Source organism: Pinus tabuliformis, chromosome 7, assembly GCF_031772625.1.
Source record: "Pinus tabuliformis cultivar Carrire ecotype Pingquan chromosome 7, CPIR1, whole genome shotgun sequence".
Classification (NCBI taxonomy): domain Eukaryota; kingdom Viridiplantae; phylum Streptophyta; class Pinopsida; order Pinales; family Pinaceae; genus Pinus; species Pinus tabuliformis.
The window spans coordinates 1559136327-1559208415 of NC_142293.1; the positions used below are offsets into that span (position 1 = coordinate 1559136327).

Here is a 72089-nt window from a genome sequence, read left to right on the forward strand (position 1 = left end):
ATCTTTTTATCTCCATTCACTTTTTGTCTATCTTGGGCTACCCTTAGATTTCTCCAAATCTTCTTAATAGTCTCCTCCATTTCTACTAGCATGTCAGGACCCAATGCTAGTTTATTAACTGGGTTATTCCAGTATATGGGCACCCTGCACTTTCTTTCATACAACACCTCAAAGGGGCTCATGCCCAATGATTCATGATGTCCATTATTATATGCAAATTCCACTAAATGGAGATAATACTCCCAGTTATGTGGCTGCTACATCACGAACATGCGTAGCATGTCCTCCAACACCTGATTTACTCGTTCAGTTTGTCCGTCCATTTGGGGGTGATAGGCAGTACTAAATTGAATCTGAGTACCCAATCCTGAAAAGAGAGTTTTCCAAAAGGTGGATGTAAATTTTACATCCCTATCAAAGATTACCACTTTGGGTATTCCGTGTAAACAAAAAATCTCCTTCATAAATATGTCTACGATCTCTACAATTTTGTAAGTGGATTTCACGGGTATAAAGTGAGTAGTTTTACTCAATTTGTTTATTACCACCATAATTGAGTCATGTTTCTTTTTGGTACGAGGTAATTCAGTGATAAAATCTAGAGATATGGTCTCCCATTTCATTCCGGAATGGGCAATGGCTGCAACAAACTTGCGGGATGTTGATGTTCTTCCTTCACCAATTGGCATTCCAAACATTTGGACAAATATTCAACAATATCCATCCTTAACCCAGGCCAATAATACCATTTTTTGATGGCTGAAAATAATTTCTGGTACCCCGAGTGACCATCACATGGTTTTCTATGAAATTCATCCAATATCAATTGTTTAACTGAGTTTTGGTTAGGGACATAAATTTTATTTTTAAAAGTAAGAAGATTGTCAGAATCTATTTCAAATTCGGATGCTTCCTTTTTCAGCAGGGTCTCCCTTGTCTTTTTCCAGAGGAAGGTATACTCTGGATCTTTCATAGCTGCTTCGTTTATGATTTCATGGATATTTGAGCTTGCTTGGCTCATTTTGACCTCATAAATGCAATGTACTTTTCTGCTCAATGCGTCGGCCACCCGATTTTCCTTTCCTTTAAGATGTTCCATGTCGAAATCGAATTTGCTTAAGAATGTTGTCGATCTGGCTTGTCAAGCGTTTAAGCTAGATTGGTTGAGGAAATTTGTAAGGCTGCTATGATCAGTTAATAGCAGGAATTTCTTCCCCAACTAGTGTCGCCACATTTTAAGTGCATGCACTACTGCTATCAACTCAAGGTCATACACAAAATATCGTTGTTCATATTCCTTCAATTTATATGATTCATAAGCAATAACATTTCTTTCTTGTGTCAGCGCTCCACCAACACCCTCTTTACTTGCATTTGTGCAAACCACGAAAGACTTTTCCGGATCTGCCACTTTTAACACTGGTTTGGTGGTAAGAAGGTGTTTCATCTTTTCAAAACTTTTCTCACACTCGACTGTCCATTTGAAAGCACACCCCTTTTTTTGTAAGGAGGTCATTGGAAACAGTAGTACCCGGCTAAACCCAAGAATGATCTGATATCAGCAACATTCTTTGGGGCTATCCATTCCATGATTGTTTTGATCTTCTCCGGATATACCGCTATTCCATCGGTTGAAATAACACGACCCAAGTACAGAATCAGATCTTTGAAAAAGTCACACTTGCTGAATTTAGCATATAATTGATTTTCCTGCAGCGTTTGTAATACTATTCTCATATGTTCTTTATGCTCCTGCTGATTCATAGAGTATATTAAAATGTCATCAATGAAAATTAGTACAAATTTATCAAGGTAGGGCTGGAAAATACCATGCATCAGACTCATAAAGGTGGTTGGGGAATTTGTGAGGCCAAATGGCAACACCATGAACTCGTAATGACCATAACGAGTATGGAATGTTGTCTTGTAAATGTCCTCCTCTTTTATTCTTATTTGATGGTAGCCCGATCTTAAGTCGATTTTCGAGAACACTTTAGCTCCTTGTACCTGATCAAATAGATCATCAATACGGGGCAAAGGATATTTATTCTTAATGGTTAGCTTGTTTAATTGACAATAATTGATACATAATCTCAGGGTCGTATCCTTTTTCCGTACAAATAATATGGGAGCTCCCCAATGAGACACACTAGGGCAGATATACTTTTTGTTTAGGAGCTCCTGAGGCTGCATTTTGAGTTCTATTAACTTAGGTATGCTCATGCGATAAGGGACCCTGGATATAGGGGCTACACCCGAAATGAGCTCAATAGTGAAATCAATATCATGTTTTGGAGGTAAACCTGGAATGGATTCCGAAAACACATCAACAAATTCTTGAATGACAAGAGTTTTTTCCAAGGAGGTCATTTTATTTTTGGTATTGGTAAACCCCACCTGAACAACATATATTTGAAAACCTTTTCTGATACATTTTCCTAACTGATTAGCAATAATAGGATGTAACTTGGTGCTAGTTTTTATTCCTTGGAGTTCCTTACTTTGTCCTGATACAAAAATAAAACTTACCGTTTTCTGTTTGTAGTCCACTAGGGACCAACATTTTTCCAACCAGTCCATCCCGATTAAAATATCATAAGAACCCAAAGGAAGTATATTAAGGTCAAAATAAATAGGTTGCCCTGAAATGGTTATAGGACAACGTTCTATTTTTGTGCTTACCCTTCTTTTTGTCCCAGTGACTAATTGAACTAGCCAAGGTTTTGAAAATTTTATGCTCAGTAGTTGACACTTTTCTACCGCCATAGAACTAACATAGCTTAAGTAGTGCCTGGATCAAATAAAATAGAGGCAGGTTGCTTAGCAATCATACCTTCACATTCAATCATGGTGGGTTGAAATTCTACCTAATGATCATCCAGAGCAGCGTTAATTCTAGGCATGCTCCTTGCCACTTCCCTAACCATGGATGCTTCTTGCATATTTGATAATTGTTGTGTTCTAGCTCTGTGCGGACAATTTTTGTAATAATGGGGTTCTCTACATCCCCAGCATTGCAACAGTGGTTTTGATTGTTGATCATTGACAGATCTAGTGACTCATTCTACTGGTCTTTTCTTAGAATATGCAGTTTTGGGTTGATTCCTGGCTGGAAACTTGCTGAAAGGTTTTTGCTGTACATTCCTACTACTAGCAAATTTTGGGTGTCTTTTTGGAATCAGGTTTCTACCCTTCCTATTCAACCCCACTTTTGGTCCTTCATTATTCTATTTCATTTGATGGTAGCAAATGCGAGCTTTCCGCATGGCATCGTCCATTGTCTTGGGGTAGTCAAATTCCAGTTTTTCCTTCATAAAGTTGGGTAAGCTGCTGATGAAGTGCTGAATTTTGGCCTTTTCCTCTTGCATGTAAGGCACATAACATATTAAGGAAGTGAATCGTGCCACGTATTCATCCATGGTTAAGGTTCCCAATCTTAACTCGTGAAATTCTTTTGCTTTTTCATCATAATAACACTCAGTTAGATACTTGTCTTTAAAATGTTTTTTGAAACTCATTCCATGTAACCTGCTCTTTGTCAATTTTTCTTACCGTCTTGATTTCCTCCCACTGGAGGGTCGCTTTACCCCTTAGCTGATAAACAACCAATCGTGCCTTCAGTTTGTCAATGTACTCATAAATCTGAAAGTACTTGCCCATATCGATTAACCAAGCCTCCACTGCCTCTTCAGATTCTCCCTCAAAGAGTGAGGGCTTGATATTTTTAAATTCTCCTTGTAATTCTGACTTTGTCTTTTGGTTTTACGTTGGTCGGAGACATTGTCTGAACGTCCTTCTTCATCTTCCCTATGTTTTTCAGCTGACTCAACATTTTCTTCTCCATTCTGAGTTGTCGAGGTCTTTTCCCAGTCTTCCGCACTGGGGTCTGGGTGGCGTTGATTCTATCGATTGGAAAGACTTCTTAGAATTCTCTCCTGTTCTAAACACAACCATTCATTATCTGTTCTTAAATTTGTCATTTCCGCAGGCAGCCGTTGTACAGTTTCGAGTAACATTGCATTAGCTTGTCGGGATTCCTCACCTAGTTATATCCAAATATCAGATTAGCTTTCACATATGTTGTTCCGGGTGATTCAGGTGGTCCGGAGCTCCTCTGCATTCTAAACTTTCTTTTCTTTTCACTGTTTATACATACATTTACATAGTTAATTATTATATATATTTTTATATACTCAACACATTTATTTCAGGTATAATTGTACATATATCCTAGAGAGTCTCAGTGTACGAACCTAAGCTCTGATACCATTTGTAACAGTCACTTTTAACAAAATTAATAATAACAATATATATATATATATATATATATATATATATATATATATATATATATATAATTTCATTTACCCAGAAACTTGGTTACCGATGCATATTTATATTTCTGCATTTAATTTCTGATATGATTTATGGCTGTCGTAGAATCGGTCAGCTCACCCTCCAATTGTATGTGCTTAATACATGTACATATTACCATGTTGCCACGGAGGTTAGTGTTAGTGGATCACATGGCCACATCGGTACCTTGGCATTTACTACCTTTCTCTGGCTCAGTTGGTCCTTGTACGTTGGGATACATGGCGTGATCTCGACCGATGATGCTATATTCGATCACTACCTAGTTCAGCATTAAAGTGCCATATGCCCACCTCACCTCTGTCGATTCTTATCTGGCGATCCAACGGTGGTGGTTGTTTAGGATTTTATCACCTAACCACTTCCTCACACCCAGCATCCTGTGGATTCAGTGTTACCTTTGGTTTGCGGCTTCTTGTTGCTCTGTAATGGCGAAATGATTTGCTGAGGGTTACAGTGGGGCAGTCCCTCCTTTTGTGGCTTGCACTGGTTATGATGGTTGGTCCGGAGAAGGAGAGTGTTGTTTAATATAGAATATCAATAGTTCTTTTAATTTTTTGGAAGACATGGCTCTTACCAAGGCTGATAGACTGTTGCCTTTGTCTAGGTTGGGTCGAGGGTATCTCAGAGCGATGCCAATAGTTATACTCCGAGGTTCGGAAGGTAAACTTCGTTAACTTGAAGACTCATGAGTTTTTGACAATTTCTTGAGCTTAGAATGATTTATTAAGGGTTTCGGTGAATGTGCAGGTGGTCGCTTGGAGAGTACATCCTCCAGTTTCAGGTATCATTCTTCTTAAAATGAAACATGTGTTTTCACAATTTTTATCTCTGTTAGATAGCCAATTAATAATTTTATGTTTGAATGTGGTTTATGACAGGTATTCTCTTTACCCTGTTCTGCTCGTGCAAGCCTGGAACTTACCCTTCAAGATTCAAACTCTTATGGTTTCGCTAGTTGTTTCCAGGTTGGCATTCTGGTCCTCAGTAGTTTAGTTAAAGAGGGGTTTAATGTTCCACTGAGTCGAGAGCAGAGAGCTGCCTAGATTTCTTGTACTCCTTAATTAGTTAGTCGTTTAAGCGAGTTGACAGACTCTGTGTATGGTTTGAGCAATATGGGGAAAATTTACTTGTCCCTGAACATATTTCTTTTTGTTGTTGTATCTTGTTCTTATGCCAATTAAGTTATTAGCTAAAAAACTCTAAGATTTTGGTTGTAATTGACTCGAAGGCGTCATTCTGGAACTTTAATTGTTTGTTCATAGTGGATTATATGCTAATATGTAATACATTTGTAAGTTAACTGATATTTTGGGTATGCCCTTTCATATTTCGCAAAGGGTCGACTGACTCTGTTCTAATCTCAGAGTATTATTGTTATTGAATACTATTCGGTCATTGTGGATTAACTGTTTTAATAAGGGTTTGTAGAATGAGGGTTTATACAAGGGTTTATTCATAGACTGATAGATATTACATGGGTGACGGATGAGGTGGTACCTCTGCTTTCCAAACAGATCTTCATTGCATTTTCTAGTTGCATGTTGTAGTTAAATTATGGAGCAGTAACATATGTGTATAATCTCGACACGTATAATACAACTAGTCCTTGGGTGTATTCCATGAAGGTTTTGCACAATTCGTTCTGAATACTTAAGAGCGTAATCTCATTTGTTTTATACTAAGTTAAATCTTTCATACACGGAAATTACCTACAATATTCTTTACATAATTTCATCAGAGAGTTTTTATTGTTCCTTATAGTGAGAATGAAATTAAATATACTCCATCTACTGTTTTAATGTATCTTTTTCTGAAGAACTTCCTTGCTTATCCGTACTACATACAGAGAATTTCTTTATACTAAAGACAGTAAGATGTCCTACTTAATCAATTAAATTATTACCATATAGCATAGTACCAATTCTTAAATTAAGCATTTCATGGTACTTATCTGTTTTAATAACAGCAACAGCTAGCCAACAATCCTCGTTGAAAAGTCTCTCCTCCCTGCCACGAGTTCTGGAAATTACGTCCAGACTCTCCCCCCAACACTTTCTTTTAGTATCACAGTTAATTATTTCCAGTTACAGTCAAGTACCTTGGGTTCCTGGACTACAATCCTACCCCCAAGTCCTGTACTCTTTTCTGACTGTCTTTCTCGAGAATTCTCCCACTGGTCTGTTTCCTCCAGCTCCAGGATATCTCCTCGATTCTTTTGCTCCCTTCTAAATCTCCCTTCAGGGAAGATTGGGTAACTGTCTTTGTAACTGTTTCTTTTAATTCTTGTAAAAAGTTTCTATTTTTTGTTAAAGTATCATTACCAAATATTTAGGTAACCATAATTTATTTTTCTTGGCCTTCCAACCTCAACCACTTATTGTTACACAACATAATGTAATAAAACTTAAAGTAACAGATAATAAAATTAACTTATTAACCTTAGTAATTTCATGCACTTTGGGGTGTTACACAATTCCAATGGAATATCTACATCAATTTGTGGATCATATGAATATTGTTTGTGCAAAGGCTCAAACAAAAAGGTTGAGTTTGTAGCTTTATAGACCTTTCTTCATTTTGCAAGTAAGTAGGGAGTATCCAGATTAGAGGTCACTGATGACTCTAAATTGGTGATAGATTGAACATGCAAAAATGTTGTGGTAGATAATGTATGTCTTTCCCCTGCTTTAGGAAATTCAAAATATTCTTCTATAGTTTTCAATGGTACTCTTTCAAGCATAACAAAAAATATTGAATCAAAAGGTAGATGAATTATTAGATGCAGTTTTGGAATTATAGCCCATACTTTTTTGTTTCTATGAGTATTGGGATAGCTAAGAACTCATCATTTTTTGTATCTCTTTCATGTGAAAATGTTTCAGAGATGTTTCTTCAAACAAGTGGTTAAGCATCAACTTTTGTTATCATTAAGGAAATGCTTTTTGTTTTGTTAATAAAAATGGTGAATTTAATGTCATAATTATAGTGGTTATTTGGACTTTTAGGAAGGGACTCTTTAGATACTAAAATTTGATGAGTCATTCAGATAGTAACATGTATATTATCCATATATATATATATATATATATATATATATATATATATATATATATAGATATATATATATATATATATATATATATATTCTTCGTATTCAACATTCAAGATGAGAAAGATTAATTTCTACATTATCATCTTCCCAAACTAAATTTTTCCATCACTCTAAATCTTCAATATTAAACACTAATATTGATATATGGAATTCTTATATTTGATGTAACATCCTTCGCTTATTGTTATATTTATTCCTAATGACTCCAAAAATGTTACCTCTACTGCAAATGTTGTTTCTATAATAAAATAATTTGCAAGCAGGATTACTGAGTCTGATTTTTATTATTTGATGATCTCTGTGATTTGGTTGAATCTTTCATTATTCCATTTTTACAAACAAATTTCATTGGTAATTTGGTATTTGGATGAATTAGTCATTGTTATAGGCTTGTAAACAATCTCATTAGCATAGTGTTATCATTCTCAATGACCTCTGATGAAATAAGTAAACAAGAAATGGAAGGTTGGGAGTAGAGCATGCTTGCAAAAGTGGGGAACTCGATGCTTTCGTGACATTATGACAAGGAGGGCATTATGGCGGGAAAGATAATATGGATTTGTTATGAGGGGTGGGTTGGGTATATGCAATTTTGAACCCTAGACCAACTAAGGATGTAATTTTGCTTCCAAACTAGTTATCTTGTTAATAACACATAAAGAGGGGGTACCCTCACAACCCGTTGACAAGTTAAAAGTTTGATGAGTTTGTTGAGATTAGAATGGTAATTTTTAAAGTCTCAAATTGTTTTAAGTGATAAGACATGATAACGACATTGTGAAAATTGATCCATTTCATCTTTATATAATATTTATTCTATATATGGACAATGAAATACAAGGGAAATTTAAGTTTCTATATATCTTCTAAAGAATGTAGCGGGAGGTTAAATTTAAGAAGAAAGTTACACTAACATAAATGTCCCAAAATAATGAAAATCTTTGTAGGCACAAGTTACATATTAGAGGAGTTCAATTTCTTCAGGGTTTTTTAAAATGACATGAAATAAATTTTGAAGACAAAAATTATGAGGTATCTATCAGCTAAAAATATCATCAACACTAGGAAGAAATGAATTTTATCAGTAATTTACTGTAAATATGAGAAAAAATCAGTTCACAGATAGAATTGTTGTATCAATGAATTTTGTGAAAGTAATCGTGAAAAACTCTGTGATCAAGACAACTCGCTCGGGCATTCCTATTAAGAAATATTATCATCTCTGTGAAAAGGTTGTTGGATGAATATGTCATTTATATACAATAGTGCTCTGCAAAAGGATTGAAATATAAGTTAAGATGGCTCTCTTGACAAATGGTTCATCATCTTTGAATTTTTTTATTAACATTTTTGTTAAAATGTAATTATGTCAATATTATTAATCATGGGGAGTGTTTGGTATGGATCAATAAAACAACACTCGATGAATTTTTTAATGAAACCAATAACTCAGGAGTTTATACTGTAACAACACAACGAAGTGGTTAATGATCCTTTCCATATATAATAGTCAAGCTCAACATTTTATAGTATGGATCGTTTCTTATGTTGCATTCCATTGTTGCCATAATTTAGGATCTACTCATAATACATTGATATTTATGTTGTTTAAAACTAAGGAATGTGACAATAAAAAGTCCCCAAGTCTTGAACATGATGAGGAAGGTATTTAAAGACAAAAGGAATGTCTTACGTGAAGCAAATTGTATGGTGGCTATATATGTACTAGCCACCACATGCATGGGTAATCTGAAGTATTAGTTTTTAACATGCATGCTTTGTGTAAGGTTTGCTAGGATAGAAGGTTTCTCTCAAGGATAAAGGTTGTTGCATGTCGAGTAATGATTACCATGTTTCTTTACTAGGCATCTACGTTAAGAATGGATGCCATATGAAGCTTGCACCTAGATGCTTGCATGTGATTCTTTATGGATTGAGTAGGTGTGGGTGCAATAGGGTTGATCTATCCTAGTGTGAAATTTGCAATGTGCATGTGAAATCATTTTTCTAATATGCATATGTCTTGAAGTGTAAGGGAGCAATGTAGGGTAGTTATACACCTAGGAGTAAGGGTAAAGGGAAATTCCTGGGTTTGCTCTGGCAGAGGAATGTTTATAGATTCATTGAATTTTGATTGCCTTTTTACTTGTATAGTGGAGAAGGCCTTGTAGAAATATGATGTAGAATTGCAAATGCTCAAGAAGTTTTATCTAAAATCAAGAGACCCAATCCTACTCTACTAATTTTTGGAATTCAATTCACAATTTAGAATAACAATCACACACATGCACAATATTTTTCCCAAGGAAAACAACTTCTAAAAACCACTTATGCCTACTTGCATTAATCAGATGAATAGAGATGTATTACAAGTGAATAATCTCTCTCTGCTAAATGAGAAGCTCTGACCCAAACTTAGTCAAATTATGCCTCAGCTTCAACCCCTATGTCCTTGTGCAATTCATGAGGAATTAGGCCCCTATTATTTAGGAGTTTTCCTCCAATTGAGTGCATAATTCCCAAGGTTGATAATTTGGTTGCATGCAACACTTATACACTCAAGACTAGTCTACAATTGATGTTACACTGCCTTGGAATCTCGTCCAGAGCTCCGGAACTCGAATTCTCTGCATGCACTAGCTATTTTGGGCTGAGTGACACTGTTGTCTAACTGCACAACTGACCTTCCACTAGTTCTATCAACTTTGAGAACTAGTTTAACTGAAAACAACTTGAAATAACTGACCATATCTTCATTAATATAACAATTTTTCATTTCTTTGTAAGTAAATAGAAATAAATAAAAAAAAAAAAAACACTTCCTTGTAAGTAAATAGAAATGCAAGAATCAGAACACCAATATATCCTCTGCTTATCCTTTTTCACATTAGAAATTCGAATCGATTAACCACTCATGTGAATACACTCACAGGTACCGTTAATCCAAATAATGACTTCAAAGTAAGTGGGTTTGCTTTTGTCTTTGTTTTCAATGCTTAAAAATAAGAAGCTCTAAGTTCCTGTCCTCTTCTCTTAATTTCATCAATTGTTTCATTACTTGATAATTATAAATAGTTTTCATTTACAGTGACTCATTTTTGGAGTGGTTATCACGTAACCCTACTCAAGTCCCTATCAAAATGCAGACGAGAAGAAGAGAAAGGATTCATTGAAGGATGGTATGAATTCAATTCAACTTCCCACTTATTTATATGCTTGGTTTGTTGAACTCACGTTCAATGATTTTTGTAATATTGATTCGTTTTCTTATTTAATGGATTTGCAGCCTTACTGCTTTGTGGTGTTGTAGGTTGTGCGAGAAATGTTGTTGATGGCGAGGATTAGGTTTCCCCTGGCCTAAAATGAATGGGATTCTATGGATGTGCAATATTTAATAAATTAATCATATTCTATGGTTATTGTAATATGTGATTTTACTTGGTATTGGAGAGAGATATGTGTTTTCATATTCATTATAATTTTTTTAGGAGTTTACCATTGAAAACGTTTGATGTATGTAACTTGGTTTTAAAGTAGCTAATGTATGAATTTTGTATGGTTTCTTCTATTTGATTCTCAATATTAGTTTGTCTGGTTAATTTACTTTACCGATCATCATTTGTTATGTGTCTTATACGTTACACGTATTTTGGGCAAAATCTTCTATGAGTTCACAGGTAACTCTGATATTTTACTTTTGATTTTCGTTGACCTGAAATATAAGTCTAAGCTTAAATCTTGATGGTTAGGTGTCTCCATGCACTATTTAATTTTACTCTCATTTAAGTTTTCAAGATTAAAATATTGTTTGACAATTAATTCTCAGTGTTATGTAGGTTCATGTTCATGTATACACGGCTTATAAAAAATTTATGCTCTCTGAACCTTCTAGTGTTTAGGGGCTTAGCTTCTTCTTGATCTTTTTTATATTGAGAATTTATTTGCACTTTGAATTATTTCTACTACTTAATGTTTCTTAAAAACAAAAGTTAATTTCATTTGGATGAATGAGATTTGAACTTGGACATTGGACCTTTATCTGAATTAGTTAATTTCATTTGGATGAATGAGATTTGAACTTGGACTTTTCTCTGAATTACTTAATTTCATTTGGATGAATGAGAATTGAACTTGGACCTTTCTCTCATAATTATTAACGTAATTTTTTATTATTAAATGGTGTTGTTATTGAAGCAACAATTGTATTCAGTGGATTATATTTCATTGAAATTTACTTATTTATTTTTCAAAAAAATCTATTTTGGAAGTGTTTGAATTATTTTTTTATAGTCAAAATGAATTCAACACCATAAAAAATTCCTAAAAAATCTAAAATTCTGAAACTTAACAATTGTAACCTAAATTTCCAAAAATTTCCGCTAGTTTTATCAAAATTATACTCACATTTCCACTATTTTCTAATAAAAATGTCACCTTCTCATTAAACTATTTGTAAGTCCTATTTTTATTTCCAAAAAAAATTTAAACTACCTGTCATTAAACCATTTGTAAGTCATATTTTTGTTTCCAAAGAAAATTTAGTGCGTTAACTTCTCAGCGACACGACAGAAACTGACGTTACACTTTTTGGTGTTAAGAACTCATCGTATGTTCTTTACATCAAAGTTTTTCTTTCCTATTTTGAGGTCAAATTGCATTCAGTTTTAGTAGCCAAACTTGAGGTATGTAAGCCGTTAAAAGTTACTTGTCTTCAGATACCATATAGCCCTAACATAATTAAATGGTATATTAGCTAATATTTTTTTAATCAATAGTTTAGTTGCAACGGTTTATGGATATTTTAATTGCATTGTGATATCTAATCACTTTATATTTACAAATAAGATTACGGAGTGAGACAAACATTGTATGCTTTTATAGATATATAGATTAAAGCTGTGTAGGATTGATAACAAAAAAATATTTTTATTTTATTTTTTCATGAATACTATTTTTTGTAAAGTATATATTTTTATGTATATAAATTTTCTTTAGTTGAAATTTATTTATAAATTTTCTAACATTCTATGTGAGACACATAAACTTTATTTAACTTTTATTATGTGTGTGTTTCTCTAACTAATTTGTTTCTCTAACTTTGCAGTTCAAACAACAATTATATAAAATATAAAATTGTTGTTGTTAGTAAGAAGAAAATGCCACTATTATATGAAATGATTATATTTTTATGATTTGTTAATAACACAATATCATCCATGTAAATTAACGATAGCAAAACATAAATTCTTATTTGTATGCTTTCTTTATTCTTTATGATTCAAGTTTCTAACTAATTTATATATAAGTCAAATAGAGGGTACATTCTTATTTAATTTCTATTTTAATTGGTCCTTCTAATTTTATCATTTATTGAGATCCTCAAGTTTACAATGAATTTTTCATATAAATAGAAATGAACTCTTTGCCACTCTACTTGAACTCCTACTTTCTCCATCATTTTTCAAAGCATTAATAAATATTGTTTTTTTAAATATTTTCAAAACATATTTAAAACATCAACTACAAGTTATGAGATGGTAATGGTTGAATAAGTAGGCCAAAAGAAACCCAAAAAAAAAAATTCTCCATCATTTTGCAAAGTTATTAAACATATTATGATAACTTTTAGAAAAACTGATGAAGCATTAATAAATATTGTTTCTTTAAATATTTTCAAAACATAAGTAAAACATCGATTACAAGTTATGAAATAATCAGTGGTTGAATTATTAGGCCAAAAGAAACCCAAAATTCTAGCATCATGTTAACAACCATGCCAAATTGACCAACACTATATGTACATTGCATCCAACAATTTGTAATTTAAATCTATAAAAATGAATAGTAATTTAAATCTATAAAAATGTAATATTCATTTAGTTGTATATACATAATGTAAATGTGATTTGAAAAAATGAATTAGAAAATTTTTCCCAGCTCTTCTGCAGTCGTCTTCGCGCACGGCATAATGATCATATTGCCATAGAAGTTTTTGGGAAGTCTTGGGTCGAATCTTGCTCGGCCGTCAGAACTGAACTTCCTGCTCAGCGGTCAGTTGGAGAGCTCTTGTTCTCGAACGCCACAGACGCGCCGACAGAGCTTCAAAGGTCGGGCACTTCGCCTTCGGCCCGAGTCGCTGAAGGAGATCGATTTGATCATATTCGTAGTGGGGGAATTTAACTGTGGGATTCGTCCGGGGTGAGAGGATTTCTCTTTCTCGCAGCTTCCCTCGCCATTTCGCCGAGAGCTTTCAAGAACTAAACGAGGCCAAGCGCGTCGCTCATGGTGTGATTGAAACGAAGGGCGAAAATGAACCCTCCGCATCTCAACCGCGTTACATAATGAACATGAATTGAGTTCATCAAAGCATGAGTGAAGGAGGGGAGAATTGGTAATAGTTTCTGAGCCCGGCACATCATGCAGCAGATCAGCCAAGTAGGGGAGGGCGGGTGCAGGTCTCTGAATTCCTCCATGGAAACATCGGCATCAGCTTCTACAAACAACACGCCTTCGCTGGTGCAGTTCACGAGGAGCTTATCGAAGGGCGCTTCTCCAAAACCTTCACCAGCGCTTCTCTGATAACTTTGGCGGTATCCTCACTTTTTTTCGACGGATTGAAGCGATAGAATTGGACGACGGGAATATGAAATCTGAAAGACAGTTGATCATCTATATTGGAAAGGTATAGCAACCCTTTCGGAGTAGGCAGGGAAGGAACGACGAGGACAGATGGCTTTCTGGTGACCTTCATATTCAGAGCAACCACGAAAACAAAGGTATCGAGAATGAATGAAAAACTATGACGCAAGCACGCAATCGAAGATCAGCAGAGCAGGATGTAGTGCGTTGCAGACTTGTTTCGAGATGGGGAAGACGACGAAGCGAGCGTTTGGTGAGATATATATAAATTGAAGCCTTTTCTCAGGTGATGTGACCAGTACAACGTGGTCTCATATGTTTATTATTTTGGAACAGGGTTTAAAATTGTAATTTAATTATTAATAATTTTATTGATACTATTGTTATTGTTTTTAATTTTATAATAGAGTTTCAAAAATTTTAATTTAAATATTAATATTTATTAAGTAGGGATTTAATTTTTATTAAAGGTTTTAGAATATTTGTAATAATATGGGGTGGATTAGACAATATCTTGGTCTTGGATTTAAAAAAAAAATTCAGAAAAAGAAGTTGGTATGGTGTAATGTATAAATATATCAAGAATGGATCATTCTAAGCCAATAAGGGTAGTAGTCTAAAGGTGCATTGAAGGTATCACGATTGTATCTTTGTTCAAGATGGATTGTCAGAGACTGCATTCATATAAAACTCTACTAGTTGTTGCTTATATTTCGATTCTTTTGATTTCAACAGGTAATAAATCAATCTAAGAACTTCATTATCCATTGAATATATATACAGACTCTGTGTTTTGAAGCATCAATGGCTACATGTTGTGTTAATGTGGGTTTTTGAAATTTGAAGGGTTCCTGCATCCATTAAGGCCAAAAATTGCGTTAATGTGGGTTATGGTGGTATGTTTTTTGGTATTTCACATTGCAGGGGAAAATGAGTCGGAGGAATCATCACAACCAAACAATGGAATTGGTGTAAACTATGGAACAAAAAGGAACAAATTTCCATCACCGAAGCAGGTAGCCAAGATGCTTGGAAACATCATTGTCAATAGAGTCAAGATCTACAACTCATATTCCTCTATACTGTAAGCATTTTCCAACACAGGCATTGCAGTTGTTGTGGGTCTTGAGAATGAGAAAGTCCATAGGATAAGTGAAAGTCCAACTACAAGCTAAGCTTGGGTGGCTTAGAGGATTTCTCCTCATTACCCTTCAACCTTAATATTTATGATAACCGTAGGGAATGAGGTCCTTACAAATAGTTATGGGTCATTAGACTCTGAACTAGTGCTTGCAATACAGAACATTCATTCTAGTTTGGTTTCTTTACGCTTGGATGATGATATTAAGGTATCTACTCCACACCATATGGCTATCCTTTCAAGTTCCTTTCCTCCTTCGGCCTCCACATTTGCTACTAGTTTGCTACCAATTATGAATCCTCCCCTCCAATTCTTGGATGATATAGGTGTTCTATTCATGTTGAATTCATATCCTTATTTTGCAAACAAAGAAAATCCCAAAGAAGTTTCAATGGACTATGTGATGTTTGGGTAGTCTTTAGGGGTTTCAGATCCAAAAGGGTTCACCTATAACAATATGCTAGATGCTCAAATTCATTCCATTTACTCTATTATGGTTGCTTTGGTTCATAATGACACTATCCCTGTAACTGTCTCTGAGACTGGTTGGCCTTCCAAAGGAGACCCAGATGATATAGGATTGAATCCTAAGAATGCTAGAAATTATAACACCAGAGTCATCAAACATGTTACTTCCAATGAAGGAACTCCAATGAGGCCTATAGAGTCATAGATACCTTTATTTTTGCACTTTTTAATGAGAACCATAAACTAGGGCCAACCACTAAGAGGAACTTTGGGCTGCTAAACCCGCATGGTTCAAAATTATATGATGTAGATTTGAGTTGTGGTTGGTGTGCATCTCCTCCTCCACCATATTTTCCTCCTGCAAGCCCACCACCTAACATGATTTATTTATTCTCAAGACCACCAAAAGGTTCAAGGGGAGGCCTTGGCAGTGTTTTTTATTGCATTGCCAAACCAAGTTCTGATCCATCTGTTCTTCAAGAGTCTTTTGATTTTTCTTGTGGGATGGGTAGTGAAAATCGTGCTTCAATTCGTCAAGGTGGACCTTACTATAATCCAAATATTGTTCATGCCCGTGCTTCTTATACAATGAATACTTACTATCAGATTCACAGTAGAAACTACTAGAATTGTGATTTCAAAGGCACTAGTATGGTCACATTTCCAGATCCAGGTAAGGATTATTCCACTCATTTTATCTTCTAGGGAATGTCTTCCTTTAATTTTTCCTTTTTTTTGGCTACTTGAAAAGTATGATGCATTATTTGTTTTTGTGCCTCATACTTAATATGATTCCATACATTAAATTTCCATATATTGGGAATTGGACATGGAAGTATTCTTCTATATTCCAATTTATGCACTATAATCACCCTCATAATGTATAGTTCAAATTTTTAAACCAAAATCGCCAAGAAGATACCAGTGTGCAGGTCACTAAAATTTTCAATATAAACTATTAAAATGAGGGCCTAACTGGTTAAATCATGTGTTGTTTTGGTTCAGGCTATGGATCTTGTCACTATCCTCAAGAATGAGCATCCAATAAAATTGGCAAGGTGCTTTCAGTAACTCAATCTCATCCATTCATCTTGGATATCAAAGATTGTAAAAGCCAATCCTTTTTCCAGAACATTGGACTGATTGTAATACTCATTATCTGAATCAGTTGCTTGTTGTGATGGTGTACTTACAAATGATTTTGGAACCCTGAGGAATTTTAGCAGGTTATCCAAAATGTGATTTAAACTTAATCATCACATGTACTAATAGAACCATTGGGAGCTTATTCGACATATTTATTTATAATACCACTTCCTAGATATGAAATTCAGACAACTTATTCTGCTTCTCTAGTGAAGCTTTATGTTTATGTTTTTCATGCGCTATACGCTAAGCACAGGCTATCGCAACCCAACGGATTAGATAATTTTGTATTGTTTTGAACGTATGGAGTAGAATGCTTATATTCAGTGAGGAATGAGAAGGAAATTTTGATGTGGTGTCAACTTTGTATATTTTAGAGGATACATGAATTGATATATATGTGATGTCTGTAATTGCAAGATATATTTATTGTACTGGCTAATGTTTGACACATTCTCCAAATGGGTAGTACTGCCTATATAGAATTGTAACCTTAATACAGATTAGGACTTCCATTTTTCTGGGAAACTAACTATTTAGTTTCACTTGTTAAACATGGCTTATAATTGAACTTCTTGTGTATTATCCATGTTTTTTATCAAATGAGTGGATTTACCCTGAAAGAGTGCTTGAATTCTTCATTGTATTTGTTTGTGGAGATTCTCTTTTATGTAAATTCCAAATGGTTAGTTAAATTTGTTATCAATTTAAACCATCCAATAAAAGTTAGTTCATACTAACATGACTTGACTAATATGAAGATATTGAATCAAAACTAGGTTTTTTTGATATGTCTTAATTGATATGAATCCAATTCAATGATGCGTGACTTGTTGTGTTGATGAAATCTATTAGGGATGTCAAATTTAATGGGCCATTGTTGAATCACTGAACAAAACATTATTTCATCAACTTTCTAACTAATGCACAATGATGTAATAATCTGCTTCATCAATGGGTGGTTGCTACAAAAATCTTGCTTTGAGTTTTCAATTTGGTTCCTTTGTTGGGGTTTTTCTCTTCAATTTAAGAAGACTATAGTGGAAATTTTTAGGGAACCTATGGGTTTTATGCCATTCCCTTACATCCACAAGAACATATGTTTTAGTTATGCTTTATGTGTTCTACATGCGATTTTGGTTATGAGGTATGCTACCCATGATATTGTAATGAAATTGGTTCATGTCATTGTTTGACTAAGATCATTGTAACATTCAACAAAGTTTTAGGGATAGATGACTAGAATTGGACACGACAAATCTTTATATGTATCTAAATTGGGTCATAGTAAAGCATTAATTATATGTTATTATGGAGTTGCTAACTTCCACTTTTTGTTTCGTCTTTATTCCTCATGGATGCAGTAGGTACATCCCAAAAATGTTCTAACTACCTGTAAGCTACTGGTAGGGCAACAATGGATTTGTTTTTTTAACTTTACAAAGTGTTCAAACTATATTTGATCGTATATAATGATTGATACTAAGATGGAGTATGGAATGTGATATTTGCATGTATCATGTGAATGTTAAGCTACTATCTATTTTGGTACTGGTATAAGACATCAGGATTTTGTTTTGTATCGGATGGGCATTTGTACATATCATGTGAATGATTGTAGCATATTATCAATATTAAGGCAGAGTAATAATCATGATTGAATTATATTTTCCCTGTTGGGCAAAGGCATTTGTACTATTTAGCAAGATACATGCTAATCTTGATAGCTTATTCTATAGCATCACATATATACAAATGTTGGGATTTATTTACTGAATAATCTTTTGAATAGGAATTTTGATGTACGTAGCAGCCATGAACATTGAAAAGTCTAAGTATGGTTGTGGGTGGCCTGTGATCAGAAAGTGAGGTAGCGAAACATTCATATGGAAAAGCATAAGTACAATAGTATGGATCAACACGGACATCATATAGTGCAGCATATAGTTTCAAGGCAAAGGCAATAAGTGCACAATAGTCAAATAACTAGATAACTATTTTATGAAAAGGATTGTTCATCACATAGAAGAAATGTGTGCTCTATTTTTTCCATTTGTTTTCACCGTATCTCTTCAATTTTGCATTGTGCATTAGTCTACATTTATCTCTACACCTAGTTTTTCTTGACTTGGGAAAAAAAATTGTCGAGGGTTACCTTGGAAATATTTTCTAGAATGCAGTCATTACTATGCCTCTCTATTTTAGTGATGCTTAGTGCTAAGCAACGAAATATGTCGGTAAAAATACAAGATTGGATGTAAAAAGAATTAGCAATAAGCCTACTCTAACAACCCTTTCTTATGGCATGAATGAGAAGGAGGGCCTAGTTGTTGTGTTTAATCTTAGTGGGGGTACTTTCGATGTAACAATGCTTGAAATATCCAATGGTGTATTCGAGGCATGTTCCTTCCCTTGAGATGCTAGGTTATTTTACATTGATTATTTATTTCTTCTCCTTCTCTGCTTTTTCACACAAATTATTGTAACCTTGTTAGCTTTTTTTTGCAAGTCAAGGCCACAAATGGTGATAATTTTTTGGCGAGTGAGGATTTTGATAATGCTCTCCTTGATTATTTAGTTGTTGAGATCAAAAAGACAAAAAATTACTTATTCTAGGATAAGATAGGCTTACAAAGGCTTCAAGAGGCTGCATAGAAACCTAAGGTGGAGTTGTCATATTCTTCTTAGATAGATTAATCTACCATTTATCATGGAAGATGCATCTAGTATAGAGCATTTGAATGTTACATTAACTCGTTTGAAGTTTGAAATCTTAGCAAATCACTTAATCGAGAGAACAAGAATCCCTTCCAAGAGTTGTAAAAAAAAAGCAGGGATTACGACATTGGAATTGGATGAAGTTATTCTTATGGGAGGAATGTACCGGGTGCCAAGGGTTCAAGAGATTATTGTTCAGATTTTTGGAAATACGCCAAGTAAATGTGTTTGTTAGGCCCTTATACTACTAGTGTAACCCCTTATTATTATTAGTACAACCCCCTTATTATATTGATGTACCCATGTAGTGCCCATATTGTTACTATTGTGCCCCATAGAAGCCCACTATTGTTATTATTGTGCCCTTAAATTATTATTGTTATGTCGGCTCTAATTATGTTATGACCCCTTAGACTCCTATATATAGAAAGGAGGTCTTTTCATTTGTATCATCCAAGAATTTTTCATTTATGTAATGTAAAGGAGGTGGCCCCCTCGAAGAGGCTGAATTCTAAGGCATTGATCTATCTTTTCTATCTTTTCTTGAGCTGGTTTCATAACATTTGGTATCAGAGCTTTGGATTCTAGGGTTTCGCTGCTCCAAACAAGTCATCGTGGAATTTTCGCTATAACGTTTTTTCTGTGACGTTTCAGAAGTCGCAAAAAAAACCCATTTGAGAAGAAGTTGCGCTGAACGTTGGGTCCGAATTTAAAAGCTTTTTGCGCGATAAGTTCGGAGATATGATATGAGGAAGTTGGTCTTTTTGCAGACTCCTGAATTACATTCAAAACAGGTGACCTGGGGAAAATTGTCGTAACTTTCTCTCTGAGGATCAGATTAAAATTTCGTAAGAAGGTACAGAAAGAGGACGGATTGTAGTTTCGTGTATGCATTTTCAAGATCCATAGGTCGAAAAAATTGACACGTGGCACTTCATACAAGTTCGATCTTCTGGAAAGGCCTATAATCAGGTCATCTTGGGAGATTGTGCATAACTTTTTTTTGGGGAATCCAATTTGGATCAGACTGGTGGAATTGGAAAGAGGACATAGAGGGCTACTACAGGTAGAAATTTCAAAACTTAAATATCTGCAAGTACAGAGTTACAGTCATTTCAAGTTCGAGGTCCTAAAATCAAGATGAGGAAGTTTGATGGCAAGGATCCGGTAAATTGGATACTTCCGATGGAGCAATATTTTGATCTACATGGTGTACCACTGTTACAAAAGGTATGTATTGCATCTTCATATTTAGAACCGAATCAATTTTTATGGTATAAAGGGCTTTGTTCTCGTAAAAAACTTGTTACGTGGTCAATTCTCACGGAGGAAATGCTAGCACATTATGAGGATACAAAGAGCAACACCTTCTTTAGAGCAACACCACAATAATTGGAAAGAGTAAAAGGGCTTTGTGACATATTTGAAAGTAAAATTATGGCAACAAGGAAGTCTACCCCTCACAACTATAAATATGGATGTGTTGTTCCTCCTAGCCTTCCACAGCCTACAAGGGTTACACCACAACAATTGGAAGAAAAAAAAGAAAAAGGGCTTTGTTACAATTGTGATAGCAAATGCACTAAAGGTCATAAGTGTGCTGAGAAGAAATTATTTTACATAGAGTATGAAGAGGAGGAAGAAAAGGATCAAGAAACATCAAAAGAAGAGGATATATGCCAGGACCCGACCCCAGAGAAAGAAGAAATGAATCAGAACATATCTTGTAGACTATTGGCAAGAATGACCACTCCTCAAACTCTCAAGATAGAAGGAAATATCAAGAGGAAAAAGGTGCAAGAAGTGAAAGATCACATCAAGAAAGAAGAAATGAATCCAACCATATCTTGTAATTCACTGGTCGGAATTACCACTCCTCAAACTAGCGAGACAGAAGGACATATCAAGAAGAAAAATGTTCAAGAAGTGAAAGATCACATCAAGCGTCAAGAAATGAATCCGACCATATCTTGTAAAGGATTGGAAGAAATTACCACTCCTCAAAATCTAAAGATAGAAGGACATATCAAGAAGAAAAAGGTTCAAGCAGTGAAAGATCACATCGAGCATCAACAACAAGTTCTCCAACTTTTAAAAGATAGCACCACTTCTGTGCAAAATCAAATGAAACAATAGGTAGATAAACATCATAGTGAAAAATGTTTTGATGTAGGCGATTGGGTATTTTTACTGCTACATCTAAAGAAAGCTATTTATGAGAAGGAAACGTTGGAAATACTACATGCACTTAAAAAATGGCGACCTTACCGAATGGGAAGACTCTTCAAGGATGAGGATGTGGAAGCATTGTTTTGTGTTATTTCTATTATCCAACCAGATTGGATAAACGAAGCAAGGGATGAATGGAAGACGGACAAAGAAGTATGGCCACTTATTCAAAACTTTCAAAAGATCCCAATTCAAACAATATTGCCAGATATTGAAAAGGATGGAAAAATCATATTGGAACCTGGAGCAGTCACAGAAATAAGAACCCGACAGCTACGAAATCGATCAATTTCAGAGTATCTCATCAAGTGGAAGAACTTACCTACTGAAGGTTCCACGTGGGAGGACAATAATTTTATACAGAAGCATAAAGAACTACTCAAGCATTGAGGACAATGCTTTTTGAAGGAGAGGGGCATGTTAGGCCCTTATACTACTAGTGTAACCCCTTATTATTATTAGTACAACCCCCTTATTATATTGATGTACCCATGTAGTGCCCATATTGTTACTATTGTGCCCCATAGAAGCCCACTATTGTTATTATTGTGCCCTTAAATTATTATTGTTATGTCGGCTCTAATTATGTTATGACCCCTTAGACTCCTATATATAGAAAGGAGGTCTTTTCATTTTTATCATACAAGGATTTTTTATTTATGTAATGTAAAGGAGGTGGCCCCCTCGAAGAGGTTGAATTCTAAGGCGTTGATCTATCTTTTCCATCTTTTCTTGAGCTGGTTTCATAACAGTGTTAATCCAGATGAGGCTATAACAATGGGTGCTACCATCCAAAGTGGAATTTTGCAGGCTAATGTAAGGGAACTTCTTATACTGGATGTGACTCCACTTTCTCTTAGATTAGAAACACGACGGGGTTTTCGCAAGGTTAATAAGCAGAAATATAACAATCCCAATGAATAAGAGTCATATATTATCAACTGATGCAGATGGTCAAACTCAGTAGATAGACCATGATGTTACAATAATTAAACCCATTCAAGGAGGAGAGTCTTCATCCTTGGGCGGAGACCCCAAACCTTTAGTTGTGGGCTTAGTATCAGCTATCCATAATTTTCATGTGTGGGTTCATCATAATGGACAGAGCAATAGTAGGAAATTTGTCGAAGTGAGAGACCACTTTAGGGTTCTTGTTGTGGGTCAATGCCTTTGCTTCTCTTGACACTCTCTTACAACTTGACTTCCTTATGTTAATGTTGTTGCTTGAAGGTTGAGAGTGTGTAGTGTGCTAAAGAATATCCTTGAGGTGAAACTTTGTTTATTGTGCATTATCTAGTAGTCCATTAACTAATGTAAGTGGATTATTTCCATCCTCCCCTCCACATTTTTGCTTGGATATGCAAACTCAAATGTGCACAAATGAGAGACCCTTCTTGTTAAGTACATCAACAATATGCTAAAATCACTTGATACACATATGTTTGTTGTGTTCCAAAGATATAAGATACCAATTCTAATCTAATGTTGTGTTGTGTGAAAATATATGGCCGAGGGGAGAGAATCTCCCAATACGGAAATATTTTAGGGAATATTAGATGAGAGCATGGAGGGGCTAACCTTAAAATGAGCATATTTTCAAAACTAAAATAAGTGCTTCAAGGTTTCATTCTTGCAACGTAGTGGGCATTTAAGGTGTAGAATTAGTAGGTGTTCAAGCTCATGTTATTCTTCTCGAATTTATTCCTTACGGTGTTTCATTTGTAACATCTGGTGTAATTGTTAGTAATAATATATTTGATTTTAATGTCACATCCAGAGACCAAATTGGTGTATGAGAGTCCCTTGTTTGTGGGACAAGGGATGAACCTCCCTTAACTGCTAAAGTCTTTGAAGGCATACATACTCTCCCCCCCTCTGGTTGTGACCTCTTACTAGGAAACACATGCTCTTAACATTAGGCCACTCAATTTGTATAATAATGAAGCTATAATTTAATTAGTTTTATGATTTTTTAATTTTAGCAATGTGAGATGTGTCATGTAATAAGTCTTTTGTTACCTATTATAGATTAATGTCTATGGGAATCTACAACCGCTTAATTTATATGGTTGTGTTAGGTGGAAGGACTTAACCTCCAAGGAATATTCTAGAATATTAATAACAATATACACAAATCAAATCTTGAGATTTATCTCCAAAATAATTATGTGTTATTTTTTTCCCTTTTGATTAAATTGATTAATTAAAAAATGACATATAAACAAGTGAGTTATGGGTTTTTTTTGTGCATTATTATAAATAAGCCATGGTATTAGCCCATGACATTGTAACAAATCCTATTTAAAATTTAAGAATCTCCATTGCAAACATCAACAACGGAGGAGGTAACTCTAGATATTGCTCTAGAGCAAAAATCATCTTCCACTAGTCTCTATTCTTTTTGTTAGTTGTATATTTTTCTATCTTGTTATTTTCTATTGATGAAATGTGTTTGGATTATAGACTATAAATTGTTATTAAGCGGTAAGGCGTTCCTCTTTGGAACGAACTCACCTAACTGCCACTGTGTACAGTTTTGCAACGTTCGATGAAATGTTAGACGATTAAAACAATATTGGGCGTTAGATCACCACCGACTTCAACAGGCGATTCAGCTGTGCTTGCAACCAGCTCCTCTGGCTTTTTAATTTCTTCGAGGTTTCTACTGTTTCTTTAACTGAAGGGGCTTTTTAATTTCTTCGAGGTTTCACTCAGTAGAGAATTCAATCTCTGCTCAACACATTAAAATTCAATGAGAGAGCGACTGGGCTTCGACATTGATCTCGCACCCTTTAGCCTGATGAGTACGAAGGCTAAAGAATTGGGTCTTCGAAAACTCAGTAGAGAATTCAATCTCTGCTCAACAAATTCAAATTCAATGAGAGAGCGACTGGACTTCGACATCGATCTCGCACCCTTTAGCCTGATGAGTACGAAGGCTAAAGAATCGGATGGAGAGAATGTGCAAGTCACCAGCAGAAATACGAGTTAACTTGTAGATTCATATGTACAAACCCTTTGTAAGAACTCTCCATTAGTGTCGAGGAAAAAAGATTATAAATATTGGACTCTAGAAGATTGCCCACATGGAGTGCCATTAATCTGAAGTGCAAGAGGATGCAGAGTTGCCCATGTGTCCGAGACTGAGCATATTAGTTGAGGCTCTGGTATTGGATGAAAAGGAGGAAAAATGTGAAGCAGCAGAAGTTCAGATTTCAAGAACAGCACAGATATGTATGATCAAAGTATGTTGGAAGCAAATCCTGCCAATCAACTACTCAACCATGTTAGGTTTCTGCATGAGGTAATTTCACCGGTTCTCTGCTTTAGAAATGAAATTGTAATTTTATGATTTCCGCATATTGATTCTCCAGTGGATTTTGGGATATCGAGTTTGATTTAATTATGGGGTTTCATATATTATATGGACTAGGTGCAACATGATATTGTGGAAACAGAGGAATACTACCGAAGGGCAATGTTGCCAAGCCCGGAAGATGCAGAGATATTGTCACTCTAAGCCAAGTTCACATGGAAAATACATAACGTTGCAGCGCGGGCTGAATCTTGCTTTGCTCGAGTAGTGAACGCTGTCCCCGATGAGTGGTGGATGTTTCAGATCTCTTTCGTTTAGCTGTAGCACGATAATGAACAATGTTCCATAGCCACATCGGGTAAACCTCATGCTCAGAGGAGTTTTAATTTTGTTTTTTTCATGTTAGTAACGATCTTACTGAATTTATAGTATAGATTTAAATCATTGTGATCCAGTGTGAATTCCAATTTGTTTTGGAATTTATTTCCAATTTAGCGAAAGAACCCAACTAAATAAAATTGGTTAATATATTTACGATGTAAGTCGTTCCTCTTTGAAACGAACTCACCTAACTGCCACCATGTACAGTTTTGCAACGTTTGATGAAATGTTAGACAATTAAAACAATATTGGGCGTTAGATCACCACCGACTCCTCCTACTTAATCATAAACCGACTCGGTATTCCTTTACTTTCCAACTTCTTCTTCAACCGTCTGAGTTCTTTTTCTTCACCAATAAATTCAACCAAACCAGCTCCTTCGTTAGATCACCACCGACTTCAACAGGCGATTCAGCCGTGCTTGCAACCAGCTCCTATGGCTTTTTAATTTCTTCGAGGTTTCTACTGTTTCTTCAACTGAAGGGGCTTTTTAATTTCTTCGAGGTTTCCACTGTTTTTTGAAGAGGAGGTTCAGGTATGTTTGGACCTTGGTTAACTGTGTGAAGAGGAGTCTAGGGCGATCAGATTCTACGAGATACCCTAGCCTTTTCGGGTTATCCTTCTCTTTTTTAAAATATTCAACAGGTGATCAATTCCTCATCAGGGTTTGTTTTGGTTTTCCCTTAATTCTTTGTTTCTCTTTCTTACAAAAGAATTTATAAGAATCTGAGACATACTCATTAGGGTCTATTTTCGTTTGTATCTCTTACGGTTTATTTCAGAAGGCTTATGTAGAACCTTGCCTTCAAAATTCAATATGTTTTAACTATTTCGCTACAGAAATAACAACTGGGACTACAGTAAGTGGTTTCTTGAGCAACATTCTGGGCTTTATCCTGCTATAATATTTTCTTCTTGTGTTTGAGATTTATAAGGTCAGTTCATGGTATAATATTTGCTACTATTGTCTGAAGATTTGAGGGCGAACTAATCTTTACAATAACCATATAATTGTTTTTTTCATATGCAGCATATAGCACGAGCAGTTAGAGATCCAGCAGCATAACCACTAGAATCAACGCAAGCATAACTTCTGTTAGATCGAGAACAGTTTCACGAAATAGTTTTGGTTTCTGATGTCACATAGACACTTTTTTTTGGTTCAACTATTCTGTAATGGTCCCCTGCATAAGGGGGTTGGGTTTTTATGTCAGGTCTCTGTATCATAGGGTTTGTTCTGCGACTGCCATACTTGTCATTAATGTTGTGTAATGGGTTTCTACATGTTATGTTTCGAATCGATACTTCGGTGACATTGGGCAGGTTCTGTTGTTTGAGAACTAAATGCGTTCACATAAGGCACATGTCAAAGCATGTCAATGCTCTCGTACATGCAATTGACCATAGTTACCTAATGGTAGATAGGTCGGTGCTCTTTTGTGTTCTAATTTAGGCTAGACCAGTGGTTTTTTGATAGTTGAGAGTAGGTTTAAATGTGCAAAGATTGGAATTGAAAATAAAATTATGTTCAATAGTTAAAACTATGTAATCATCTTTTATTTATCCAGAGGGCAACGAGGTTATTGGATGGTCCAATGATAGTGATAATGTTGATAATGGCTCCCTTAAATCAAATTCAACAACAAATTTCATTCACCGTTGTTCTCTGCATATTCGATTTTGAAATGGTCCAACACTGTCTTATTCTTTAATTCCTGGCTCCAGAAAATTCTCATGAATTCTCCAAAATTATATCCTTTGTACCAAGCTAGATGCTATTCATCAACCAGGGATGCTGCAGGGGCAATGAAGGCATCCTCCGAGGGGCCATAAAACGTAGGAATTGATATACGTGCAGCAGATGCATTTGTTACTGCTCGATGTTCTACACTTCTGAATCTACCATTCCTCACAACCTGACAAATTATTAGCATTAATAATAACATTTTCAAATTCCCATTGCTCACAACCTAATAAATTATTAGCATTAGCATTAGCATTAACAATAACATTGTCAAATTTTTAGGAGGAAATAAAGTATTGGATCTGCTCTTGCTCTTGTTAAATACCTGCAGTTGATCTATTTTGTATGTTCAATGAATGCATGCTTTAGATCAAACTATATTCTGAGGCCTTTACATTCAATGGGCTGTACTCAAAAAATTCCTCCTTGAAGAAAGCAGAAAATGTGATTACGGATTAGTTGGTATCTTCTGTCTCTTGAATGAATGAATGGTCTAGATAGAACTGTGTTCTGAGACCTATGCATTTCTGATATGATAGAACCACATGGTTCAGTTTACATCTATGGGAAATCAATGAATTTCTTTCAGAAACGATGTTCAGAACTTAAGAGACCAATATTTGGGATCTAAAATTCAAATTTTGATTGTAGGAAGATGTGGGTGGATTAACCTCTCAAGACCAACCTTTCTAAAAGAGGTATTTAAAATCTTAGGCTATTTATAAATTGTGGGGGGAATTTACCTAGATTTTGCAATTATATGAATTACAGTGGCTAAGATAGTGTTTATGTTCTGCTGTCTCTATATATCGCTATTGCGTACCTACTTCCTTGCCTTGAACTATGATTAAGACCAAAGAGAAATGAGGTGCTTTAATGCCCTGATGGGGAAGATGTCATTTCTTCATGTCTTTGTGTTCATAATGGTCCTATCCGTACAAAAACAAATAGGATATATATAAACCCTGGATCTATTAATTGTTGTTTAATTGCCTTTTGATCCCTGTATTCAGGTTTAAGTTAGATTTATGGTACTTGGAACATCTTAAATTGGTAAGTGAATGAGTACTTATTTCAAAATTAAGATTTGACACTGATATCTCTGTTGGACCTCACAACAAAAGAGCACAAGTTTTTATATAAGTTACGTTGAGCTGCTAGTGTAATGGTTTCTTTTCCAAATAAAGAGTTAAAATGGATTTATCCTGAATGGAACTTCGTTAGTAAATGGATACTTCTAAAATTCAAATTTGAGATTGATGAAGACCTATTGGACTACTTTGCCTAGGACTGAATTATTACTTCGAGATTGTGCAAATTTCTTGTACTTGAATCTTCTACAATTGCTGAGATGAGCATATTCTTGATTTCTTTTTATGGTTGATATATCCAAGTCCAGTTAAGGTAACTTAAATTTTCTCTGCAGAGCAATGTTCAACTCTAGAAGGCGAGGAATCATTCAGCTGCTGGGAGACATTTTTTGGATTTGAGAAGATGAAGGTTTGATTTTCATAAACATTGATATTTGTTCTGTTTAGCATGTAAGAGTAAGAGGCCAGATGTAAGAAGTGATTATTATATCGGAATAGTTGAAAAGCATTAAGGAACAGAGCATCACGTAATTCTTCACTAAATCTCTTCTGCTGTAAACTTGTTTGCAGGTTTTGAGATTGGAAATCTTCATTTGATCCCTCTGCTAAAGCTTGCACAGCCTATTCTCTATTATAGTTACTAACCCCTTTTCAGATCACGGGAAGCATTCTTTGACATTTATGTTAGGTTTAAATGGGTGGTGTAAGTCTACCCCTTTGGAAACCTGAGGACCAGAGTGTTGTGCAGATTGGAGGTGTCTGCATCAAAACATAAAGGCATACTTTTCTCGTAGAAGAACACTGTTAAAAATTCCATATGTGAGCATAATGCATACTTCGCAAATGCAAAATATGAATATATCTTGCTGTGATATGCTTTGTACACACTAGCTTGAGCACTCTAGTATTGTTCATAGCAAATGAGAAGATCCACTGATCTCCATTGTCCTTCACAAAATACACTACTTATTGAATAACAATGAACTTAAAAATGCTTATGAAGGTTATAAATTTTCAACATAAACACATCAAAATAGTCACTACATACACCACAATGGCAACCCCAACAACACAGAGATGTTTGACCCTGGCCGAAAACAACCATCCATACATTGCAATCAAGATAGCTAATAAATAGAATTAATACAATTATACCAATCGATGTGATGAAGTATATTCCATGAAATCGCAATGTTTGAGATAACTACATTTAAGATAGAAAAAAAATGCCACAATAATATTTTTGTCCAGATAGATTACAAACCCTTCGCACAATTCTTTCAGGAAAAAGGATGATATTGAAGAATGTAGCTAAATTAAAGGCATATATGACCATACCATAGGTGAATAACCCAAAATAACCATCCATATATAATTACACCAATTGATATGATGAAGCATATTCCGTGAAATTGCAATGTCTGAGATAACTACATTGGAGAAAAAAATTTGTCACAATGACATTATTATCCAGATGGGGTACAAACCCTTCATACCATTCTTTCAGGAAAAAGGATGAGAATGAAGAATGTAGATATTTCTTAGCTGCTATAAAGTAAAGGTGATTTGACTATACCATGGGCGAATAGTATATTAAGAAATAAGTTAACTTCCAGTTCAAAATTTATGCAGAAAACTACAATTTCTCTCTAATATTTAGAGATAAAAATAGAATCGAATAAAAATAATTAGGCTATATCCTGCACTAGTACCTCCAAAACATATTCCTATTTTGCACTCTCACAAGATCCGGTAGGGTATTCCAAAGCAATTTCTTTCTGCTCCGCAATCCCTTGTTCAACTAGGCATCAAAAGGAGGTTCTTTCACACCATTCCCTCCCTCTATTAGAAACCTCTCTTGCAGATAAAACAACAGCAATTACTGCAGAGCAGAGATCTCTCTAACCTTGCCTTCCAACTCACCTACTCTGGTTTCAAGCTCTCCTGCTCTTTCATTCATTCTTATATCCAACAGCCTTATGAGCTCATCTTGAATCACCTTCTGTATCATCTGGGACCTCTTATACTCATCCACTTCTTGAAGCCACAGATCTGCGAATTGGCAATCTTTCCAAGCCTCGAACCAAGGGCCTCCCATTGTATAATGTATAGCTTTGGGAAGTTCCTTGTCATCAATCTCATTGTGACCAACAAGGAAATTCCAAGTGTAGGGAATGGGTCCAATATCATTGTCATCAAGCCAATTTTGATGTGTTTATGTTGAAAATTTATAACCTTCATAAGCATTTTTAAGTTCACTGTTATTCAATAAATAGTGTATTTTGTGAAGGACAATGGAGATTAGTGGATCTTCTCATTTGCTGTGAACAATACTAGAGTGCTCAAGCTAGTGTGTACAAAGCATATCAAAACAAGATATATTCATATTTTGCATGTGTGAAGTATGCATTATGCTCACATATGGAATTTTTAACAGTGTTCTTCTACGAGAAAAGTATGCCTTTATGTTTTGATGCAGACACCTCCAATCTGCACAGCACTCTGGTCCTCAGGTTTCCATAGGGGTAGACTTACACCACCCATTTAAACTTAACATAAATGTCAAAGAACGCTTCCCGTGATCTGAAAAGGGGTTAGTAACTATAATAGAGAATAGGCTGTGCAAGCTTTAGCAGAGGGATCAAATGAAGATTTCCAATCTCAAAACCTGCAAACAAGTTTACAGCAGAAGAGATTTAGTGAAGAATTACGTGATTCTTTGTTCCTACAAACAATTGTGGTATTTATGAATGAAAACCACTAAAATATTCAGGTTGGGGATGAATAATCTACAGGGGACAACACCAATCTTTAGATTGCCGAAAAGCTAGAAAAGCTATCTTTATTCCATTATCTCTAATCTTTGATACAAAGAAAAGTCCCTAGATAACTAGCATACCGGCCCTACAATGGCTTCCCTCGGCGTATGGCTCATCTAAGCACATTCTTTATCCCCCTATGACAATTATAAGCACTGGATATACATCTATACCAAACCAGACTCCTGTTTAATGAGCTTAAAAAATGCCAGTGGATTGTGACAGATCTCATTGATGGTATGTCCTTCTGGAATTGCCACAGTTGAGTTGTAGAAGTAGCCTGCCCAGCCTGCCCACCTTCTGTCCACGTTTCCTTGTTAGCACCTATTCCTTGGTTAGTTTTTCGTTCTTCACATCATGTAGTGCGGTTTATTTCCACTAATCATTCTGCTGAGTTGTAAGGAATCTTAAAAGATAACCACGACTGCAGTTGAGGTTAGCTTAGCTAAACTGTAACTTTACATTAGATTATTCTTATTATCATATTCATTTTAAGTCCAGATATTTGTTTGCCCAATACAGCACATGGTCAGTGCTGCCTTGTCCTGCACTCTTCAAATGTAGAACTGCTCGAGGAAGGTTAAGAGAGAGGGCAATCACATCACTGAGGATCATGAAATGAGACGAAGAGAAACAATATTATTAAGAGGATGACGCAAAAGAAAATTGGATATGGAAGTATATGAAGATATAACTAAGACTTTCACACTTAACTTCCAATTCCTATTACCATTTACTTGCCTAATAACATTTCATTCCATGTTCTCTCTTTGACACATGCTAATGTATTACATAAACAATTTACATAATGTGACCATTGCTATAATGCCATAACACTGTGACACCACCCTTGATGGTCACAACAATGACAAACATAGCTAAAAACATCCATTCCCAGGTTCTATCGAAGAATGTTTGTTTAAAATTAAAAACCGATTGCTGAGACCATGAATACAGTCCCACACCAAAGAAATGTAAAGATTCCTAAACCACTTTTCCTAAAAATAAAGAATAAAAAAATAGCAGATTAGTTTCCAGCAGTTATAGTAACCTAAAAGACTTTGATGAATCAAATTTAGTAGTGTAAATCAAACCCTTACATGAGTGCTGGGAAAAGCAGATGTTCGAAGCGTTTCCTGTACTTCACTTGACAAATTCTTTTTCGGCTTGCTCAAGATGAATGTAGCTTGATCAGGAGTTGCAGCAATAGAAGTTATTCGACACCCATGTCCCAACGTCTGTGAATACCTTCACTTGGATAGAGAAAATCAAGCTCAACAGCTTTACTTGGATTTCAATTCAATTAGGAAACAGAAGTGTTGGTTGCTTCCGCCATGAACCTGTTAGGCAGGCCTTTATCTTCAACATGTTCCTAGCAATTACCATCATGGTTCTATTATTTCATTTAGGCACCCCATTTTACTGAGGCATATATGGAAGAGTCGGCTACTTTTTATGCCTTGGTACTTTGGTGATCTTTAAAAAATATCTTGAAACATATTCCACTATCCCCTGTCCTCGGACTCTTCATCTTTTTGTCACTGAACTTTTCAGCTTGCATGGCAAATGCAACCTGAACTTCTGTGAAGAATAAAAATAATGCTATCTAATTTTTCAGAACAAAAAGATCACCTGATTTGAAAACCCTGCATTGCTTCACATAACCACACCCCATTGATTTCCAATAGTTGGCATTGATGTCACACAAAATCCCTCTTTTGATTTCCCACTAATCCATTTAAATGGAAAAAAAATCGCTCACTTTATATGATTGTTGTTTATAGAGTGTACCTAAGAAAAACCGTGCATCATCAGATCACTACAAGGAAGTTTAGTAAACACTCAAAAGCCTCAGCTTCAAGAGTATTTCCCAGAAGCACAAACATTATCGATATTACTCCAACATTCCAGAGTAACAATCAATACCCCAACTGCAACAACATGGGTTCCCTTATTTTAGGAACTACTATGGCTAAATCAAACTCCAGCAAACATTTATGCTACTATTTCTTCAACTGAAGGGGCTTTTTAATTTCTTCGAGGTTTCCACTGTTTTTTGAAGAGGAGGTTCAGGAGAATCTAGAGATATTAAAATAAAAGCACTGGCAAGAGAAGGGGGATTAAAGTATGATGTACCTGGAAAAAGCCATCTTCCACGCACGCATGGCGGATTTCTTCAACTACCCTTGTTTTGTTGGGGCCATCCAGGTCCTGGAGATCCACCACCAGAATGCTCTCAGAGTAAGACACCTCAAACAGTTGGGGGCATTCACTGGGAGGTAGGATATATTTATCTTGAACTTGAAGATGATTTATTCCATTGGACAACAACTTTTCGACAACACTCACATCCTGGGTCAGGACATCTTCCATTGTAGACAACATATTTCTTTCTCAAGTGCTGTAAAATTGGCAGTGGCACCTACCTATTGCTGTGAAAAACTAAGCTTCGATTCGCACACCAGAAATAGGATATCGGATGATGGGAAAAAGAAGAGTGAACATTTAAGTGCGTGTGTGTAGATCTCTGCAAATGAATTGAAAAGACATCCCCATGTTAAAGTTTTCAATATACACTATACAGTTTTACTACTATTTTTTACTCTCTTTCTTTTAATTTTCAGAATCAAAAGAGAGGATGAATTACGTTTAATGAATAGCAAAAGAATTTAAAAGAAGAATTATAAATTCTGGTTATGTTGTTCAAATTCACAGCAAGAGCCAATTGGCATCATTTTCGATTTTCTGAATGTGTTATGCATGGCTGTAGCAGTGCACAAGTTAGCCCAAGCAGTGAAGATTTCACTAGAGATGTAGGCTTTGGAAGACAAGTCAGAGTGGAAAATGAGAATCCTTACAAGGTCTGGGGCATCCCCATAATGTCCAAAGTTTGGAATTTTAGGCTATATCAGTGGTTTTGTTAGGGTTTTTGAGGGGTTTCGGTGGGTTTTATTTTTGTTTATTTGCTTCTTTGGATTTCTTCAAAGACCATGTAATAATCCTGTTGATGGTAGAGCTATATGCTGGTAACTGTCCCTAGGCTTGGTTTTTGATGTTTTGTAAACTAGTCTACTTTTTGATCTGGATCTCTGTTGCTCTCGATGAGCTCTCCGTTGATCTCTTTAATTGCAATCTGAATATGCACTATACGGTTTTACTATCTCATCGTTATGGTTTCTTCTGTAAGTGTTTTTAAAATGACACGTTTCACGAAATGGTTTTGGTTTCTGATGTGACATAGACACTTTTTTTTGGTTCAACTATTCTGTAATGGTCCCCTGCATAAGGGGGTTGGGTTTTTATGTCAGGTCTGTGTATCATTGTGTTTGTTCTGCCACTGCCATACTTGTCATTAATGTTGTGTAATGGGTTTCTGCATGTTCTATTTCGAATCGATACTTCTGTAACATTGGGCTGGTTCTGCTATTTGAGCACTAAATACGTTCACATAAGGCACATGTCAAAGCATGTCAATGCTCTCGTACACACAATTGGCCAATTAGTTGCCTAACGGTAGATAGGTCGGTGCTATTTTGTGTTGTAATTTAGGCTAGACCAGTGGTTTTTTGATGGTTGAGAGTAGGTTTAAATGTACAAAGATTAGAATTGAAAATAAAATTATGTTCAATAGTTAAAACTATGTAATCATCTTTTATTCATCCAGAGGGCAACGGTTTTATTGGATGGTCCAGTGATAGTGATAATGTTGATAATGGCTCCCTCAAATCAAATTCAACAACAAATTTCATTCACCGTTGTTCTCTGCATATTCGATTTTGAAATGGTCCAACACTGTCTTATTCATTAATTCCTGGCTCCAGAAAATTCTCATGAATTCTCCAAACTTATATCCTTTGTACCGAGCCGGATGCTGTTCATCAACCAAGGACGCTGTAGGGGCAATGAAGGCGACGCATGGTCGATTTCTTCAACTACCCTTGTTCTGTTAGGTCCATCCAGGTCCTGGAGATCCACCACTGGAATGCTCTCAAAGTAAGACACCTCAGACAGGTGGGGGCGCTCACTGGGAGGCGGGATATATTTATATTGAACTTGAAGATGATTTATTCCATTGGATAACAGCTTTTCGACAACATTCACATCTTGGGCCAGGACATCTTCCATTGTAGATGGCATATTTCTTTCTCGAGTGCTGTAAAATTGGCAGTGGCACCTACCTATTGCAGTGCAAAACTAAGCTTCGATTCGCACACCAGAAATAGGATATCAGATGATGGGCAAAAGAAGAGTGAACATTTAAGTGTGTGCATGCAGATCTATGCAAATGAATTGAAAAGACATCCCCATGTTAAAGTTTTCAATATACACTATACAGTTTTACTACTATTTTTCACTCTTTCTTTTAATTTTCAGAATCGAAAGAGAGGATGAATTACGTTTAATAAATAGCAAAAGAATTTAAAAGAAGAATTATAAATTCTGGTTATGTTGTTCAAATTCACGGCAAGAGCCAATTGGCATCATTTTCGATTTTCTGAATGTGCTATGCATGGCTGTAGTGGTGCACAAGTTAGCCCAAGCAGTGAAGCTTTCACAAGAGTTGTAGGCTTTGGAAGACAAGTCAGAGTGGAAAATGAGAATCCTTACAAGGTCCGGGCCATCCCCATAATGTACAAAGTTTGGAATTTTAGGCTATATCATTTGTTTTGTTAGGGTTTTTGAGGGGTTTCGGTGGATTTTATTTTTGTTTATTTTCTTCTTTGGATTTCTTCAAAGACCATGTAATAATCCTGTTGATGTTAGAGCTATATGCTGGTAACTGTCCCTGGGCTTGGTATTTGATGTTCTGTAAACTAGTCTGCTTTTTGGGCTTGGTATTCGATGTTCTGTAAACTAGTCTGCTTTTTTATTTGGATCTTTGTTGCTCTCGATTAGCTCTCTGTTGATCTCTTTAATTGCAATCTGAATATGCACTATACGGTTTTACTATCTCATCGTTATGGTTTCTTCCGTAAGTGTTTTTAAAAATGACACGTTTCACGAAATAGTTTTGGTTTCTGATGTCACATAGACACTTTTTTTTGGTTCAACTATTCTGTAATGGTCCCCTGCATAAGGGGGTTGGGTTTTTATGTCAGGTCTCTGTATCATCGGGTTTGTTCTGCGACTGCCATACTTGTCATTAATGTTGTGTAATGGGTTTCTGCATGTTCTGTTTTGAATCGATACTTCTGTAACGTTGGGTTGGTTCTGCTATTTGAGCACTAAATGCATTCACTTGGCCAATTAGTTGCCTAACAGTAGATAGGTCGGTGCTGTTTTGTGTTGTAATTTAGGCTAGACTAGTGGTTTTTTGATGGTTGAGAGTAGGTTTAAATGTGAAAAGATTGGAATTTTAGGCTATCTAAGCAGTTTTGTGATTAGAACCATCTCCAGTATCTCATGGAAACTCAAGCTCAAGCCTCAGCAAGCAACCATCAAGAGAATTCTGAGTCTTTCTCCACCCCAGTTAAAATACCACTCAGTTCCTGCTGCGTTATCTCTTTTAAGTCATTCTCTTTCCTCTCCATTTTCAATTACAAGCCCACCTTCAATCGCATAAAACATTCATACTCTGTCAGTCAATGTACACCTGATTCAATAACCCACAACTTCAACCCCTTTTAGATCACCTTCAAAAACCTGGGTATTTCTCAGTTGATATATGCACAGCACAAAAACAACATTCTCAAGGATGTGGGTAAGCAAACTCTGTCAATGGCTTCCATGCTCTTGTTCACCTCTCTGATTCAGCAAGTCCAGTTGGCACTATCTTTAGCAATTACCCAAATCCTGAACTCACACTTTCAATCCAACATGGCCTCAAAAGAGCCAGAGGCATACAAACATTGAGACCTTAAATTATTTACAAAATGTAGGCCACCATTATACCATTTAATGGGAGAATAATGAGTACCCATCAACATCATTACCATAGGTTTCTCCCATAAAATGGTTTTGGGGTCAATGTCAATAGTGAAAATATCATCTACATAATAATCAACATTTTTTATATCCGCTTCTCATGGGATTGAATTTGAAGAGCCACACTTGATTCTTCTCTACCTTCACTATGTTAAGACAATTTAAGTACATATAGGTTATAGTTTTAATGTTATAGTTAATGTGTTAGGTATTAAAGTTTATGTGTTGTAACATTTTAGGAGTTACAATGTGTTTATGATGAGAGTGTACTAGGAGTCATAATTTTTAGAATTCGTTGTGTTAAAAATCATATTGCACTATGGTTTACTTAATAATAGAGTTATTCCCTTAAGGATTATAAGGTAATAAATGCCATTTTTTCTTAATGGTAATAGTGGTTAGAAGTTGCATTTTGGAAGGGTTTGCAATTCTCCAAGAGTGATCAAAGTATATTATGGTTTATATGGGATATGGGACATACAAGTATTTTGACTTTCATAATGGTTTTTGGTTAAGACACATTGTATTTGATATTATAGTGACCATAGTGGTGAAAGGTTACATTAATAAAGGGAAAAAATTAGTGGGGCTAATATATAGTGCAATATATATGAATATCTAATAATAAATTCATTATAAGTATTTTTATTCTTCATGAAAGTATTTTTTTGTTGTATTTGCGTTCTTCAATTTATGCCTTACGGCGTTTCCTTTGCAACATCTGGTGCAAATGCTAGTAGTATTATTTTCTACCTTGATTTTTATATCTCCTAAATAATTTATTAAGAATAATCTAATTTTAATTTTAAATTAAAAGAAAAAGATTTGATTTTTCATATGGTAAGCCCCTTGTTACTATGTATATTTTATATACAGTTTAAAATACAAAATACAAAATTAATAATAATGTAGTAGTATTAATTGATTTTTCTAAAATAAAAATACTATAAATTTATTTTGTTTCCCTAATTTAAATTATCTTAATTATTTTCTTCAATATTTTAATATTTAATTTCCATTTTTTGTATTTAAATTTCTCACCTACCACTCAGGTTAAGGAAAAATAATTTTTAATATTTTATTTTTCTATTTTTCATTCCCTTAAAACCAAAAAATAATATTTAGTTTTTCTAGTAATTAATATATATATATATATATATATATATATATATATATATATATATGGAATTTAGGACTTTTAGGAGAATATTGAGTATGACAACAAAGACAAAAGCTAAAAAGAGAATAATAAAATATATCCCAACTACCCAAAATATATCCAATTCTAATGTTGAATGGAGGATGAAAACAAAGATAAAATCTAGGAAGAGAATAATAACATTTATCCCAACTACCCAAAATACATCTAATTCCAATGTTGAATGGAAAAACGATCTACCCATAGCATCATAACATCCCACTAGTAGGGAGATAGTTTTTTTCCATCCAACACTGGGGCTTGCCCTTGCCTAAGCTTAGACTAAAATAAAAAGATAATATTTAGTCTTTATAGTAATATTAAACACACACACACATATATATTCTTTGTGAAGACATATTTTTTTAATTTATATGAGGAATTTAGGACTTCAAAGAAACTATTGAATATGACAAGAAAGTTAAAAGTTGGGGAGAGAATAACAACATATCATAGCATCATAGCATCCCACAAGTAGAGAGATCGCTCTTCCATCCAACATTGGGGCTAACACCTAGTTCGAATATATGTGTGTGTGTGTGTGTGTGTGTGTGTGTGTGTGTGATGACGTGTTTATTTCATTCACATATTTAATGTTGCATAACTTATCATTCGTATAAAGAACACGAACATAAGATGTACTTTGAAAAAATCCAAAAAATCCAAGTTGGGGGAGAGGCATATGATTTACTCTTTTCACATGTGTATAAGTGAAAATATAAAGAAAACGCTGCCACTATGGAGTTTCCATGGATAATGTATGTTTTAAATGGTTGTTACATTAAGATGATCTTCTACTTCCTTCTTATCCTTCAAAGTTGTTTCCTATAAACCTAGTATTTAACCCAATTTAACTCAATTTTTAACATGATATGATAATAATTTAGGGTTAAGCTAAGAGTTTTTACATGTCTCAATACCTAATCAATGTGAAGGTTTTAGTCTCTTTAATACCTTTTTAAAATTCTACATGTGAGTAACTCCACATTCTCAGTGATGCTAGTTAGTATGGCATCTACTTAGTATCAGGGTGGCCAAGGTGTGACTAGCTCCACATTGTAAGTAATGAAAATTAACCTAACATCTATTTAATATCACTTTGTTCAACAATATAAATTAACTTTCTCAAAAAACTGCTATTAAGGTGATTTATTAATTGGAAAGCTCTTAGTGTATTATGAACTTTGTTGACAAATTTTTGACTAAAAAATAATCATTTAAAGCTTTAAATGAATTTCAAAAAGTTTTGGACCCCAAAGCATCAAAATTAAATTTAATAACAATACAATTTAGTATCTCTAATTGTTTTCCCCTAAAAAAAATTAAAAAAAAAACCAATTAAATCATAATTCACTCAAAATCCATATTTAAATATTTTGATTTAATAACAATACAATTTAGTATCTCTAATTGTTTTCCCCAAAAAAATTAAAAAAAATAAAAATCAATTAAATCATAATTGACTGAAAATCCATATTTAAATATTTTGATTTTATAAAAAATAATAGTTTTTCTAAAAACCATGAATTATAATTAAAATCTATGTATTCATTTAAATATATTGGTTAGTTTTTTAAAAAATAAAAGAGGATTTTGTTTTGTATTAGATGGGCATTTGTACATATCATGTGAAGGATTGTAACAATTATCAATATTAAGACATAGTAATAATCATGATTGAATTTTTTTTTTCCCTGTTTGAGCAAAGGCATTTGTACTATTTAACAAGATACATCTTGATAACTTATATATGCTAAAGCATCACATATATATAAATGTTGGCATTTGTACTATTTAACGAGATACATGCTAATCTTGATAGCTTATTCTATAGCATCACATATATACAAATGTTTGCATTTGTACTATTTAACGAGATACATGCTAATTTTGATATATACAAATGTTGAGATTTATTACATGCTAATTTTGATAGCTTATTCTATAGCATCACATATATACAAATGTTGGGATTTATTTACCGAATAATCTTTGGATAGGAATATAGCATCACATATATACCAATGTTAGGATTTTTTTACCGAATAATCTTTGAATAGGAATTTTGATGTACGTAAAAAGTCTAAGTATAGTTGTGGGTGGCCTGTGATCGGAAAGTGAAGTAGCGAAACGTTCATATGGAAAAGCATAAGTACGATAGTATGGATCAACACGAACATCATATAGCGCAATAAGTGCACAATAATCAACGCAAAGGCAATAAGTGCACAATAATCAAATAAATAGATAACTATTTTATGAAAAGGATGGTTCATCACATAGAAGACACGTATGGAAAAGCATAAGTACAATAGTATGGATCAACATGAACATCATATAGTGCAGCATACATTTTCAACGCAAAGGCAATAAGTACATAATAGTCAAATAATCAGATAAGTATTTTATGAAAAGGATTGTTCATCACATAGAAGACACGTATGGATCAACACAAACATCATATAGTGCACCATACAGTTTCAATGCAAAGGCAATAAGTGCACAATAGTCAAATAACTAAATAACTATTTTATGAAAAGGATTGTTCATCACATAAAAGACACGTGTGCTCTATTTTTTCCATTTGTTTTCACCGTAGCTCTTCAATTTTGCATTGTTCATTAGTCTACATTCATCCCTACACCTAGTGTACATTCATCTCTGCACCTAGTTTTTCTTCTTCAATTTTGCATTGTGCATTAGTCTACATTCATCCTTACACCTAGTGTACATTCATCTCTGCACCTAGTTTTTCTTAGGAAAAAAATTGTCGAGGGTTACCTTGGAAATATTGTCTAGAATGTAGTCATTACTATCCCTTTCTATTAGAATGTAGTCATTACTATGCCTTTCTATTTTAGTGATGCTTAGTGCTGAGCAACGAAATATCTTGATAAAATTACAAGATTGGATGTAAAAAGAATTAGCAATAAGCGTACTCTAACAACCCTTTCTTATGACATGAATGAGAAGGAGCGCCTAGTTGTTGGGTTGAATTTTAGTGGGAGTACTTTCGATGTAACAATGATTGAAATATCCAATGGTGTATTAGAGGCATGTTCCTTCCCTTGAGATGTTAGGTTATTTTACCTTCATTATTTATTTCTTCTCATTCTCTACTTTATCACGCAAATTATTGTAACCTTGTTAGCTTTTTATTATAGATAAAGGCCACAAATGGTGATAATTTTTTGGGAGTGAGGATTTTGATAATGCTCTGCTCCAGTATTTATTTGTTGAGCTCAAAGAAAAAAAATGACTTATCCTAGGATAAGCTAGCCTTACAAAGGCGAAGGTGGAGTTGTGGAGTTGATAGATTAATCTACCATTTATCACGAGTATAAAGCATTTGAATATTACATAACTCATTTGAAGTTTGAAATCTTAGCAGATAAATGAGTTTGAAATCTTAGCAGATCACTTTATTGAGAGAACAAGAATCCCTTCCAAGAGTTGTAAAAAACAAGCATGGATTACCACATTGGAATTGGATGAAGTTATTCTTATGGGAGGAATGTACCCGGTGCCAAGGGTTCAAGAGATTGTTGTTGAGATTTTTGGAAAGACGCCAAGTAAATGTGTTAATCCAGACGAGGCTATAACAATGGGCGCTGCCATCCAAAGTGGAATTTTGCGGGCTAATGTAATGGAACTTCTTTTACTCGATGTAACTCCACTTTCTCTTAGATTAGAAACACGGCGGGGTTTTCGCAAGGTTAATAAGAAGAAATATAACAATCTCAATGAATAAGAATCATATATTCTCAACTGATGAAACGAATCTCAACGACCTTTGTACCGTACACAACTCAAGAAGTTGCAGTGTGCCAATTTACTTCACAGAAATACTGCGCAGTGTGCCAATTTATTCACGTAAGAGCAACTTAATATTAGATTTTATTCAATTAACAGCAATTTAATATAATTAAGCTTAGAGATTGCTATTTTATAGGGAGGATCGTAGATATGGGGCTGCGTTCTCTATAGCTTCATTGATTTCTGCTTCAAATTTATGCATAGCAGCGGGCGGCAAGCATACTGGAACCACTATGCCTTCCACCCCACTTCTGTTACGATAAGGGACGAGGAAGCTTGTCAAGCCCGCCGCTGCAGCTGGTCCCACTCCACCTTGTGCTGGCCCGCCGTAGGCTGCTCTTCCCCACCCCAAATCCACATCTCCAAACCCGATCTTAGTACAGTCCGAGACCGTATAGGTGCCCGCCACCGTGAAGAGAGGGTGGCCTCTCAACTCCATCAAATCTATCACCGATCGCATGTACTCGCCATTCACGCTCATTTTCGCTTGGCGGATCAACTTCACAGCGAAGGACAACGGTTTGGTTGCCAGCTCTCCTGCGCTCGTCTTCACGACAAAATTATCGCATTGCCGTAGAAGTTTTCGGGAATCGGCTGATCAAATGGTGGGCATATACACCCGTCGTTCATTTATAGCTTGATAGCATGAGATTTATTGATCTCGATCTCGCTCGGCCATCCAAAAAAAATATAAATTATAAGATCATAATTTACACCACCGTTCAAACAATAGACATATACACCACCGTTCATTTATGGCCCGATAGCTTATGGCCCGATAGCATGGGATTTATTTATCCCGATCTCGGTCGGCCATGCAAAGGGAATATGAACCGAACTTACTGGTCAGCGGACAGTTGGAGAGCCCTCGTTCTGGAACGCCACAAACAGGCCGATAGAACTTCAAAGGTCGGGCACTTGCCTTGCCCTACTGCTTGTCTCTTCAGCGACTCGACCACGAGGAGCTTGCCGAAGGGCGCTTCTCTCAATCTTCCGGCTAAAGGATAGTAAAACACCAAAACCTTCGCCAGCGCTTCTCTGATAACTTTGGCGGGATCCTCACCTTTTTTCGACGGATCGAACCGATAGAATTGAAGGACGGGAATATGAAATCTGAGAGACGGTTGATCATCTAGATTGGAAAGGTATAGCAACCCTTTGGGAGTAGGCAGGAGAGGAGCGACAAGGATAGCCGGCTTTCTGGTGATTTTCATTTGCAGAGGTGCCATGAAAACAAAGCTGTGGAGAATCAATGAAAGGCTATGAAGCGAGCACGCAATCGAAGATGAGCCGAGCAGGATGCAGTGCGTTGCACAGGCAAAGATCCTTCTAGATGGAGGAGACGCCGAAGCCTGCGTTTGGTGAGATATATTGTCAAGTGATGTGACTAGTATAACGAATACCATCAGCAATGAAAGATTAACCAGGAAAGATCTACAACAAAGGCGACTTCATATTGGACTTTTAAATTTTAAATTTAATTATTAATAAGTATGTTGAATAAGTGGGTTTACTTTTACCCTAGCTTTTTAAAATTTAAAGTGAGTGGTATGGATTTAATCCCTATTATATATGTCAAATTTCTTACCAAATTTTCTAAAATATTAATATATATATCTGAAATTTGCTATAGAACATTAGTATATATGTTAATTTTAATTGAGGAAATGTAGTCCTGATGGATAACCCAAATAATGACACTCGTTGAAGGAGTTTAATCGAAAGAAATAATACAATTGAAAGAAATAACACACTTATCTAGCTGTCATCACGAAATATCAGTGTTTCTTTAAATGTTTTGAAATTCGGGACTTGATTTGAGTGGCAGTGTTGTGAAATTCGCGACTATAACAAGTCAAAGAATGACACTCGTTGAAGGAGTTTAATCGAAAGAAATAATACAATCGAAGGAGTTTAATCGAAAGAGTTTCTTTAAATGTTTTGAAATTCGCGACTTGATTTGAGTGGCAGTGTATGTAGAGAGTTTGTGTTGTGAATGAAAACGTACAACCCATCATCCTAAATCTGACAGCTTTGATTTTATGTTTATCAAAACGTACAAGCGAACATATAAAAAGTTTATTTTTGCGAAAAAAGAAAAATGGAATTTATGGAGCTTTGTATTTATGCTGTTTTATAATTTTTTGAGTTTTTCAGTTTATTCTATCATGATTTTGTGTTTCAAAATTTTTTACGATCTAAACAATCAACAATTTTTTAAAATAAAATATTAAATTAAATCTAAATAAAAAGTTGAAAAAAAAATTAAAAATAAAAATTAAAAAAAAATTATATCCACTTACAATTCAAACAATCAACAATTTTTAAAAATAAAATATTAAACTAAATTTAAATAAAAAATTGAAAAAAAATAAAAATAAAAATTAAATTAAATTAACTCATGCGATTAACTCAAAATCGAAGGTTTTTCCACCCCGGGAAAGAAAAAAAAAAAAAAAAAAAAAAAAAAACTCAAAATCCAACTTAAAGCATCCAAAAAAAGTAAATATATGTATCGTACCTTTCTTAAAATATATGTTTATACAAAAATTAAATATGAATTGGTGGCCGAGAATCTTAGAAGTGCCTGCTCGGAGATTACGCGTGTGCATGTGAAAGCAAGTTGCGTCAATGGTAGAGTGATAAATTCTTTGGCACTAAATTTAAAACGACATAGAAAAATAATCTAAAAAGTAAGGGTTTGTTTCCCTTACGTCATTAGCTATGAATGTAAATGAGTGAATCATAGGGAAGGTCGACTATGATCATTTTATATATTGATTTTTTTTATTGTGGAACTTGATTCATTGGTTGGTGAAGGATAGGGATGATACTTTTGTTTAAATAATTTTATTATTTTCCCTTAGTGAAAGTTAAGAGGAAATTATTACATATAAAATATAAAATGTAATAATTTTCTCAACGTGCAACATCATTTATGTTTAGTAGTGAAGATCTAGCTAGTGAGTATGAACTTTATAGAGATATACGAAAATTTCTTAAGCACAGATGGTCTTGGGTAACCCATTAACAATAGAGTGCCTCTGTGAGTTAATGAGTCATGTAGAAAGACAAAAATATAAGCTATTTTCATTAAAAATAAAGTCCTGTAGCAAGACAAAAAGATAAGCTATTGTTGTGAAAAATAAATAATGTATCAAGACACGACATACAACATTAATAGAGCTATAAGGAGAAGATCTAAGATAAAAATCATACTAAACACAATGAAAAATTCTCGATTATCAATCTTGTATAAATTGGTAATGACAAAATACCTTCTGATTTAATAAACAAAAAATTGTACAAAAATAACCAGGAATGAGAATTTTCTATCTCAATATAGCCAGACATTTGCAATACATCCATCTAGAGATAAGTTACAAAAAGACCCTCTACTAATTTTGATTCATTGATGCGATAATGCACAACTAACCATTATATCCCTCTCTAGTACCAGAATCATAGAGTTTCATCCTCATAATTATAAAATCCCCTCAAACGCTAAATACCAACACAAAATTCCTCTAGCTAGGTGAGGCCGATAAAGCCCAGGTGGTAGTAAACTTCTCAACAAAGAAAAAATAGTATAAGGTAGGAAGCAACACCTGCAAGTTCAATGAGATTGAGTCGTAAGTAACCAATGATGGCATCTTCCCCATTGGGCCAACGATCTTTGGTAGATTGTTAAATGGGGTATTGTTTCCACTGCACATTCCATACTGGACATTTTTTTTCCCTTCAAGCAAAAACTTGTTACATCCAAAGTAACTAATTCATTCAATCACAGAGCACTAAGAAAACCCATATGCAATCTTGTTGCCTTGTTGCCATCATTCCAATGAGGAATGCATCATTTAAGCAGTAACGACATTTTGAAACGTAAAATGAGGCCCAAGAACAATGAAAGAAATATTGCTCATTGGATAGGATGAGCCGTGTGAACCAGGGGATATAAAAAACCCTCTTTTTTTTCATCTTCACATCATAGAGGAGATGTTGCTTGCTTGAGGGTTCTACTAGATCTTCTCACCAGGGTGACCACACTATGTTCCTCATCTCAACTACCCTCCTTTCAGATGATGTCCACATAAGTTGTAAAGCTTTCATAAGAAGGTGAGTCTGTGGAAAAGTCTGGTGTAACTGCACATTCTTGATCAGTTGCAGAGGAAATGTTGTTTCCTATTCTTGACCTCCTTTCATATGTCCGAGAAATAGTGTCATATGCACTTGCTCTATTGACTATACTTATATCTGAGCTGCTCATCTTTGCTGGAAAATACTCAACAAGTAATTCCACATGCAGCGGAGAAAGCTCGGAATTTACTCGCTTCTCTATCCTCTTTTACCGGGATGATATAAACTGCACCTTAGAATATGGGGAGTGGTAAATGTATCCTGGTTCTTTCATTGCTTTATCTGATTTCCCTCCAACTTCACTAGAGATCTTAGAGGCAGAAACAAAATAAATAACAGCTAATGTAGTAGCTACTAGAATTGACAAACCTATAGTTGCACGAGGCAGAAGCTCTCTTACTGCGTTCTTTGGAAGGGTGGAAGCATTGACTCTAGAACCAATGAAGTCTTTTATAGCAGATGAAGGAGATTCTTTAAGTTCTCTCTTTTCAACTTGGGAAATCATAGAGTCAGTCCTCTCTATGAATTGAAATTCCTTCACAAGGTACTCACCATCTACATTTGAAGGAGAAGCACAGTAACTTTCATCTTCAACAACCACATTATCAAGGTTTTGGTTGTCCATGTCTAATGCCTCAGATTCTCACTTTACTTCTGAGTTTCTCTATGAAACCAAAGGATCGAAAGGTTCACTGACTTTTGAATCTTCACCGACAACTCATACAAACTTCTGGTCATTGTTAGGAAGGACAGTAGTTTCAGGAATCTCATCAACGTTTGCTACTTCAGAGGCATGTTCATTGATATTACCCGCTTCTTCAGAACGAACCATAGGCAAAGATTCCTCAGAAGCAACAAATATATCTATTCTATATGAAGAACATGAGAACATAGATTCCTCAAAACCATTTTCTCTACCATATATATCATTTTCATCATCTATGTCAGAGTAGGAGGATAAAGGTATGTCTAAACGAGGAAGGATTTCTGGAGAAGATAATGGCATGAAGTCTCCATGTTCATGTGCTCTAACTTTATTATCTTTTTCTTGCATTCTAGAGGATGATGGGTTCTCAGATGCACTGTGAAGATCAAATTCAAGCGTAGTATTCTCCTCTAGAGCATGCTCTCCCTCCCTTGCATTGACTGTTTGGGTGGACTGTTCATTATGAACTGAAGAGGCAACAAACTAATCAAATCACTTCAGAGTGGCCTCTGTGCTACTCCCCTTCTCCAGTAAGGTCTAATCGGAGGAAAGGTTATGGTCCTTGATGTCCCTTTCTACAATAGTTTCCAAGCCATGATGATTACCCATTCCTTCAATACCACTTCTATGGTATTCTCAAAGGCATTCTCCATGATTCGTTCCATCATCGAATTTGTTAGTGCCTTTAGCTTGGTTAAGGATGAATCAACCTAGAACTTGACATTCTCTATAATAACATCAAATTTTATCCTTGAATACTATAACAGAGAATGCTTCATATCTTTGATAGAATCATGTCTCCAAAATACTTCTACGTCTTTAACAACATTCACTACCGAGGCATCAAACTCACCAGTAGCCAATGTATTGTTCTGCATAGATCGTGGCAGAAGATCGAGGGTTCCGGATCCCAACAAAGAAACTGAAGCAGACATCAAAACAAACACAAACGACAACGACATTTTCAACCATCCAGAAGGCTTCTCCTCCTCATCTTCATCTTCATCATCATACATTGCCTACTCTTTTTCAAAAAATTTCAACCTGGGTTGAAAGGCGACACCACTAGTGTTGCAGGGATTTTCTTTAGATTTATCAACTGATGCTATTTCTTTTTCTTCAACCTCATGGATTTATCTACAATCAGTGGATAAACCTACAAAATCCATTTGGTCTCCCACAGACTATATTTCTTAATCTCTGTGACATTGGTAAGTTCACTTTCTGATCCAAATTCAAAAAACCCATGGTCCCCACAAGCTAGTCCCAAAACGTCCAACTCTAGGTCTCTTTCTGGACGATAACAGAGAAATTGAGGACACGGAGATCAATAATTAATCATAGGATTATAGGGTGGAAGGATTGTGGGCTCGTCGCCAGGATCAGGAAACTGAGCCAAAAAAGCTAATGACTCACCTTCCTCACTTAATTCAAGGTTAGGTTCCTTTTCCTTGTTGGGATTGGAAACAACCCCAGCTTCAAAAAGAACCTTGCAGGCTTTGCTTCTAGGCTGTGGCGTGGATTGAACCTCGTCCACCTCCATACAATCCACTGAAACTTCTTCATGCTCTAACATGGGGGCTATCTTCCACCATAAGCTCATATAGGGCCGAATTTTGGGGATTCAACACTGAGGGCGATTCCACCAGGACTTTGCTTGGTGATTGCGTTGAAGAAGCTGTATGCCCAATAGTCTCATTTTCCTCCATAAAAATCCTCTTTCTGGATTCAACAACCTTGGAAGCAGTTGAAAACATTGGGGCCATGAAGAATTTCATGCCTTTGGGTGTGGGCGACCTTAGGCTTGTAGATTTATGAGGCCGGATGTTGTCAATCCCATTGTTCTCTTTGATCTCCTCCGATTGCCTAGAATATGAATCCTTGAACAAATACGGTGCTCTCTGAGGATACTTTGTAGGGCTATTAGTCCAAGTGGAGGCGCGAAGATTCTTCGCAGGAGCCTTGGGATGCACATTAACATTGAATCTCTTTCAGAGGCCATTGCCATTTCCTGGGCTTGTGAAGGCAGTCTTGGGCCTGTCCAGAGCAGGAGAAAGAGATTTGAATGGAGATGCCATAATTAGACTCTGAAATCGTTCTTTTCCTTCAATAGAAGCAACTTTCTTGCTTTCGTACTCGACTTTACTATGCCGATAACTCGAATTATTTACAAATTAGGCGAGGGAGTCATACTACAATAGGAGAAATCTGGCATGTTAAATTTTGATGGAATAAAATGACGAAAATAGAGTGAGGGGATTGGCTGGGCTAAACAATGTTTTCCCAGCCAATGTCATAAAGAAAACGCATTTCAGAGTAAAAATAAGATTCAACGAAAAATTGTTTTCAAGCCTAAAATAATTAGACAGCTTATCAGGAAATAGTTCATATTAAATAAGAAGATGAGATTAAAAAAATGGCTTCGAAGTGCATCAATTGACTTCTCACTTGTAATCTGATCCCTTGTTGCACCATGAGGTGCATTCTACAACCTAGTGTGACCCCGATGTGTAAGTATGTCACGTTCTCAAAAAATAATAAAAATATTTTTAGCTAATGTTGGCACATTTTAAATTATATATAGCTTTTTAATCTTATCAATGGACTAAGATTATTTATTAAAATATAGCTATGTATTTGAATGGACAGTAAATTATGTCATGCTTTTAATAATTCCTTTATCATATATGTGAATTTGTTTGGATCATAAATTTACCTTCAACAAAAAAAAATTACCACATTAAAATTCCAAATTAAGTAAAATTTTAAACGATTTTACTCTTTATTAAAATAAATGTCATTTCTTAAATCAAAGGGAAAAGATTAATTCAATACAAAGAATCGAAAATCTTGCTCCAAAATCTTTTAATATTTAACATCTAAACCTAAACATTTAACATTTAACATTTTTAATCTAATATTGGCCCGATTTAAAAATCAATCTAATTATTATTATGTATAAAAACAATAAAATTTTAAAATATTAATAAACTTGAGGTATGGTAAATAAATAAAACCTCTTTTTATACTTACTCCAGAGGTACTCCATAAACCTCTTTATATTTATGAAAACTCAAAAAAAAAATATTTAGGTGAAGCTTATGTGCTAAATACCATTTTAATGCCATGGGCTAAATATCATGGTCCAAATACCATTTTTATAAAAAAGGTATGGTAAATAAATAAATATAAAAGAGGTATAAAGAGGTATGGTAAATAAATAGAAATATATCAAATGGATTAGAAATCAACATCTAATTATATACCAAGCCTATGGGCCAAATACCATGGTAAATAAAATAGGTATGGTCAATAAATAAAAATATAAATAAACCTCTTTTTATATTTACTCTATGATCCACTTTATGTTTATGTACACTCAAAAAAGAGGTTTTATTTAGGTGAATCCTATGGTCCAAATATAAAAAAACATTATTAACGGTTAATATTAATATTAAAAGTTTATTATTATTATTAGTATTATTAAATCTAATATTTGTATTAATATATTATAATATTAATATTATTAAATTTAATATCTTTAGATTAATACAAAATTAAATTTGTTATATATATATATATATATATATATATATATATGAACTTTGGATATATATGGGAGGGAAGAACAATGACATAGCATGATAGAGGTGGAGAGATAGGGGGAGTCACAAGAGAGAGATGAAGATAAACTAAAGGAGAGGGGAGAGGAGGAATCAAGAGAGAGAAAAGGATAAGAGTGAGAGAGGTAGAGAAGGGTAAGATGGAGAGGGAGACATAAAGATGGAGAGGGGAGAGAGAGAGAAGGAGAGAGGGAGGGAGATAATGAGAGGATTGGTGGGTAGAGAAAGAGAGAGAGAGAGAGATGGGGGAAGAGAGAGGGAGGTAGGAGAGAAAGGGAGATAGAGTAAGGACAAGAGAGAGGAGGAGAGAGGGAGGGATAGAGAGATGGAGTTGGAGGGGGAGAGGGGGAGGGAAGAATAAAGACATAGAGAGCAAGAAGTGGAGAGAGAAAATGAACGACAAGGGAGAGATGGAGAGAGAGTGTGTATGTTTAGGGGTTAGATAAAGAGACAAAGAAGGAGAGAAGGAGAGAAGGGGGGGAGAAGGAGAGAGAGAGGGATAAAGTAACATAGTTGGAGAGAGTGAGAGAGAGAGAATGATGGGGGAAGAGAGAGGGAGGTAGGAGAGAAAGAGAGAGATAGGAGGGATGAGAGATAGGAGGAGAGTGATGGGGGAAGAGAGAGGATTGGAGGGAAAAGGGAGAGAGAGAGAGAGAGAGAGAGAGAGAGAGAGAGAGAGATGGGGGAAGAGAAAGAGAGGTAGGAGAGAAAGGAAGAGAGAAGAAGGATGAGAGAGAGGAGGAGAGAGGGAGCGAGAGAGGACCAGAGAGGGAGGGATAGAGAGATGGAGTTGGACGACGGGGCGGAGAGAGGGAAGAAGAAAGACATACATAGTGAGAAGTGGAGAGAGAGAGGGAATGACAAGGGAGAGATGGAGAGAAAGAGTGTGTATGTTTGGTGGTGAGAAAAAGAGACAATGAAGCAGAGATGGAGAGGGGGGAGAGGAAGGAGAGAGGATGAGAGAGGGAGGGATACAGTAATAGAGGTCGAGGGTAAAGAGAGAGAAAGAGGTCGGAGAGAAAGGGAGAGAGAGGAAGGAAGAGAGAGGATGTGAGAGAGTGGAGAGAGGGAGGGAAAGAGAGATGAAGTTGGAGGGGGGCAAAGAGGGAGGTAAGGAGAAATACATAGAGAGAGAAGGGTGGAGAGAGAGAGGGAGTGATAAGGAAGATGGAGAGAGAAGGAGAGAGGACATCAAGAGGAAAGAGAGAGAAGTGGGGGAGAGGGAGAGAAGGGAGAGGAAGAGGAAGAGGGTGGGATAGATATATAGATTGGAGAAAGAGAGTATGTTTTTGGGGTGATATAGAGAAACAAAGGGAGATAGAGATATTGATAGAAGGTGAAGAGAGGGAGGGAGAGAGAGATTGATAAATATGGAGTGAGAGAGTGTGTGTGTGTGTGTTTGGGGGGGTGAGATAGAGAGACAAGGCAAGGATGGAGGGGAGATATAAATATATGTGGAGGGGGGAGAGAGGGAAGAAGATTTCTTACACTTGATGCATTGATTTCAGTGTAGATGGCGATTTCTAATCCTATTAGATTGCTTGCACTAGATGCATTGATTTAAATGTAGATTATTTCTAATCCTATTTAATTTCTTGCACTAAATTCATATATTTTAATGTAGATTGTGATTTCTAGTCCTATTTGATTTCTCGCACTTGATGCATTGATTTCAATGTAGATGTTAATTTCTAATTATATTTGATTGCTTGCACTAGATGCATTGATTTCAATGTAAATGATTTCTAATCCTATTCGATTGCTTGCACTAAATGCATTGATTTCAGTGTCGATTTTGGTTTCTAATCCTATTTGATTGTTTGCACTAGATGCATTGATTTGAGAGTAGATATTGATTTCTAATCTTATTTTATTGTTTGCATTAGATGCATTGATTTAAGTGTAGAAGTTGTTTTCTAATCTTATTTGATTGCTTGCATTAGATGCATTGATTTTGGTGTAAGCACAAAAAATTATTGGCAATGTACATTGATTTTTGTGTTATAGTAACTCAACTTATTAATATTGGAGAGCAAGAGAGACAAGGTATGATGTTTACTACAACAACGCGAGCTAAAGATTTAAATAGTTTATGATTTCAATTGTCCTTTTCATATAATCAATATGAAAATATGACAAAACTAATAAGGGTGACAATAAGAATAGTAGAAGAAAATAGTTTGAGATTGATCACAATAAAGTCTATTTGTAATTAACTACATTCTTATTATTCACATTTTCTATCATTCAACACTATTACATTGTCACTTTGCATTCAGATTTTTTTATTTCATCATTTTTCATCATTAAAGTTATTAACCATATTTATCATCTCAACAAACTGAGGTAACTAAGAAAATTTAAAATTAAAATAATTTCAGACATTTTTAGCATATTTAAATTGATTATATTAATATTACATGCATTTACATATTATTGATAAAATTAATCATATCTTTGATAAATTTCCCTTGGTCGCACACTAGATCCATCTTAACTTTGGATCTATCAAATGTCTCGAGGTGCAAACATTTCCTCACGATTTTCACTCAAAAAAGAGGTTTGCATCTCGAGAGATTTGATCCCTCTCGGTGCATGATAAATCCGGCATGAAAATAAAGCCGTGGAGAATCAATGAAATTCTATAAAACGAGCACGCAATCAAAGATGGAAGAGACGCCGAAGCTTGCATTTGGTGAGATATATATAAATCGAAGCCCACCTTTTTCTACTGATGTGCCCAGTATAATGAATACCATCTTCCATGAAAGACTAAACATGAAATATGTACAACAAAGGTGACGACATATGTTTTTATGGAATTGGATTCTTAATTTTTTTTTTTTATAATAGTTTTTTTTTTTAATTCAAGGAAATGGTATGGATCTGATTTTTTTCTAAATTTTCTAGAATATTAGTATAATATTTAGAGTGATATATAAGTCAAAAGGTAAAATTTATGAACATTTTTTTAATTAAAAAACTTTCATGTAAAATATTATTATATAAATTCAATTATGGTTGTTTTTTTAAGTGTGTGGTATTATAAGTCATAGTATTAGCACATAGTATTGTATATATGTCAAATTTTATATAGAATATTTGCAGTTATATACATAAGTCAAAAATTGAAATTTATTTTCAAAGTAATTATTTTTTTATTAATTAAAAAATTCTCATGAGAAAGAGTATTATATAAAGTCAATTATGTGTTTTTCACATATGTGGTATTGATAAGTTATAGTATTAGCCCATCATATTGTAACAAAGACTATTTAGAAAGTTGAAATTTATGAACAAAGTAATTATTTCTTTTTTGTTTTTTTAATTAAATTTGTTAACTAAAATAATTTCATGTGAAAGCGTATTATATAAAGTCAATTAAGGTTTTTCCAAGTATGTAATATTGATAAGCCATGGTATTAACCAATAGTAGTGTATCCATGTCAAATTTTCTAGAATATTTATAAGTATATACATAAGTCAAAAGTTGAAATTTACCTTTAAAGTAATTTCTTTTTTGTTTTTGTTTTATAAATTTATTAATTAAAAAATTCTCATGTGAAATAGTATCATATAAAGTCAATTATGGTAATTATTTATTTATTTTTAATTATACTTATTAATTAAAAAAATCTCATGTTATATAGTGTCATATAAAGTCAATTATGGTTTTTTCAGGGATGTGGTATTGATAAGCCATAGTATTAGCCCATGGTATTGTCACAAAGACTATTTAGAAATTAAGAATCTTCATGCTAAAGTGAGGGTAAGCCTTTTATCTGTTGTGCAAGTGATTAAGTGTATGGTAGAAATTTAATTTACATTAAAATAGTTTTAATAATAGATATTTAATTTACAAAATATTTTAGAATATTTTTCAATGTAGTAATAGATGAAAACTTGAGATTTATCTAAAAAATAGTTTTTTTTTCTGGATAAAGGCTGATCTATTGTATTAAAAAAGAAAAATATTTACAAAGAGGCCGAAGCCTCTGAAGATGCAGAGGAGCATCCTCTATCAGAGAAGACTACAGGTGCTCAAGGCAACCTGGATTACATATATGGAGAAAGTAGCTGAGAGCATATCCGACCATACATAAACGACCATACAAAAGGGCAGCATTTGATTTGAGAAGTTTGCCTTTCCATTGTGGCTTGCTGCAGAGACCAACATACTAAACTGTGGTGTGAAGTCCATATTCTTCAAAAGACTGGGAGTAAACCGACGACTAGATTTTTCTATACCAGAAGGCGTTCCCTCAAAATTCCAAAACATTTTCATTAAACAACAGAGAGAGCATGAACTAAGCCTTTGATGGCTCACCTTGATCAATTCCTGATTTGTAAATTTCCTCATTCGGCTCCAGATTGCCGGAATAAGCAGGACGCTGAGGTGAGCTAAGAGCTGGATACTGAGACAGACCTTGAGATGGTTGCTGAGGCGCTCTCAGTCCCGGAGGAGGCTCCATCACAGTGATATCAACAGCAAATTCATTTTCAGTATTGTCCTTCATTGCTTGTGCCCGAGCAGGGTTCAATTGTTCCAGCTCCCCATGACTGGACGAGTCGTCCTCTTCCTCAGTTGCAAGGACAGTAATAAGCAGTGAGAGACGGGTCTGATTTCTCCTGCAGCGAAAGGTGCATCTAGAAGTGTGGACTTGACTGTCCAACTGGTCGGACTCTTCAGATGGAGAGGACTGAGGCTCCAATATGGCCACTGGCTGAATTGCCTGGGCCTCTTGTCTTCCACGAATACCCCAAACCCCTCCACGTCTAGGGATTCCCCTTTGTCACGACGCCATTGTCCCTGGAGAGCACACCTTGCAAGCAAAAAACAGTGAAAAAGCAGGACTGTAATTATCGAGCCGGTTCTCTTTAATAGCACTTACCCAATTATCGAGCCGTTGCCTCACTGAGCTTTCCACCAGCAGAAGCGTAGAACGCACAGTTGAAACAGAGTGCCCAGAATATACGAATGGAACCGAGGTTAGGCTATGGCCTTTCCCCCTTCCGCCTGTATCCGTCTGACCCCTACAACCAAACGACTGAACATAACTATGTCTCGAATCACTAGACTGATTCATATACCTCATGTTATAGGACCTGGCATTGAACTGAATGGCGGTAATGGAGCCAAGACTCCATAGAACTGCGTACAAGGCAATCAATTCGCCTCGCTTGAGGCCACCCCTCTTCTGCATGGCCATCTTTTCCACCGCTGTCTGCGTTAATGTTTGGCAGGGGCTAGTTAATGTAGCGTCCGGCCAGACGGTCTTATAACTACAGCTGCCCTTCATTGCATGTACTCATGCGTGTACAAGTGTCACCCGCATCCGGGTATCTAAAAAATAGTTATACTCCTTCAACATTTTTAATTAAATTGATTAATTTAAAAAATGTCATATTCATGTCATATAAATTTGAGTTGTCTTTTTTTTGGCATGTGGTATTACTAAGTCATGAGATTGACCTTTGATATTGCGACAAAGTCTATTTATCATAAGGAATTTTATGATATAGTTTTAATAATAGATATTTAATTTACAAAATATTTTAGAATATTTTTCGATGTAGTAATAGATGAAAACTTGAGATTTATTTCAAAAGTAGTTATACTCCTTCAACATTTTTAATTAAATTGATTAATTAAAAAAATGTTATATTCGTGTCATATAAATATGATTTGTGTTTTTTTTGGCATGTGGTATTACTAAGTCATGAGATTGACCTTTGATATTGCCACAAAGTCTATTTATCATAAAGAATTTTATGATATATATATATATATATATATATATATATATATATATATATATATATATATATATATATTCTTTTTCTAATTAATAACACAAATCATTTAAAATAAAATTATAATTTAGTTAAGTTTTATGACTTTTTAGAATTTTGGCAATGTGAAATGTATCATGAACTAAATGTTTTCATATTTATGGACATTTATCAACAATTTAATTTATATGGTTGCCTTAGTTTATCAAGAATATAAAATCATATATTTTAAATATAAATACTAATTGAGCCGAGAGGCTCATTCTACAACCCAAAGAGATGTGTAAGTACGCCCATGTTCAACTTGGAATTGACATGTGTCCCTTTAATATACATATTAAAAAAATGACAGATATAATAAAAAATAAAAATGAATATAAGTATTTAGTTTGTTTAATTAAAAGTATTATAAAACATCAATAATCTCACTCTATGTCTATGCTAAGAAGAAGTTATAAAAATATATCACTCAATCTAGACAATAAATAAAATATATAGTAAAAAGACAAAAGTGGATATACCTCTTGGGTTTGTTTAATTAAATGTATAATCAAACATCAATAATCTCACTTTATGACCATACTAAGAAGTGATAAAAACATTTCACTCTCACTCTCAACCATAAATAAAATATTTTGATGTCTATATTAAACAACATAATCTTATATGATCAACTTTATATAGAAATAAAGTACTTAAAAGTTAAAAAAAACTATATATACATTATATAAGCCAATTGAATTTCCTTTTTAGTTTATTTTCTTATATATATAGGATCAAAGTGTAGACAATTTATTCAAATTTTACACTCTAAATATGGCCGCAACCATGAACATTGAAAATTATAAATATGGCCACAGGTGGCCTGTGACAAGAAAGTGAGGTAGAGGAACGTTCAGATGGAAAACCATAAGTACAATAGTATGGATCAACATAGACATCATATAGTGCAACATACAGTTTCGACACAAAGGAAATAAGTGCACAATAGTCAAATAGCTAAATAACTATTTTATGAAAAGGATTGTTCATCACATAGAAGACATGTGTGCTCTATCTTTTCCATTTGTGTGACTGTAGTTCTTCACTTTTGCATTGTACATTGGTCTACATGCATCTCTACACCTAGGTTTTCTTGACCTAGGAAAGAAACTATCGAGGGTTACCTTGGAAAGATTGTATCGAATGCAATCATTACTATCCCTTCCTATTTTAATGATTCTTAGAACCAAGCAATGCAAGATGTTAGTGAAATTATAGGATTGAATGTCAAAACAATCATAAGTAATCCTATTGCAACATCCCTTTCTTATGGCATGAATGAGAAGGAGGGCCTAGTTGTTGTGTGTAATCTTTGTGGGGGAACTTTCGATGTACTTCTGGTTGAAATATCCAATGGTGTATTCGAGGCATTTTCCTTCCCTTGAGATGTTAGGTTATTATACATTCATTATTAATTTCTTCTCATTCTCTGCTTTATCACGCAAATTATTGTATCCTTGTTAGCTTTTTATTAAAGGTAAAGACCAGAAATGGTGATAATTTTTTTGGGGGTGAGGATTTTGATAATGCTCTGCTCTAGTATTTAGTTGTTGAGTTCAAAAAGACAAAAAAAGACTTATCCTAGGATAAGCTAGCCTTACAAAGGCTTCAAGAGGCTGTAGAGAAACCGAAGGTGGAGTTGTCATCTTCTCCTAAGAAAAATTAACTTACCATTTATCATGGAAGATGCATCTGGTACAAAGCATTTGAATGTGACATTAACTTGTTTAAAGTTTTAAATGTTAGCAAATCACTTAATTGAGAGAACAAGAATCCCTTGCAAGAATTATCCCAAAAAAGCAGGGATTACGACATTGGAAGTGGATGAATTTATTCTTATGGGAAGAATGTATTGGGTGCCAAGGGTTTAAGAGATTTTTGTTAAGATTTTTGGAAATATGTCAAGTAAACGTGTTAATCCAAACGAGGCTATAACAATGGGTGTTGCCATCCAAAGTGGAATTTTGCGGGCTAATGTAAAGGAACTTCTTTTATTGGATGTGACTCCTCTTTCTCTTGGATTAGAAACACTTTGCAAGGTTTTCATTAGGTTAACAAGCAAAAATACAACAATCCCAATGAATAAGGGTCATATATTCTCAACCGATGCAGATGGTCAAACTTGGTGGATATACCATGATGTTGGAAGAAGTAAACCCATTCAATGAGGAGAGTCTTCATCCTTGGGAGGAGGCCCCAAACCTTCAGTTGTGGGCTTAGTATCAACTATCCATAATTTTCATGCGTGGGTTCATCTTGATGGCCCGAGGAATAGTATGAAGTTTGTCGAAGTGAGAGACCACTTTGGGGTTCTTATTGCGGGTCAATGCCTTTTATTCTCTTGACACTCTCTTAAGACTTGACTTGCTTTATGTTAATGTCATTTCCTGAAGGTTGAGAATGCGTAGTGTGCAAGAGAATATCCTTGAGGTGGTAATTTGTTCATTGTGCATTATCTAGTAGCCCAATAACTCATGTAGGTGGATTATTTCCATCTCTCCCTCCACATTTGCACTTATATATGTAGACTCAAATCTACACAAATGTGAGACCCTTATTGTTAAGTACATCGACAATATGCTAAAAACCACTTGATACACATATCTTTGTTTTGTTCCAAAGATATAAGATACTAATTCTAATCTAGTACAGTGTTGTGCGAGAATCCATGGCCTAGGGAAGAGAATCTCCCAATACATAATTGTTTGAGTGAATATTAGATGAGAGCAAGGAGAGGCTAACCTTAAAATGAGCATATTCTCAAAACTAGAACAGGTGCTTCAATGTTTCATTCTTGCCACATAGTGGGCATTTAAGGTATAGAATCAGTAGGTGTTCAAGCTCATGTTATTCTTCTCAAATTTATGCCTTACGGTGTTTCCTTTCCAACATCTAGTGCAATTGCTAGAAATAATATATTTGATTTTAAGGTCACGGCCATAGAACAAATTGGTGTATGAGAGCCCCTTGTTTGTGGGACAGGGGACCCACCTCCCTTAACTGCTAAATTCTACGAAAGCATACATAATATACCCCCCTCTGATTGTGACCTCTTACTAGGAAACACATGCTCTTAATCATTAGGCCACTCAAGTTGTATAATAATAAAGTTCTAGTTTAATTAGTTTTATGATTTTTTACTTTTAGCAACATGAGATGTGTCATGTAATAAGTTTTGTGTTACCTATTATGGATTAATGTCTATGAGAATTTACCAACCACTTAATTTATATGGTTGTGTTAGGTGGAAGGATTTAACCTCCAAGGAATATTCTAGAATATTTATAACAATATACACAAATCAAATCTTAAGATTTATCTCCAAATTAGTTTTGTGTTATTTTTTTCCCTTTTAATTAAATTGATTAATTAAAAAATGACATATAAACAAGTGAGTTATGGTTTTTTTGGGCATGTGGTACTAATAAGCCATGGTATTATCCCATAATATTGTAACAAATCTTATTTACAGATTAAGAACCTCCATTATAAACATCAACAACAAAGGAGGTAACTCTAGATATTGTTCTTGACCAAAAATCCTCTTCCACTAGTCTTTATTCTTTCTGTTAGTTGTATTTTTTTAATCTTATTATGTTCTGTTGAGGGAATGTGTTTGGATTATAAATTATAAATTGTTATAATATAAATTTCTAGTGATAAGTTTTACCTCTCCTAAATAATTTATTAATAATAATCTAATTTTAATTTGGAATTAAAAAAATTGATTTCTCGTACGTTAAGCCCCTTGTTACTATGTATAATGCAGTAGTATTAATTGATTTTTTTAAGATAAAAATATTATAAATTTATTTTATTTCCCTAATTTAAATTATCTTAATTATTTTCTTCAATGTTTTTATATTTTGTTTCCATTAGTTATATTTAAATTTCTCACCTACCCTTAATGCTAAGGAAAAAGAATTCTTAATATTTTATTTTAATTTGCTATTTTTTGTTCCTTTAAAATTAAAAAATAATATTTAGATTTTCTAGTAATTAATATATATATATATATATATATATATATATATATATATATATATATATATATATATATATAATATTTTATATGAGTAATTTAGGACTTCCAAGAGAGTATGATAAAAAAGACCAAACCTAAGAAGAGAATAATAATATTTATCCCAACTATCCAAAATACATCCAATTTTTATAATGTTGAATGGAGTATGATAACAAAGATAAAAACTAGGAAGAGTATAATAACATTTATCCCAACTGAATCTGAGCGTGACCTAGCTCTGCAACAGCACGAGCGCTCTTGTGAGGAGTTTGGGCAGCGTTGAAGGTCACGGCCGCCTGCCGCATATCGGCTTGGTTGGGCCTTACTCGAGGTCGCCTGCCTCCATGGAGGTGTTGGGCTCTCCTCAGGGGCCTCCCATCTCTCCTCTTCTGCCTTCTGCCTCTGAAGCTTTCAACTCTCTGCTTGCATCCTTGCCAAAGAAGAAGAAAGGCGAAGCTGCAAAGTTTGTGAAGAAACTGGAGGACATCGCCGATATTTCTCTCCCACCAGATGGGCTGATCCAAGTTGTTCTGACTCTAGCAGATCATGCCCTCGTTGGCCAGTTCACAGGGCTTTGGCCACCCCTAAATCCATAGAGATCTGGGTCGCCAAGAACTGGGCACCCTTGATCAAAAACAGAGTAACCTCATCCTTTCTCGGGAGAGGCTACTTTCTGTTCGAGTTCACTGCAAAAGAGGACAAGGACCTGATTTTCCAAAATGGACCTTACTTGATGGGCCCTCAAGGATTGTATCTAAATAAATGGACGCCAGACTTCGATCCGGTAGTGGATGTTCCCATAGCGGTCCCGGTGTGGGTGAGACTCCCTAATCTCCCAGTGCTTTGTTGGAATTGGGATTCGTTGAAGCACATAGGCAACACCCTAGGTAAATTCATAGATTAGGCTAATACTAAAGACCAGTACGATTGCACCAGAATCTACGTGGAGGTAGATCTAGAGGTGGGGCAACCGGAAGCCATCAAAATCATCGTAGGTCCCTGGTCTCATGTGAAAAAGCTTGACTATGAGAAGCTACCCTTCAAATGCCGGAAATGCCACGTCTATGGCCATTTTGCCAGAGGCTGTCCGTCCAATGGGGCAGAAGAGAAAGGGAAAGAAGAAGGCTGGAACCAGGTCAAGCGCACCAAGACCTCTCATAAGAAGACTACAACTGCAAATGATAAAGGCCCTCAGACGGCCCATGTTCAGCAATCAACCATGGATGGCCAAGAGAACAAATTCGAGCTCCTAAGATCTGAAACTGTGGCCTCCCAATAGATTGAGATCCCAAACAAAATTTCTCCCGCCAAAGCTTCCCCCTCCGTCTCGACCAAAGGTGGAAGTGCCGTAGAGAGATCCAAAGGAAAGCTCTCAGAAGAGGAGGAGGAAGTCCAAGAATCTGAGGAGTCAAAAGAAGAAGGAGAAATAGGAGACTCTCAATCCTCTCCCAAAAGATCCACAAGAGGATGCAAGTCTGCAAGGGAAAAAAGAGATCAGGAAACCTATAAATACAAGCTTCAGGGTAGCCAGCCAACCCTTGAGAAGCTATTGACAAAACTCCAAAGACGACGAGGAATCAAACTCAGGGTTCCAAGGGAGCCCACCATAAAAAAATTAAATGATGAAGATCGTCTCCTAGAACTGTAGGGGTATGGGCACTAGAGCCAAGGAAGAAGCAATCAAAAGCTTAACAATATTGGAAGCCCCGATATCCTCCTCATCCAGGAGACCAAAATGGAGGATACAACTTTCTTCCAAGTAAGTAAAAAATTTTGGAATAAAAGCGGAGCACAAGCTATCTCTGCTCGTGGAGCCTCGAGAGGGCTTGGCTCCCTCTGGTATGCCAACAAGTTCTCAATAATCTCTGAGACTTTGAACACCCACTGGATCTTCTTAAAGATGCAACATCTTGATACCAAAGAGATCATATGTCTTTTCAATGTGTATGTCCCTAACAATGCTAGGGAGAAGAAGATTCGCTGGGACTCCATAAAAAATCTGGCAGATCTAGAGAACCTGCAAAACATTATCATCGCTGGAGATCTCAATCTCACCCTTCTTTTGTCAAAAAAAAGAGGAGGTTGCATAGTAAGGGATTCAACAAGGGAATGGGTGGAGGATCTCATGTAGGACTGGGACCTGCTAGACATCAATCCTTCTTCCGTAAGTACACTTGGTCAAATAAAAGAGTCGGTCTTGGTCATATAGCTGCAAGACTAGATAGATTTCTTGTTCAAAGTTCCTTTCTTCTTATCGGTATAGAGGCTAGAATGCACATCCTCCACAACAGTGTTTCAGATCACAAGCCCATTAGACTTGAGCTACTGGCTCTCAAGGATTTGGGCCCTATTCCTTTCAGATTCAATCCTCTATGGATCAAAGAGGTAGATTTCATGCAAAAGCTTAGGGATTGCTGGAAGGAGCGAGTCAAGGGTTCCCACTTTTTTGTTTGGGAAGAGAAACTCAGAAGAGTAAAAGTGATGCTGAAAAGCTGGGCCAAGACTTTGCCCAACCCTGCAACTGAAAGAAAAAAAATTCAAAGTTCCTTAGAACTACATCATCTTCAACTGGAAGAAACTGAAATCACAAAAGAAGACCTGGACAAGGAGACGCAACTTCAGCAAAAATTTCACAAGGCTTGCTTGGCCGAGGAAGAATACTGGAGGCTTGAATCCAGGAGCCTTTGGCTCAAAGCAGGGGATAGAAAGTTCTCCTTCTTTCATAAGCAAGCCGAAGCCAGGAAATGCTCTAACTTCATATCTGAAATTAAATAAGAGAACTACATCCTAAAGGATATAGCCAACATAAAAAAGGTAGCTTCCGACCATTTTAAGAATCTGTACAGTGAGGGAATGGAGGTTGGAAATAGTTCTAATCTCCTGGATGTAGTTCGCCACCTGATCACTACTAGGATGAACCATCTATTAGAAGCTAAAGTCAACAAAAATGAAGTAAAGGATGCCCTCTTTGATATAGACCCTGGTAAAGCTCCGGGACCGGATGGATTCACAGCCAGATTCCTTCAATCCTGTTAGATTATGGAGAAGGAATTCCTCAAAATGATCCTAAAATACCAATATTGCCAGAAAATTGGAGGCTGCACAAATTCAGCATTCCTTGCCCTTATCCCCAAGGAAAAACGAGAAAACTCCTTCAACAGATTCCACTTGATCTCCCTGTGCAATATTGGATACAAAGTGATAACAAAAGTAATAGCGAACAGATTGAGGAACATCCTCCCCAAAATCATCCCGGAGAACCAAGGAGGATTCATTCATGGCAGACAGATCATGGATAATTTCATTTTGGTTCAAGAGGCGATCCACTCTAGCATGCATTGAAAAGAAAAAGGTATGGTGGTCAAGCTCAACCTAGCAAATGCTTTTGATCGAGTTAGACATAGTTTTTTGTTTGATGTTTTGCACAATATGGGATTTGGATTAAGATTTATAAACTGGATTCAGGCTTGTATATCAGAGGCCTAGATTGCTCCCCTGGTAAATGGTAGGGCTGTAGATTTCTTCAAAGCGTCTAGAGGGCTGAGGCAGGGGTGCCCCCTCTCACCCCTCCTCTTTGTGCTGCAGGCTTCTGTCCTTAGCTTTTATCTAGACAAGAAGCAACAAGACCAAGAGATAGCTGGGCTAAGCATAGCAAGAGGGGTAAAAAACATCAATCATGCCCTTTTTGTCGATGACACCTTATTGCTGGGGGTTGCAACTCTGCTCTCAGCTTCCAGATTTAAAGAAGTGCTGGATGAATTCTGTGAAGTCTCGGGCAACAAATTAAACAATGGGAAATGTCATATTTATTGCTGGAATATTTCTCCATCTTCCCTAAATTCCATTGCTAGATGCCTAGGCTTTGCAGCCTCTTCAAATTGGACCTCTTTCAAATATCTTGGCCTTCCTATCTTCCTCAAGAGGGCCTTAAGCAAAGATTGGAACCCTCAGCTAGAGAAATTCAAAACTAAAATGCAGGCTTGGGGCTCCTCCTAGCTCAATATTGCAGGCAAAGTAGTGCTCATCAAAGCAGTTCTCAGTAGTTTTCCATTATTCCAATTTTCTATTCTCTTAGCACCTGTGGGTATTCTCAAGAAGATGGAGGAACTTATTAGGAAGTTTTTCTGGAAGGGAGGCAATAAAAATGAAAATAAAATCCCACTTGTCAACTGGGAAATTGTTTCCAAGCCTCTACAAGAGGGAGGAATGAATTTTAAAAACCTTTGCGCTCAAAACTTAGCCATGGGAGTGAAGCTGATTTGGAGAACTATAGCTCCCAATCCAGGCTGGGCGCATTTAGCATTATGGAAAAAATACTTCAGAGGAAGGCGTCTTCGCTGCTTGGATAAGCCCAAATCCCAATTCAGATCTCCCTTCAGCATTATAAGTATCAAAGAAACTCCTTTGGTGAATGCACGGGCTTATTGGATCCCTGGGAATGATCAATCCATTAATCTATGGGAAGACCGAATTATGAGCAGGCCCCCGCTAGCTGAAACTTTCTCCTTGCATTCGCTGTGGAAGTGGATGATGGACACACACATTAATTCTCTGTGGGATATGACATGTTGGATTGGACATCGTTGGGCAGGCTGGAAGTAGCTCTCTGTCCCTCCTGCTCTCAAAAGCGACTGCGTAGAGCTCACAATCTTCTGCACGGGTTGGCTCCCATTCACGTTCGGAGAAAAGATGTCTGTGGATGGGGTCTGCAGTGCGAAGGCTACTTGGTGGCACAGGGGTATGTTAAATGCTTGGAAAGGCCATACATACAGCCAAATCCTGCTCCCTGGAATGGGACATGGAAGTTCCCCTCCATCCCGAAAATTGATCATTTCTGTTGGTTGCTCAGCCATAAAAAAATTTTAACGGATGGTAGGTTGTAAAAGAGGGGATTTTTTGGCCCTTCTAGATGCATGCTATGTAAAGATAAGCCAGAATCCGTCCTTCACCTCATGCTAGAGTCTAGACATGCTGTCCAAATCTGGCAAGAGCTCTTAGGAGCATGGAAATCTAGCTTCACTCTCCCCTGCATTATCCCGGATCTGTTTCCTGGTTGGCTATCCAGATACCCAGGTCCAACCCCAAAAAACAAATTAATCATAGTAGCTTGGACTACTCTTCCCAAAATTATCAGTTGGCAGATTTGGTTAGAGAGGAATAGAAGGATATTTAGAAATAAAGAGCAGGATTTCAGTCTCGTTGCAATCACAGTCAAATGTTAGCTAAATGAATGCATGAGAGATAGAATGGATGATTCAAGCCTATGCCAACAAGACATCGAGTTGGGTTTTTCACTCAGTCTCCAATTCCAAAAATCGATTATCATCCCCATTCCTCCCAAAGAATGGCAAATCAGAAAAAATGAAGAAGACTTTCAGTCCTGGATTTCCAAGCAAACAATCCCCTCTCTCTTCTTTGACGGGGCAGCCAAGGGAAATCTAGGAATCGCTGGTGCGGGAGGGCTCATAATAAATATAGAAGGAACTCCTATCCACAGATTTGCTTGGGGACTGGGTCACTCCTCTAGCATGTAAGCTGAAGTGTTGGCTCTTTTCCAAGGGATCAAGCTGCTCAAAGAATTGGGATTCAGGGAGGTTAATGTCTTTGGTGATTCGCAGGTCATCATCAAAACAATGGTGACAAACTCTATTCCAACAGATTTGTGTCTTGCAAGGACGATCACAAGAGTCAAAGCAATGGCAAAGTCCTTGAAATTGGAATTTTTCCATGTGCTGAGAATAAACAACAAAGAGGTGGATATTGAAGCAAACAAGGCAACCCAGTTACCTGCTGGGGCTATTCTCAGAGACAAAGAAACATCGTGGGATCCAATTCGTTAATCCCTATCTTCCATGTTTTACTGCATTTTATTGAATAAATTTGTATGCATTCATAAGCTCGGGCAAATAACAGAAATAGAGTTCATTGTAAAATGTAAGAAGAGACGATTCATAAGCATATGCGCCTTGATCCTCTTGTTGGAGAGGTGCTCAGAAATCACCTCCAATATCTGTAATCTGTATTGTGGCTTTATGCCAAGTATCTAATGCAATCCTATAACTGTTCCTGTAAAAAAAAAAAAAATTATCCCAACTACCCAAAATACATCCAATTCCAATGTTGAATGGAAGAACAATCTACCCATAGCATCATAGCATCCCACTAGTAGAGAGATTGTTCTTCCATCCAACATTGGGGATAACTTTCGCCTAGGCTCAACCTAGTTTGAATATATATATATATATATATATATATATATATATATATATATATATATATATATATATATATATATATATATATATGAGATAATGTGTTTATTGCATTCACATATTTAATGTTTCATAACTTATCATACATATAAAGAATACGAACATCTTTGGAAAAAATCAAGTTTGAGGAGAGGCATATGCTCTACCCTTTTCACATATGTATAAGTGCAAATATAAAGAAAATCCATTCACTATGGAGTTTCCATGGACAAAAATGCACTCACTATGGAGTTTGCATGGACAATGTATGTTTTAAATGGTTGTTACATTAAGATGATCTTCTACTTCTCTCTTATCCTTCAAAGTTATTTCCTATAAACCTAGTGTTTAACCCAATTTAACTCAATTTTTATCATGATATGATAATAATTTAAGGTTAAGCTTAGATTTTTTACATGCCTCAATCCCTAATTAATGTCAAGGTTTTGGACTCTTTAATATCTTTTTGAAATTCCACATGTGAGTAACTCCACATTCTTTGTGATGTTAGTTAGCATGACATCTATTTAGTATCATGATGGTCAAGGTGTGACTAGCTCCACATTACGAGTAATGAGAATTAACCTAACATCTATTTAGTATTACTTTGATCAATAATATAAGTTAATTTTCTCATACAAACTTCTATTAAAATAATTTTTCAATTAGAAAGCTCTTAGTGTATTATAAACTTTGTTGACAAAATTTTGATTAAAACATAATTATTTAAACCTTTAAATAAATTTAAAAAAAAATTGGACCCAAAACATGAAAATCAAATTTAAGAACCATATAACTTAATAACTAAAAAGTTAAAATAAATAACAAATTATATAATGATTTACTCAAAATCCATATTTAATATTTTGATTTTATAAAAAATAATTTATTTTTTCCCAAAACAATGAATTATAATTGAAATCGATGTACTCATTTAGATATAATATATTTATTAACTCTTTTAAAAATGAAAGCGGTCGGATTTATGATGTTCGCATGTACGTTTTCATAAACATAAAATTGAAGTTGTCGGATTTATGATGATGGGTTGTACATTTTCATTCACAACACAAACTCTCTAGATACACTGCCACTCAAATCAAGTCGCGAATTTCAAAACATTTAAAGAAATACTAATATTTCGTGATGATCGCTAGATAAGTGTGTTATTTCTTTCAATTGTATGATTTCTTTCGATTAAAATCCTTCAACGAGTGTCATTCTTCTCACGGGTTATATTTAGGGGTCATCCATCAAGATTACATTTCCTCAATTTATACGTCCCACACTTGGCAAAGGTTTCTAAATTGAGCTTTGCATGTAACCTCCATCTGCTAAGAATATATCCCTAGATCTAGGGATGCCTTTTGCATGCTGCCTTTTTCTATTTCAGGAAGAGAATCCCATGCATGCAAATAAGTTTTGATCCTTCCCAGAGGGAACTGGTCAACCTGAAGGCAAATGCGACAACCTGCTTGACTGAGACAGGGATTTGCACAATTTCTAAGAGGAACTGGGGTGGTTGTCCTAGAGGGATTGCACAATTTTAGGTAGGAGCAGGTCATCGCTACCTAGAATTTTGCAATTTCTGGGAGGAGCTGGGCTGGCTATCCCAGAGGGATTACGCAATTTTTGGGAGGATCAAGTGATTGCTACCTAGAATTGCACAATTTTTGGGCTGAGCTGCATTGCTGGGATAGATTGCGCAATTTTCCAAAGGAAGATTGTCTGACTGTATTGCTTAATTTCTGAGCCTAGCAGACTGGCTAGTAGATTTGCGTAATTTCTTGAGGGAAGGTTGGTTCCCCTCCAGAATTGCGCAATTTTCTGAGGGAGCTGCACAGCCAACAACTAGCCCAAGTCTAAAATGGCAAACTGTGAGGGGAGAGAAGAAAACTAACATGCACAGGTTGGCAAGATACTGAAAAACCAATGAAGCATGTGTACTTAACAGTGCAAGACATGCTGCTAGGATGGTTGGTAGGGAGGCTCCAAAATGAAGCTAAGGAAAACTTCTGGAGGGTGGTTGTAGCCGCTACAACACTTGGCGACACACTAGTAGAACTCTAGCCCTTTGAATGGACCTTGTTCATGAAAGTCAAGTCTAAAACCTCTGGAAGCATTGTTCAGCTCTCTGTTCATCTTGGTTTCCAGACTTGCTTGATTGTAAGATGTAGTATCTGCCATGCTCTTGGTCGGTCGACACACATTCCAAGCCAAGCCAACACAGTTGTTTTGATTGGGGATGAGGGGTATATTGGTGCACAAGCCACATGGTCGTTATAGTTTTAGTTTCAACTTTGGTTTTGCTCCGCTGCCAGCAGGCCTGGATAGTCCCCCGACAGAGTCACGTAGGAACACAAGCATCACTCCGCTGCCAACGAGCCTGGTCAGTACCCCAACGGAGTTACTTGCATCACCTCTCCATGCAGGAATCCTCTCTTCTTTCGCCTTATTCATTTTTCATTTTTTTGAAATTTTTCACATTTTCATTTTTTTCATTTTTCATTTTGTAACTGTGCATAACACTTATTCATTTCAGAGGCGGAAGAAGGATCCTGACTTATTGAGAGCTTAAGAGGTTGTTCCTTCAGAGAAGTAGTTTATATATACCTCTGACGTGCTTGTTAAGGTTTTCCCCCTCACCTTACTGTACTTGACCAAGCTGACGATGATTAACCCAAAAACAATCGACTAGAGTAGGTGACACTAGTCAGTGCTCAAGCGTTGTGTTTTCACCAAGGTTCACTTCGAACAGTATGTATTTTCCATCTATGTATCATGGATTGAAGATAACAAGTTCTTCAGACAGAGGTAGGATGACAGATAACTGCACAAGTTCTCTTGTACCTTATCCAGCTTGTTTCAAGAGTCGCACACAATTTCATGCGAAACTAACCTACAAATGTAAACAAGCAACAAACAACAAGACGAAGAAAAAGAAGAAGTAAGTGTGTAAGCAAAGCGAGTAAGCAAACAAGCAGTAAAATAAACAAAAATGCAAATTAAGAAGCAAGCAAACAAACCAAAAGCAAACACTACTCCTACTCCTAAGCTAACGGTGCACGGGTCTGCTCACATGAAGTGATACTTCCAATGCAGCCACCGACGCATTGGTCGACCCATGTTGGTGAAGGCATGGTTCGAACAACACAGCTGTGTGAACCATCAAACAAGAAATATATAACAATGAAGACAAACACACTTTGAGTTTAAGCATCCACAGAACATAAGTGAGTGCAAGTGCATGACATGCAATCCATGGACTTACCATGATGTTGTGTGACACTAAGTTAAAATGCTAAGCATACGCATACTCTTGACTGTGACATGCAAGAAAATGAATGAAACCAAGACAACTTCCATCAAGCACGTGTGCTTGCTATGTAAGATTCCTCCAATGCATGAGCGATGGGATCGTGCAGTTTGAGTGGAGGAATCAAAATCTGTGTGTGATATTGATCTTCAATGCATGCATATGAGTAATGAGGAGCCTCGAGTGTTTGAAAATTTTCCTGATTGGAAGTGAAACCAAACTCAGGACAGAGAAGGCCTGACATAACCATCATCTCGGGCTGAAGTGCCTCGACAGCCTAGGGGGTTTCGACTTTGTCGATAGGTAGATCATCGGAGACCAGTGTCTTAGACAGATTAACAATGGTTGAATCAACATTGTGATCAGATGGAGAAGTAGAGAGATCACAACAACCAAGATTAGAAAATTCAGGATGTTTGTCGACATCCTCATGATTTGATGAATCACACAGAAGGGTAGATGAGAAGCAAGAATGTTCACCCTCTGCGTTTCCAGAAAAAGCAGATGAAAAGCCAAGTGAATTTTCAAAGAATAATTGGTCCTCTCCATTTTCAGATGATGGACTGACATCCAGTGTGTTTTGTGAATGATCAATAATGGGTGTATCCGTAGACGAAGATACACATGCGAAATTAGGGATGACAAAATCACCAAACCTGTCAGGAAAACACAGAGGAGGCTCGGACAGAAGGAAGTCATCCTTCACCGAGGATTGATGCTCAAGCTTCTAGTCATACTCTTCATGAATGGAAACATAGGTTGGTTGTGCAACACCAACTCCGTCAATGGATTGATCCTCATTCACAACAAGTGTAGAGTCCAGAATGGGAGAACACAAGACAGTGCAATCCAGAGGATAATAAAATATGAAGACAGAGGTTGAGGTATGAAATACATGTGACAACCCATGGGATTCGCAACCCAATCTACATGGAAATTGAGAGAAGTGATGATGGGAGGATGTGACAGTTGAATAGATGTGTGTGCCTGCTCTCCCACATCACTCTGCGGTGGCAGAGTTGTTTGATGAGGGGACGACAGACAATCACTTATGACAACGACCGTATCCATCTGTGATTGTGCAGCTCCATCATCGAAGTATGCTGAGCGGGGACTTGGGCTTGAACTTCTTCCTTGGATTGAAAGCTTTGGTAAAGAAATATTCAAATCTATCCATGAGATACTAGAATTTCATATGACTTTTTGGAGCTCGAAACTGTAATACACGGAAGTGATCCCAAAATTCCATAGGCAATTCTTGCGAGGTCTTTCATTGTTGTAACAGTTTTTGGTCAAGAGGTTCTAGATCAAAATGATGGAAAGTAGATTCAATGAGATCATAGAACTGCTCAAGTGAGTTCACACTGCTGGGAGGCAGACTCCAACACCATCGAAGTAGGGATTCACGAAGTGTGTATACAATCAGCACGCTAGCCTCTTCTGCATAGAACCCATCTACAAGAAATGCACAGAAGTCTTCTAAGTACTCAGGCCAGGCTACTTCACCTTCACCATCATACATGTACTTAGAAAAGATATCAACAAACTCCCTTCTGATGTTGAGAGGTTCCGCATGCGAAAAGAATCGTGGAGGGATGAGTGTGATATTATCCATGATAGATGTGCAAAGGTTCAAAACTAGATGAGAGGACACAAATTTTCATCTAGCACTAGAAATGTTGATGGTGTTGGACCCGCCAACATGTCAGGGGATCTCCCTAGTAAGAAGTCCCTACTAGACCTCAGACCATTTGGTGTAGGAGACCCAGCAGTGGGTCATATGGTATCACCTTGACCGCGGTTGCATGGAGAGGAAAGTAAGATGTACATGTTGGTAGCAAGGGTGTGACATGCGCAACAATCCAAGGAAGGTGCATGAACGGTTCTAACACACGGAAAATGAGGTGAGTGCGCCCCTTGGAAACCTGTGGAAGCACGCGGCTTGGAAGGGAACACACGAGTGAAGATGCATCACAAACTGGAAAGCAAGTAAGCTAACAATCCAAAGTGATGGTTAAACCAACATCACATCTCAGTAATATTCATACATACTTATACAGAAAGAGTTCATACAAGC

At 35.8% G+C, this 72089-nt stretch overlaps 5 pseudogenes; 4 read left to right on the plus strand and 1 right to left on the minus strand.

The window, feature by feature from the left end:
- The first annotated feature begins 4940 nt into the window (after positions 1-4940).
- Positions 4941-16774, plus strand: LOC149253947 (glucan endo-1,3-beta-D-glucosidase-like; annotated as a pseudogene).
- A 2414-nt stretch (positions 16775-19188) lies between these two features.
- On the plus strand, positions 19189-22797 carry LOC149253948 (heat shock 70 kDa protein, mitochondrial-like; annotated as a pseudogene).
- A 130-nt stretch (positions 22798-22927) lies between these two features.
- Positions 22928-25464, plus strand: LOC149253949 (uncharacterized; annotated as a pseudogene).
- Positions 25465-42250: 16786 nt separating this feature from the next.
- On the minus strand, positions 42251-42601 carry LOC149253950 (benzyl alcohol O-benzoyltransferase pseudogene; annotated as a pseudogene).
- A 15094-nt stretch (positions 42602-57695) lies between these two features.
- LOC149253951 (heat shock 70 kDa protein, mitochondrial-like) lies at positions 57696-58589 on the plus strand (annotated as a pseudogene).
- The last annotated feature ends 13500 nt before the right edge of the window (positions 58590-72089 follow it).